Source organism: Theropithecus gelada, chromosome 12, assembly GCF_003255815.1.
Source record: "Theropithecus gelada isolate Dixy chromosome 12, Tgel_1.0, whole genome shotgun sequence".
Taxonomy (NCBI): Eukaryota; Metazoa; Chordata; class Mammalia; order Primates; family Cercopithecidae; genus Theropithecus; species Theropithecus gelada.
Window position 1 is genome coordinate 80426032 of NC_037680.1, and position 72089 is coordinate 80498120.

Sequence of the window (72089 nt, forward strand, 5' to 3'; positions counted from 1 at the left end):
CTACAGTCGTTGATTTTCAGATAACTCCTTTGGATGATGGACAAGACATAGCCTCTTTTGTTGCAAAGCTATTGCAGTGTGCCTCCCTCCAAAACTGTTCCATTTATCAGACTAGCTGCACCATTATGACACACTGGTATGCCTAAGCAAGGAAAGGCTGTGAGGGTAGAGCTACTTGTGTGGTAACCCCTGACCAGTTGAGTAAGCAGGGCTGTCCCTCCTCCTGCAAAACTCCCTTGATGATGCCTCTGCTGGGTCTAAGAGTGTTACCTTTTTCCTGTAGACCAAAGAATCTGCTTTGATGACCATAAGCCCCAGAGGTTATTCCATGGTGTGAGAATGGCCTTGTTTCACTCTGTCTTCTCTATGGCCCTAATAGGAGAGCAATCTAGTAGTGAGTCAGAGACTCAAAGCTCCCAGGCAGTTTCAGCTTTGGAAAGGAGAGAGGATTTCTCCAACCCTGAAACCCCAAAGGAGTAAAGTAAAAGAAAGGGGCTACATGGCAACTTGGAACTTTTGTGGGATTTCTGAGGTCACTTCAGGAAATAGGTTATGTGGAGAGGAAGCTTGGGGGTAATTGATCCAGTCCTCTTCTTGGGTCGTTTTGGAATGAGACTCACTGGCTGCTAAAGCTATAGAGAATTCCTGAGCAGGGACTTCCCAGAGATTTTCCTTCACTACAGAGGAAAGAACGAGGGGCTCCATGCTGAATGGATTAGAATCCCACCTGCTGTTTACCAAACTGCAGGATATGCTTAATATCCTGGCATGAATAGGCCATCACTTGGCGACGGCAGACAGCACCTGTTTATGGTGTCTAGTCTATTCAAATGAACTCAATGACGCTCTAATATCAAGTAATATAAAAATACCAAAGGTATGGATGTTCAATATCTCAAAGATAAGCTGAGAAATGAATCAGTATAGGGGGCCAAATTGAAACAATTTCTAGTGAGAGAGAATGAAACATAGAAGTTAGTTTGTTTTTGTGTTATTAGCAGAAATTGTGACATATTACTACCAAATTATGATTAAGTCATAGCAAAAAAAGTATTTGAGTTGAGAAATATTAATTCTCCTTTATGAAAAAACAAAATATCTTTTAAACATAGATCTACAAACTATAGAAAATTTAAGGAATCTCACAGTTGATTTTAGTGACTGTATATAGTACATGTGTGGTGGCTGATATATAATGTTCACACACACACACACACACACACACACACACACAAGTACAGGACAATAAAATCTTAACAATGATTTAAATTACAAAACTATTCCAAATTCCAATTTAGGTCTCTGGTCAGGGAACATTAGGACATCCTTTTCCTGTTTCTGCCTTGTCCAAAAGCTGGGACAAACTCTTGGAGGGGGTCCAGGATGTCAGGAACAAATTATTTTAAGTGTTGTTATGTTTGGGAGGGGCAGCAAGGCAACATGAATCGAGCTCTATATCTGCATCCACGTATAGTAAAACAAAGCATACCCCCAAAAGACTCTGCTTTGTTAATTTCTGGCAGTGGGCAAGGGAAATTGCACAAATGTCCTACACAAAACCTTAGTCACTCCTTCCTTCATTCCCTAGCGCAGTGTATGTCCCTCCATTAGAACTTACCTCATTCTTTACACTGTAATTATTTGCTCACAGGCCTGTCTCCAGCACTGGCCTGTGACATGGGAAAGAGTTAAGAATACTAGCCCTGGAGCCACATTGCCTGGATTTGAATCCTAGCTCTGCCATTAACTAATTTCTGTAACTTTAAGCAGGTCCCTTAACTTTTCCAAGCTTCAGTGCTCCAACTGCAAAAGTTAGTAATTATCTGTTTAATAGTGTGGCTAACTCCTGAAAGTCTGTAAGTTGAATGAATTAAAGAATGAGAAAATGTGGAGAAAAGGCATTCCCCTCCAACGCCCTTAATTCACTCTGCTCCAAAGCAGCAGAAAAGCCTGTTAAGTTTTGAAGAAATAACTAGGTATGAGTGGCCCAGCCCCACCTGGCTTCCTCTTGAACATAAGCTGCCTTCATGGGGCCCTTGCCAGACTCTACCCTTCTAGCTTTGCCCTGGAGAGTAATTGCCCACAAAAAGCAAACACTCTAGGCCGGCACAGTGGTTCACGTCTGTAATCCCAGCACTTTGGGAGGCCGAGGCAGGCAGATCACTTGAGGCCAGGAGTTTGAGACCAGCCTGGCCAACATGGCAAAACCCCATCTCTACTAAAAATACAAAAATTAGCTGGGCGCTGTGGCAGATGCCTGTAATCCCAGCTACTTGGGAGGCTGAGGCAGGAGAATCGCTTGAACTCGGGAGCTGCAGGTTTCAGTGAGCCAAGATTGCACCACTGCACTCTAGCCTCGGCAACAGAGCAAGACTCCATCTCAAGAAAAAAAAAAAAGTAAACACTCTCTACTTTCCTCCGGGAATAGACTCTCCCTGACATGGTTTCATGCCATCTGAGACTGGGTAGGAAAGACTGATGAATTCTGGGCTCAGCTAGTAGATTTACAGGTCCTCCCTCACACTAAGCCATTCCTCCAACCTAACCTGACCAATCACAAACATGGTATTTTGGCTTTCACCTGCCAGTCATTTGGATCATTCCCCAGTATGTTCTATTTATTGAGCCCTCTCCAAAACTCTAACAGTGGCTTAATAACAAGAAGTATTTCTTAAGATTTTTAATTTTTCAGAATTTTAATATAGGGCTGCTCCTGGGAGAAACTGAAAGTATCCAGATTTCTGGAGGACTTAACAGTCGAAAAAATAGGGTACTGGGTAACACGGTGAAACCCTGTCTCTACTAAAAACACAAAAAATTAGCCGGGCGTGGTGGCAGGAGAATGGTGTGAACCCAGGAGGCAGAGTTTGCAGTGAGCCGAGATCGTGCCACTGCACTCCAGCCTGGGCAACAAAGTGAGACTCTGTCTTAAAAAAAACACAAAAAAACAAAACAACAACAACAACAACAAACACCTCTATGCAAATAAACTAGAAAGTCTAGAAGAAATGGATAAATTCCTGGACACATACACCCTCCCAAGACTAAACCAGGAAGAAGTCGAATCCCTGAATAGACAAATAACAAGTTCTGAAATAGAGGCAGTTATTAATAGCCTACCAACCAAAAAAAGCCCAGGACCAGACAGAGTCACAGCTGAATTCTACCAGAGGTAAAAAGAGGAGCCGGTACCATTTCTTCTGAAACTATTCCAAACAATAGAAAAGGAGGGATTCCTCCCTAACTCATTTTATGAGGCCAGCATCATCCTGATACCAAAACCTGGCAGAGACACAACAAAAAAAGAAAATTTCAAGCAAATATCCTTGATGAACATTGATGCCAAAATCCTCAATAAAATACTGGCAAACCGAATCCAGCAGCACATCAAAAAGCTTATCCACCATGATCAAGTCGACTTCATCCTTGGGATGCAAGGCTGGTTCAACATACGTAAATCAGTAAATGTAATCCATCACATAAACAGAACCAATGACAGAAACCACATGATTATCTCAATAGATGCAGAAAAAGCCTTTGATAAAATTCAACACCCCTTCATGCTAAAAACTCTCAATAAACTAGGTCTTGATGGAACATATCTCAAAATAATAAGAGCTATTTATGACAAACCTATAGCCAATATCATACTGAATGGGCAAAAGCTGGAAGCATTCCCTTTGAAAATCAGAACAAGACAAGGATGCCCTCTTTCACCACTCCTATTCAACATAGTACTGGAACTTCTGGCCAGGGCAATCAGGCAAGAGAAAGAAACAAAGGGTATTCAAATAGCAAGAGAGGAAGTCAAATTGTCTCTGTTTGCAGATGACATGACCGTATATTTAGAAAACCTATCTGTATACTTAGAAAACTGTATATTTAGACTGTATATTTAGAAAACCATCTCATGCCAGTTAGAATGGTGATTATTAAAAAGTCAGGAAACAACAAATGCTGGCGAGGCTGTGGAGAAATAGGAAGTCTTTTACACTGTTGGTGGGAATGTAAATTAGTTCAACCATTGTAGAAGACTGTGTGCCAATTCCTCAAGGATCTAGAACCAGAAATACCATTTGATCCAGCAAACCCATTACCGGGTATATACCCAAAGGATTATAAATCATTCTACTATAAAGACATGCACACGTATGTTTATTACAGCACTGTTTACAACAGCAAAGACTTGGAACCAACCCAAATGCTCATCAATGATAGACTGGATAAAGAAACTATGGCACGTGTATGGGCTGGGTGTGGTGGCTCATGCCTGTAATCCCAGCACTTTGGGAGGCTGAGGCAGGCAGATCACCTGAGGTTGGGAGTTCGAGACAAGCCAGACCAACATGGAGAAAGTCCATCTCTACTAAAAATACAAAAATTAGCTGGGTGTGGTGGTGCTTGCCTGTAATCCCAGCTACCTGGGAGGCTGAGGCAGGAGAATTGCTTGAACCCGGGAGGCGGAAGTTGCAGTGAGCTGAGATCGCACGTATATACTATAGAATACTATGCAGCCATAAAAAAGAATGAGTTCATGTCCATTGTTTCAGCCCAAAAACTCCTTCTGATAAGCAACTTCAACCAAGTCTCAGGATACAAAATCAACAGGCAAAAATCACAAGCATTTCTATACACCACTAATAGACAAGTAGAGAGCCAAATAATGAGTGAACTCCCATTCACAAATGCTACAAAGAGAATAAGATACTTAGGAATACAGCATACAAGGGACGTGAAGGACCTCTTCAAGGAGAACTACAAACTGCTGATCAAGGAAATAAGAGAGGACACAAACAAATGGAAAAACATTCCATGCTCATGAATAGGAAGAATCAGTACCATGAAAATGGCCATATGGTCCAAAGTAATTTATAGATTCAATGCTATCACCATCAAGCTACCATTGACTTTCTTTGCAGAATTAGAAAAAACTACTTTAAATTTCATATGGAACCAAAAAAGAGCCTATATAGCCAAGAGGATCCTAAGCAAAAACAACAAAGCTGGAGGCATCCTGCTACCTGACTTCAAACTATTCCATAAGGCTATAGTAACCAAAATAGCATGGTACTGGTACCAAAACATATATATAGACCAATGGAACAAAACAGAGACCTCAGAAATAACACCACACATCTACAACTATCTGATCTTTGACAAACCTGACAAAAACAAGCAATGGGGAAAAGATTCCCTATTTAATAAATGGTGCTGGAAAAACTGGCTAGCCATATGCAGAAAACTGAAACTGGTCCCCTTCCTTACAGCTTATACAAATATTAGCTTAAGGTGGATTAAAGATTTAAATGTAAAATCTAAAACCATAAAAATCCTAGAAGAAAACCAAGGCAGTACCATTCAGGACATAGGCATGGGCAAAGACTTCATGACTAAAACACCAAAAGCAATGGCAACAAAAGCCAAAATTGACAAATGGAATCTAATTAAACTGAAGAGCTTCTGCACAGCAAAAGAAACTACCATGAGTGAACAAACAAACTACAGAATGGGAGAAATTTTTGCCGTCTATCCATCTGACAAAGGTCTAATATCCAGAATCTACAAGGAAATTAAACAAATTTACAAGAAAAGAACAAACAACCCCATAAAAAGTGGGCAAAGGATATGAACAGACACTTCTCAAAAGAAGACATTTATGCAGCCAACAAACCTGAAAAAAAGCTCATCATCACTGATCATTAGAGAAATGCAAATCAAAACCACAATGAGATACCATCTCATGCCGGTTAGAATGGAGATTATTAAAATGTCAGGAAACAACAGATGCTGGCGAGGCTGTGGAGAAATAGGAACTCTTCTACACTGTTGGTGGGAATGTAAATTAGTTCAACCATTGTGGAAGACAGTGTGTCGATTCCTCAAGGATCGAGAACCAGAAATACCATTTGACCCAGCAAACTCATTACTGGGTATATACCCAAAGGATTATAAATCATTCTACTATAAAGACATGCACACGTATATTTATTGCAGCACTATTTACAATAGCAAAGACATGGAACCAACCCAAATGTCCATCAATGATAGACTAGATAAAGAAAATATGGCAAATATATACTATGGAATACTATGCAGCCATTAAAAAGAATGAGTTCATGTCCTTTGCAGGGACATGGATGAAGCTGGAAGCCATCATTCTCAGCAAACTAACACAGGAGCAGAAAACCAAACACCGCATGTTCTCACTCATAAGTGGGAGTTGAACAATGAGAACACATGGACACAGGGAGGGGAACATCACACACTGGGACCTGTCAGGGGGTGGGGGGCAAGGGGAGGGAGAGCATTAGCACAAATACTTAATATGTATGGGGCTTAAAACCTAGATGATGGGTTGATAGGTGCAGCAAACCACCATGGCACATGTATACCTATGTAACAAACTTGCATGTTCTGCACATGTATCCCAGAACTTGAAGTAAATTTAAAAAAACAAAAAGAAAGGAAAATGTCTGTTCATGTCCTCTTCCTACTTTTTAATGGGGTTGTTTTTTCTTGTTGAATTGTTTCAGTTCCTTGTAGATTCTGGTTATCAGCCTTTTGTCAGAAAATATAGTTTGCAAATATTTTTCCCATTCTACAGGTTGTCTGCTTACTCTGTTGATTGTTTCTTGTGCTGTGCAGAAGCTTTTTAGTTTATTTAAGTCTCATGTGTCTATTTTGTTGCCTTTGCTTCTGAGGACTTGTTCATAAATTCTTTGCCTTGGCAGATGTAAAGAAGAGTTTTTTCTTGGTTTTCTTCTGGAGTTTTTATAGTTTCAGGTCTTACATTGAGGGCTTTAATGCATATTGAGTCAATTTTTGTATATGGTGAGAGATATGGGCCCCATTTCATTCTTCTGTATATAGTTAGCCAATTTTCCCAGCACCATTTATTGAATAGGGAGTCCCCTCCCTAGCATATGTTTTTGTTAACTTTGTTGAAGATCAGTTGGTTGTAGGTAAAGTGGCTTTATCTCTGGGTTCTCTATTCTGTGCCATTGTTCTATGTATTTGTTTTTATACTAGTACCACGCTGTTTTGGTTACTATAATCTTATCATATAATTTGAAGTTAGGTAATGTGACACCTCAAAGCTTTGTTCTTTTTGCTTGGGATTGCTTTGGCTATTCAGCTCTTTTTGGATTCCACACGAGTTTTAGGATTGCTTTTGCAAATTCTGTGAAAAATGACATTCTTTTGTTCTGATAATTCTTAACCCCCCTCAGATCAGTTTGCTCATCTGTAAAATGGGGATAATAATAATCTTCCTCACAGGTTGTGTATTAAATGAGATCTGGAATGTAAAGTTCTTGGTATGGAAATGCTATTATTTTTACCGAAAATGTTGTAGGGTCTCAGTGTCCTGTGTATTGCTGGATTTAAGGTCCTTATGTTATTTCTGTAATTTCTACCTCTTGGTATATGTGAATGCCATTGGATTTCAAAAGCAAATGTGAAAGGATTCTAATGAAATGGTTTGCTTCTTTAGTGTCATACATGTTAAAACAAAGGAAGGCAAATGTCAAAGTTTGTGTTTCTTTTTATTCTGTGGAATGAAAATCAAATATGGCTGGTCAAATAATAAGGCCAATAATATTTAATTATTGCTTTGTGAATTCATATAAGTCAGCTGACCTCTGTGGGCTGCAGCTTCCTTCTCTGCAAGATAAAGGAGTTAGACCAGATGAGTGAACTGTTTCTTTTTCAGGGAAGTTTGACCTGATTACTACTATTTACGTAGTATTAACTAGATGCTATGTAGTCATCTTTAACATGCTTGAAGACAGTTATTAACTCACTCCTTAGCCTTTTGTTGCTGATTATGGAAAACTACTGGGTACCTATGTTTCTACTGTATATATTCTTGGTATGTATAACAAGTCTCAGAGCCTCTTGTTCTAAGATCTGGGTAGTTTGGTGGCTCTAGAATAGGGATGACCTTTTAGGAAAGGTCACCTTGCCATCTGTAAATTTTCCCCAGATAGACTTCAGGCCCTGGGTAAGGCATGGGTTCCCCTAACTGGATAGAGGATCAGAGCCAGGAAGGCTGAGTCAAATTCCAGAAGTGAATCTTCTCCAGGACTCAGGGCATGGCTTTGTCACTTACCTACAGTTCAGAAGTGTGAATGAATCATTTCCAAGGACAAATTTCTCCAAAGGACCAAAAGATGTGCTAGTAAGGGGGGTTCACAAAGACTGTGTTTGTGGAAAAATTGAAGTGTGAACAAAGAAGGTCTACCAGGAGAGGAAACACTTTTGATCTGTCATTTATCAGATCAGGAGGGAGGGACATGAAGCCTGCCTCCTCTTACAGCTAGGTCATCAAAGAGGTTGACTCTAGCATTTTAAAATAGCAAAGAAAAAAAAGGTAACAACACTAGGGGTTTGTTAAACAATTTATGATATAATTATAGAATGGAATATTATGCATCAGTTACAAATAATGTTTATAAAGATACTTAAATGACGTGGGAAAATGTTCAAGATATAACAAATAATAGTATATATCTGATGAAAACTGTAACTAAAACATGATATTAAAGATGTAAAAATCTTAATAGACAAACAGATGCAAGGCAGTGGACCAGAATATTAGCAGTGTTTATATTAGGGTGGTAAGATTATGGATGAATCTTGTTTTAATGCTTATAATTTTTCTAAACATTCTCTATGAAATATGTCTTACTTTTATAGTTAGAATAAAAAGCGATACAAGTTATCTTTTAAAACAACCCACAAACACAAAATCCCCAACTAGAATAATTAGACAAAGCTTAAATTATCAAAAAGAAGAAAAAAATTACTGGAAAAGTTTTGAAGAAGTCATTGAGTACGAGATACTGACGTAGGTGCCGGAAGAAGAGAGCATTTGGCTGTGCTGGTGGAATAACCCTCTCTGCAAAGGGCCTGGGAAGAGGGGTGCAGAGGGGTGGTTATGAGTCTCAGAAATCCTGCTACAGAGCCTCCTTTTGTGCCCTATTACTTAACCTTAAGGGACATAGAGAGCATGAGACACAGGGGCTTTTGGTTGTCTTACCATCCCGCTAAGAACAAAGAATGTTGTTTTGACTTTCCCTTTGCTTAGGGAACCTCCCCCAGATATTCAGCTGGCTGGCTGCTTGCAAGTAGAATGGGTTTTGCAAAGTTCTTAGAAGTGAGTTGGAGGAGGCTTGACATAAATCAAGCACTGTGTGCTAAATGCTCCAGAGGGCTACCTTATGTTCCACACAAATGTTACATTTCTAATATTTGTAACTCCTTTAAACATTTATGTGGATGTTTCCCAATTCCTCAATAGAATTTTTACGATTGTCTTTTTGACACAACCTGTCCCCATCCTATGAAAATCTCTCCTCTGCGAGAGACTTTATTCTTTCTCTCTCTCTTTCTCTCTCTCCCTTTCCTTCTTTCTTTCCTTCCTTCCTTCCTTCCTTCCTTCCTTCCTTCCTTCCTTCCTTCCTTCCTTCCTTCCTTCTTTCCCTCCCTCCCTCCCTCTCTCTCTCGTTCTTTCCATCTTCCTTCCTTCCTTCCTCCCTCCATCCCTCCCTCTCTTCCTTCCTTTCTTCCTATCTCTTTTCTTTTCTTTTTTTTCTCTCTTTCTGTCTTTCTTTTCTTATTCTGTTGCCCTGGCTATAGTGCAGTGGCACGATCTTGGCTCATAGCAGCCTCCACCTCCTGGGTTCGAGCGATTCTCCTGCCTTAGCCTCCCTGGTAGCTGGGATTACAGGTGCCCGCCACCATGCCTGGCTAATTTTTCGTATTTTCAGTGGAGACAGGGTTTCACCATGTTGGCCAGGCTCGTCTTGACCTCCTGGCCTCAAGTGATCCACCTGCTTTGGCCTCCCAAATTGCTGGGATTACAGGTGTGAGCCACTGCACCCGGCCTGTTCTTTCTTAAGAACACTTTGTCTCCCCTTTAATCTCTGCTGGATTTCAAGCACCCCTTTTCCACAACTCTTGATATCCATCAGTGAAGAATAATTCCCATAAGCCCATCATGTAGTGACCGACTATTTTTCAGTGACAAAAAAGTCTTTAAAAATAGAAGTAAAAGTCTAAAGTCATCAAAACAATGTTATATCCTGTGTGAAATGCTGCAGTCAGGATGCCTTGTGGTTTGAGTGCCTTGATCATGTGCCTTAAGGGGATGGTGGCGGTGGTGGTGGCCGTGGATGACGGAGACTCTCAGGCCTTGGCAGGTGCGTCTTTCAGTTCCCCTCACACTTCGGGTTCCTCGGGGAGGAGGGGCTGGAACCCTAGCCCATCGTCAGGACAAAGATGCTCAGGCTGCTCTTGGCTCTCAACTTACTCCCCTCAATTCAAGTAACAGGTAAACAATTTTAATTTCTTACTTTCTCTAAATATTTTTTGAGGTCTTTCAACTGGCTTAGTTTATTTTAAATTTCTAACAATGTGTGAAATTTGAACATTTGAAGTGTAGTTTTGCTATAATAGGGCAATGTGTTATTTTGAAAATCAATGATTCTCAGACTACAATATAGTATCTTAACAAAAGTCCCTTGGAAACAAGTGATGTTTCTCTAGCTATTAGTTGATAGTGTCTCAAGAATTTATTATTATTATTACTATTATTATTATTATTTTTTAATTGAGACGGGGTTTCACTATGTTGCCCAGGCTGGTCTTGAACTCCTGAGCTCAAGCAATCCACCTGCCTCTGCCTCCCAAAGTGCTAGGATTACAGGCATGAGCCACCATGCCCGGCAAGAATTTTTAACTTATATATAGTTTCTTTCTTTCTTTTTTTTTTTTAAATTTAAGAAAGCTGCTGTAAGTAGATTGGTTCTGGAAGCTCTGAATTTAGGCCGCCTGTGTTCCTATCACAGGGCCAATTCTCACTAGCTAAGCTTAGGCTACAATTTAAACTCTCTAAATCTCAGTTTCCTTATCTGTAAAGTGGGAATAATAAGAAACCTCACCTCAAGGTCATTGTGAGGTAAAATGAAATAATCCATGTGAAGGGCTTAGCTCAGTCCGTGCTTGGCTTGCAAGATAAATGTGAATTGTAATTACTCTATCTACCTGAATTGAATGAGTTCCAACATGAATCCTGGAGTCACCACAGAAGCTGCTGCAATACCAATATTAATAAATTAGTTTCCTTTTACAATCGGCCAAAATGTATTTTCTTAGATTTAAAATTCTTTAAGTTCCCAGTGACGATGATGAGGAGGATAATACATCTAGCACTTTGAGCAGCGCACAGTTCTCCTAACTAGAAGGTAGGTATTAGAGTTAACTTCATTTCAGATGAAGAGACTGAGGGGTAGGCACATTAAGGGATTTGCCCAGGGATGTACAGGTGGCAGCTATTGGAGGCAGGGTCTGAACCACCTTAGTCTGACTTCAGAGCCAGTGTTGTTGATTATTATGCTGTTCCATCTAACATGGTGTGATTTGTAATTTCATGGACCCAGGTAAATCCAGGGTTAAATTAACTTCGGAAAATCACAAGCACAATTCCTAACAGAAAGAACTTGTTGCTTGGGTGGACTGGAGTAAGATGCTCATTCAACTTGTTCTCAGAGTTAGAAAAAGGCCCCCGCTTGGTTCAAAAACTTGACTGATAGGGGTCAACAGTCATGCTTAAATAAGGACAGTTATTTTCCCTGAAAGATACATTGAAAAGCCAGTGTCTTCAATTTTCTTTCTTATTTTGGCAGTACAGAGACTGCATTATTTGTTGTTATTCTTAAACATTAAGTGTATGTAGCCCAAAGAGTATAATTTTCCAATCTTCAGAGGTACAGTAGTTGCATATATACCCGTTTATATTATGGGCTGATGTACCAGTGAGCACAAATTGTGTATATTTATAAAACGTGTTGATATAATGAAAGACATGAGTTGGCAATGAGATCTGGTACCAAGCATTTACAGCTACCAAATATATTCTACAAGAATCCTTAAATTTTATTTTAAAAAGGTCTAAAACTTATTTAAAAGAATATTTAAAATTTCTTAATTTGTTAGTCAAAGGAAGCCTACCCTGACTGAAAACTATTTAAAATTGTTAATTGTACACTAAATACTTTTCTGATGTGCTTTGTGGACACCTATCTGTCATCAACTTATTCACTCTCTTTTGAAGAGTTTTTGGTAAGACTCAAAACTTTGCATGTTTTCTTTAGAACGTTTATTAAAAGGGGGCTAGCTGGATAAGTGGTTGGAGAGTTCACACACGTAGGGCCTTTGTTTTCTGCTTTGAGATATATTTACTTTTCAAATGCCAATTCACTTTTCTAATAACTTTTAGCATTTGATACTGAGTGACTATCTAATGAAGAAGGAAAGGGATGGGAGTGAAGGGGACACTTTTCCAGTCTTTTCCTATAAGAAAACTTAGGAGCAAGAAAAGAATGACAACATAAAAAATGTATGATTCGGCCGGGTGCGGTGGCTCACACCTGTAATCCCAGCAGTCTGGCAGGCTGAAGCGGGTGGGTCACTTGAAGTCAGGGGTTGGAGACCAGCCAGGCTAACATGGTGAAATCCCATCTCTACTAAAAATACAAAAAAATTAGCAGGGTGTGGTGGCATGCGCCTGTAATCCCAGCTACTTGTGAGGCTGAGGCAGGAGAATTGCTTAAACCTGGGACGCAGAGGTTGCTGTGAGCTGAGATCGCACCCCTGCACTCCAGCCTGGGCAACAGTCCCACACACACACACAAAAATTATGATGCATTCTAATCAAATAGTGCAAAGCTTCTTGTGTGCTTTCCCTTTCTCCGTATACACCTTCCATGAAGAAATTACAGATAAGGAAATTCTCTGGTCAAAGTGTAATTGTCCTAGCTAGGTCTGAGAAACCACTGTTATGCCTGTGTTGAGATGTGTATCTGTGTGCACGCATGTGTGTGTATGTATGTGTATGAAGAATAGTCGTTCTTTCCGTTAATAATGTATGTGTATGTATGTATATGAAGAATAGTTCTTTTTTCCATTAATTTAATAATGTAAATGTAACTTATTTGTTCATCGCATAGCTTAAAATATTTATTCTATAAAGGTTAAGTCCAACCTGATTCCCTATGAGTTGGATGACAGTGTAGAGAGATATTTATGACTAAGTTAAAGAAGTGTGATTTAGGAAGAGTGAGGAAACCATAACTTAGATAAACCCTTTGCATCTTTTCTACCAGACTTGGATAATTGCGCAACTGAGATCCACAGAGAGGATTTTGCTGGACTTTGGGATAGGAGTCCAGCCCAGAACTACAGAGCCTTAAAAGGGAAATGCTCTGGGATTGATGATAGAAGGATGGTATGCACAAAATACATGACATTGGTCACATGTTTCAGGCCATATTGGCTATTTTTCTTAGGAAGCCTAATCATGCAGTATGAAGAGAAAAATCACCATAATACCGCTTATTTTTCCATGAGGCCATTCCTTTTCACTTCTCCAAAACTTGGGCAAAAAACTGTCAAAATGGCCAGTTTGGACAGAGCTAATTTCTCCAGTGCCTTCCTCTCAGCACTTATTTTTCTGAGAGAGGCACGGAAGGCAGGAAAATAACTGACATTTAATAAAAAGTCATCAGCAAAGCAATTAAAAATTTTATTTTTACTCTAGTCTTCAGCCAACGACTCTCCTGAGCTAGTTTTTTTTTTTTTTTTTTTTTTCTTTCTTTCTTTTTTCTCCCACCCCCCTGAGCTAGTTGTATATGGAAAGAAGTAATTCGTTTCTCACAGTTAAGGGTTGCTCTGAGACTGGGCTTTGGAAAGTAAGGTGAAAAGATGGATGTCGAAAAATCAACAGGTTGCCACATTTACATGACTTCCAAAACGTGGTGGCCAGTTTTTCTGTTAAAAGAAATTGGATATTTTGTCATTTCAAGTAAATTTGATGGATATTTCAAAAGTATAGGCATTGCTTAAGGATTTGTTTTATTCTACTACCATGTCCTAGTTAACACATTGTGTTTTTTTTTTTTTTTTTGAGACGGAGTCTCGCTCTGTCGCCCAGGCTGGAGTGCAGTGGCCGGATCTCAGCTCACTGCAAGCTCCGCCTCCCGGGTTTACGCCATTCTCCTGCCTCAGCCTCCTGAGTAGCTGGGACTACAGGCGCCCGCCACCTTGCCCAGCTAGTTTTTTTTTTTGTATTTTTTAGTAGAGACGGGGTTTCACCGTGTTAGCCAGGATGGTCTCCATCTCCTGACCTCGTGATCCGCCTGTCTCGGCCTCCCAAAGTGCTGGGATTACAGGCTTGCGCCAACGGCCCACATTGTGTTTTTTAAGGCGACCATCCAGCAAGGACGTTTACAGCAAGGACTGTAAAATTAATATCAATATATCAATACCAGGAAATGGAATGAGTCATTGCCACAAATAGATTAGAAATAGAAATGAATCTGTGATTGTAACTTCAAAGCTCTCACATTCAAACTTTTACTATGGAAGGGGAGAGGATCTCGCTGCCTCCCCTTCTTTAAGACATAGACCCTCCTCCTTTTTAACGTCTTTATTCTTTTTTTCAAGGGTGGAGAAATGCCATATGATTACCATTTGGCTTTTATCTTGTGTGGATATCTTCCTCCAAGTATTTCCTGCATGCAGTGTGCTGACATTTACAAGATGAAAATTTTTATGCCACCAACATCCCAGAAGAAAATTTTGTTGTGGTTTATCATCTCTAACACAAAAGCCCTTTATTAACTAGTGTAGCATTGATAAGGATACACAATTCATTTCAGACTTTGTTGTCTAAAAATCAGAGGACAGACACTCCTTCAAAGCACAATTGTTTCCCAGCAGGTCATGGCAAGGGATAGAATCTTCTTCTCTTTTTCATATTGGTTAAATTTTTGTTTGCCTTTTTCTTCAAGAAATTTATTATTTATGGAACTTCACAGAGGCTGGAACTTTTCTCCTCAGTAGATAGTTGAGCTGAGCATCTGGAAAAATTACATCTGGGTGGTTTTGTGACTGACTGAACAGGTCTCTGGTTAAGCTGTGTTAAGATATCTGTGTCTCTTTTACGGTGATTTCTTTGGCCGGTTTTGGCCAATGACAGGGTGTTAGCACCAAAAACCCCAAACCAAAAAACCAAGACAATTCACTCAGAGCTTTGAGCCTGATAACTATAGCATGAGAATTGGTGCCTGAAGCTGGGGGGAAGGTAACTCAGGCCCCACAGAGAGGTGGCTGCATGCAAGTATCTAATTTTTTCCTTGTTAATCTCATTTTGATGACTCCAAACACTAGAAGAGAAGTGCACTGGATAGGATCAAGAACTACTCAGTCATTTGGTAAAGGCTTGGAAAAAAAGAGTTTAGACTTCTCACTATTTCAATGTTAATTTCAAAGGCATGTTTATTTAGTCTGGTGTCACCATGCAGGTTACACGTGCTTCTGTTTTCATTGCTGGAAGAGAACCTGCAAGGTGGTGGAGAATTTACTTAACTTTGAGCTGCTCCCTTATCTCTGCATCACCATTGTCGTCATCTTTTTCTTTGTCATCATCTTCATTATCTTGGGTACTCTGGCTGACAGTGTAACCAGGTTAATGGTTCCTGATGCTGTCATTCAGAACTACTCATTCATAGTTCATTTTGGCCTCTGATCTAATTGTGAGCCCCTTTCTGCAACATCTGAATCACCTTATTGGCTCACAGTCCACCATGTAATCTATTTGTCTTTCATGTTAGACTTCTGGTGAAAGATCCACCTCCTTGAAGAAGCTTCTGGGGACTTCAGCCTTTGTTGTGGTCTTGGAAGAGGAGTTCTGATGGAAGTGTAGCTCAACTTAACAAATATTTATTAAACTTCTCATATTTTAATCTCCATTGGAGTCTCAGAGAATATAAAAAGAAATATAGGCTGGGTGTGGTGCCTCACACCTGTAATCCCAGCACTTTGGGAGGCCAAGGCAGGCAGATCACCTGAGGTCAGGAGTTTGAGACCAGCCTGGCCAACATGGTGAAACCCCATCTCTACTAAAAATACAAAAATTAGCCAGGCGTGGTGGTGCACACCTGTAGTCCCAGCTACTGGGGAGGCTGAAGTAGGAGAATTGCTTGAACCTAGGAGGCAGAGGTTGCAGTGAGCAGAGATTGTGTCAATGCACTCCAGCCTGGGTGACAGAGCAAGACTTGTCTCAAAAAAAAAAAAAAAAAAAGTATATATATATATATATATGTAAAATCAGTACACAAGTATTGTGTAGTACAAGTAGTTAGGTAGTTAACTGAGTTCTCTCTGCTTTTACAGCCTCTATGTTTTAGTTGAGTAGATTATATATAACAGGAGGATATAACATCTGGAAACAGATAAATACCACTTGGCAGTCACTACCTCACCATGCTATTTGATGACTTAAGGACTTTGGTCTGCATACATTATTTTTATAATCTGACGTGTCCTCTATACCTCTCACCTGAAGAAGCCTTCTCTGAGACCCCAAACGGCAAAGAGGGAGAGGGACTTCTTTCCTTCTCAAGTTTCTCCAAATTATTACTGTGTATTGACACATCTATTTTCTTTTCCACTAGACTATGAACTCCTTGAAGGCAGAATCCTGTCTTATTCATCCTTCTGACATCTGTATTAGGCACAATGCTGTAAGCATGTAGTTACTCCATAAATATTTGTTGAGGAAGGAAATGAATGAATTAGTAACAAAATGAGGAAGCACAAAACAAATACTCTGGTAAGATTTATGTAGAAAGGTAAGCCTTTATGGAGAGTTGGGAATTAGACTGGACAGTAGACAAGATCTGAATGAATGTTATTAATAATAATTGCTAGCTAACATTTATTTTTACTTATAATGTGCCAGGTAGTATTCTGCCTGGCTTTCCCCGTATTAAGTCGTTTAACCTTCCCCCAAGTCCTATGAGGTAGTTACTATGATTGCTATGATTATACTATTTCATAGATGGGGAAACTGAAGCACAGAGTGGGTAGAGCATCTTGCTTATGGTCACAAAGCTACTAAGTGTGTAAATCCGGATTGCTTGCTCTGGGGTTCATGTTCTTACCCATGCTGTGTTGTCTCAGGAAGGAGAAGGTGGATTAATAAAGAAATTAAACCAGGAGTACTGTTTCATGTTCTCAGAACAGATGGCAAATCTGAATGTGTGAGGTCATGGAGAAGCAGGGGAGAATCCAGTTAGGCAAAGGATTGAATACTGATAACAGAAATTCAAACTTTATTTTCAAGTCATTTTGAAGTAATGGCCTGGGTAAGAAGAAAATATTTCAGAATCCTCATCTTTGGAATGAAGCTGAAGTTATGGGAATGGATGGCTAGTCGAAAGGAGAGGGCATAACTGTAGAAAAGCAGAAAGTGGAGCTGAATTTGGAAACTGGCTCTGATGGGAGTCAGCTGAAAAGGATGGTTAGCTAGTGAAGGAGACAGAGAAAGTGGTGAGAGAGGCAAAGGGACAGTGAGGCTAGTGGAATGCCACTAAAGCCAACGAGGGAAAGAGTTTCAAAAAGATAGTGGTTAATGGCGTTAAACATAGGAGGGAAAGGTGTGAATAATGGTTTGGGATTTGGCTGAAACACCAGCTGGGACTTTTGAGTTTAGGCAGAGACATGGAGAAGGAGGATAAGACTTCACAGGATTAAGAAAAAGTGGAGGGGGACAAAACAGAGACAGTGAAAAGGAGAGGAAATAGATAAGGTAAAGACAGTTAGGAACGTATATCATCTAAAATATCTACCATGGTATTTTGTGCATGTAACAATAAATGTTTGCAAATGGCTGAGTGACTTAAGTATATTTGACATGTGGAAGGAGCCAAGTGCTGGACCTGAGGGGAGGGGGGCAGAGAGAGTGTGTGTATGTGTAGCATTGCAGGGCTGGAAAGTAGAGAAGGCTATTATTAGGAAAGAAAGGAGGAGGAGAGAGAGGAAAAAAAGAGGGTGGGGGCAGTTTTCTCAAGGAGATGGGGAGGGTTGCATAGGAGATGGGTGTATTAGAGAGAGGAGGACAAACCTCTAAGAAGATGGGGAGCAAGAGAAGAGACTTACGGGGGTAGAGATAAGTTAGATGATGCTATGGTAGATGAGTGATTCTATACCGGTGAACCTGAGATTAAAAACAAACAAATCTCTCAGAGTAGGTCATAGTGTTAAACCTACATCAACAAGGGCTACTGGGTAATACACGCCTTCTCTCTGAAGACTTAGCCCATTTATACTTTAAATTCTTGCTTGAGCCCTCAACAATGCACACTATGGCTAGGCTTGACCTCAGCTCATGGCTGAGATCACAGGGTCACAGGGTTCAAACCAACCCTGCCCAACATTATGGGCGGGGCTCCAGTTTCCAGTCAGGGATGTTAATCTTAGCATTTCCCTGTGTGTTTTGGAACAAGGATATGGTTGTTTGACCTTGGCTTAGGGAGGCCAGTCCGCTATTCTTTTGCCCTCTCTTTTTTCAAACTCAAAAGCTAATCCCAAGGATTTCTCAAGGTGGGGGATGTGATTAGGAGTATTAGTCTGTCATGCTGTGACAGAACTTTTCTAGGCCTTGGTTTCTTCATCTGATACATGAAGAGTTTGGGCTGGAGGATATCTCAGGTCTACTTTCTGGCTTAAAAGTGCTTCTGAGGTGGAATTTTTTAAAAAGCTAGCTTTTGTCAGGTCTAACAAGGCAGCTCAACTACCCCACCCCTTGTGGATGCTCTTATGACCTGATAGAGCAAATAGAAGAAATTACAAACCAGCCATCTCTGAAATCTCTTGCAGGGATTGCTAACTGGGATCCTAGATGCTGCTAATGTGCTTAGAAATGACTGCTGGATTTGAGGGGGCAATGCTGCCTTTGCTGTCTCCTATTTTCCTATGCAATGTTGAGGTCCAACACAGTAATTATGTAAACTTCTGGGCCATGATATTTACCTGGGGGTTCTGTATATGACAAGGTGATCCTGAGCAGATTCTTCAGAGGTATGTGATTTAGGCAGAATGGAACAGACAGGAAAAATGTACTGTTGTCTTCATTACAGAGTTGTTTTGAATGAGGGATCAGGATAATTGTGGCTCAGGAGGAAAATATGGCTCTCAAATTTGGTTACTAGATTAAAACATATATTTAGAAAATAATAAATTAATAGAGGAGGTCTCTTTATACCTATGGGTTTTCTTTTGATCTGTTAACTGAATTACTATAATAATATATATGTACAGAAAGCTATAATTCCCTGGTTACCTTCTATTTGGACTACAGGCAACCTTTTACGATAGTAAGATTTGATTTTGGGGAGTTGTTTGGTGGCTTTTGGTACGGGTTCCACTTTCATGTAAGTTAAGGTACTCTTGCTACGTTGTCCCCTTAGATTGTCTTTCTAACATTAAGAGATCAGAGGAAAATAGCAGACTTGACCTATGAACGGTAGGGACTGGGTCACACTGCACCTGAGTTTATGTTGCTTTGGGTTTAGGAAGTTTTGGTCCCAGAGCACTCACATCCTGCATTGCTGGGTGGCATCTCTGAGTGATAGGGATGGATTACAGCACAGGTGATGGTTTTTAGCGGTTTTAATATTAACTGTCATCCTAATACATATGAACTTCCTAATGTACATTTCTGTCCCCAACTGGCTTCCTCGAACTCTAGTCCTGTGCTTCTAACAACTTCTGGATCTTTCCCCCAGGATGAACAAATTTCCTCTTAACTTACCTGATTTTGTCAATGGTACCTCCACTCACACCCTTACCGAGTGCATGAACTCTGGGTCAGTTTCTATTCCTGTTCACTATCAGTTTGTAAAACTGAGCACCAATGCCTTGTTCGACCCTTTCATACCAGCTGCCACTTCCGCAGCTCAGGCCTGATGAACTCACATCAGTGCTCTTGCATCAGCCTCCTGATTGGTCTCTGCCTCAGCTCTTCCCTTGCTCCAAGCCAAGGGCAGCCAAGATTGCTTACTGCACTCCTCAAGGTTATGCTAACCTTCCCAAAGCAGCATGTACCACAACATTCTCAACTCAGACATCTTCAGCATCTCCCGTGGTCTTTCTGGTAAGATCCATGTGCCTTTTCTTGGCATTTAAGGCTCCCCATGACTGGTACCGGCCATCTTCATCTGTTTCCATCCTACATAAATGGAATGCTCTGCCAGTTCCCAATAAACCTTCACACTAAGGTCATTTCCATGATCTTAGCCTGTCTAAATTTGCCCCAGACCTTATGGCTCAGCTAAATGTGAAGCCTCTGCAAAAGCCTCCAGAATCATCCTGTCTGGAAACAAGGCCTCTTTCACGTGACTATCAATGATGCTTCATAGGGTCCATGTACCACAGATGGCTTCAGAGAGTAGCTGATTGTGTACTTGCCTTAGGATTTCTCCTAGGATGAAACAGCTCTGTCTTTTACATCTTTCCATCTCCTAAGAATCAAGTACATTAGGTACTCGATGAATAAATGAATGAATGATGCTGTCACAGCAGAAGTCAGAATACCAAAGGACAATTCTCTGACACATCAAAATTTCTTCTCAGAAAGTACTCATTGATTGTTTTTGATAACTTTTCCCTCTCAAAAATGAATGTCTTAGGTCTTGGTGCTCAGATGGGACTTTTTGCTACTGAACTATCTGACCTTTGAGTTACTTTCTGACAGTTATATGTAGCACAATAACTTTTTTAAGAGGACAAGAACAAGTGTCCTCTATATTATAGTGTCTGCCTGTGTAGGAACACAAATAAAGGTTAAAGGTGGGGCTTGGATTAGTGCTGACCAAAAGCAACTTCTTTAGTAAATTATTTATTTATTTGAGATGGGTCTCACTTTGTTGCTCAGGCTGGAGTGCAGTGGTGCGATCACCACTCACTGCAGCCTTGACCTCCTAGGCTCAAGTGATCCTCCCACTTCAGCCTCCCAAGGAGCTGGGACTACAGGCACATGCCACCACAGCCAGGTACCACCACACCCAGCTAATTTTTGTAATTTTTGTAGAAATGGGATCTCACCATGTTGCCTTGGCTGGTTTCCATCTCCTGGGTTCAAGTGATTCACCTGCATCAGCCTCCCAAAATGCTAGGATTACAAGTGTGATAAATTAGTAAATTTATTAATCAGGATTCTATTTCTATTTCTATTGTTACCTATAATCATTTGTCCTTGTTCGAACTAAAACCTCTTTAGATTTTGTTTTAAAACTGTACTTTCTGTCAAGAACAGTTAATGTGCTTGGTGTAACTGATAGTTGTGACATACACAATCTTGGCCAAGGCTGGTTGCTTGGTCTGCTTCTCTTGATGGAAGTCATTGCTTCTGTCATGGTGGCCTCCTCTACACTACTCTCTTTCCTTCTGGTTCTGGTAACTTCGCTGTCCCCTGGTCTCTTTAGACCTAAGGGTGGTCATAATTCTGCTGCTGCAAGTCACAGGCTCTGGCACTACCCCTTGTGGTTCTGCTGTCGCCACACCTTTGCCAACAGTCCTTTCATAAATAATCCTTCTACTCTTGCCCACTTTTGTGTGTGCCATCTGTTTTCATTTAGGATCTGGAATGAGACAACATATAGTTGGCCCTCCATATCCATGGGTTATGCATCTGTGGATTCAATCAACCATGGATCAAAAACAGTATTTGTGGGATGCAGAAGCTATGGATACAGAAGACCAACAATTGCACGACTTGAGCTTCCATGGATTTTGGTATCTGCAGGAGTCCTGGAGCCAATCCCCCATGGATCCAGAGGACAACTATATCTGCATGGTTATCAAGCTTATTCAAAGTCCCCCCTCCTCCCACCTTGTTTTTTGTGAAGAGATTTTCCTTAAACCTTCATTTCTTGTGAAAATGGGAAGAGTTCCAAGATAACAGTCAACAGAAAACTAGATGAAATGACCACAGAATTATTTTAAACCATAACCTGCATTATTATTACCATTTTTTCATTTTAACATGAATTTCTGGGAGAAAAAGTGGGTCCATTCAAAGCATGGTGGGTCATGAATAGCTTTGTTTTTATCTTCATTGAAGTTCAGAGAGGATGGGGAAAGGTGCTACAGTCTGGTGAATGTTTTGTACTTCTCTTTCTCTTATCAGAAGGAAGCCAGGCCACCAGCTAAGGTTATCAGAGTCGTAGACTGTTGAGTCCCCCTTTCTTCTCAGGGAGCACAGTTTGTCTCACGGGTTCCTGAGCAACCACCAGGTTGTCTTGTGGGGGAGCCTACCCCTTACAGAGCCTGAAAAGGAGCCAGTGGACAGATGGTCACGTGTTGAAGGGCATCCTGGGCCTGAACAGGAAATGTACTCAGAGGAAAGTTACAGTAACTTAACCAGCTCTGTGGTCAGGAGGGAGGTGCTCTTCTATGCCAGGGAAATCAGCGTCACCTTCACAGTATGCTCACAAATATCACAGGGCAAGACAGCTGAAAGTAGAAGCTTTCATTGTTTTTGGTTTCTACCTAACACGTGAAATTCTGTTCAGTCCGAATTTTTAAAAGGAAACCAGATAATTAGAATCTTACAACCTGATTTTTCAACTGCAAAAGAAAGTCAGACTATGATGTGTATCAATAGAACCTGATAAAGTGCTTAGATTCTGGAGGAAAATCACATTGCTAATTAATCATGTATTCCAGCTCTCTAACTGCTTCTTTAGCTTCCCAGTACATGTTCCACTCTTGAGTGCTGCTGACTTTACTGTCTGGTTCACCAGTGTCTATGTGCCATTTTATTTCTCTATGGTGCTATGAGAAAGAAAAGGAAAAAAATGACAAACAAATGTAATTCACAAAAGCCCCGAAGTTAAGGATTTTCCTAGTGAAGTTCAGACTGAAATGTGACTTTATGTGTTGACTCATGTCTATGTTCAATCCCTTTTGTACACTTGGGTAAGCTAGAATGGAAGATCTCAATGGTATAATTATTACGTGTGCATCAGAAATAATTTATAAGATCATTTGATGTGATCATACTGTCTGTAGGCCTTATTTGGGATCCATCTATGACCTTTAGGAAGGCTTCAAAATTGTAAGCAAAATGTTTTGTATATGTGCATTAGAGGCAAAAAATTTGGAAACAAATTTTTTCTAGATAGGAGCATGAAATAAATTCAGTCTTGCTGAATGAACAAAGTTGTTTTTCTGTCCATTCATGATTTAAAACATTACTTCTAGATGTCTAAATAAATAAATTATATCTTAGCTCTCCCCTTATTTGTGTGACCTTGTTTGAAAAGTCATTTACTTCTTCTTTTTTTGCCCCAATGGCCTCTTTTTTAAAATAAGGGATTGACGTAGATCATCTCCAAGTTTCCTTCCAGATGAGTGGTTTTTTTTTTGCAGGATAAGACTCTAATAAAATGATGGGGAAAATGAAATTTATTTTGTTCTGATCCTCTTCCCATTCCATTCACTTCCCTACTTAATGGTAATCTCCTCCCTAACCCTCACTCCAGACATCTAGTACCATCCTCCCTATCAAGTCCAACTTTGAGAGGATCTAGAACTAATCACTGAAATTGTGTTGAAATTGTGATGCAACATGGCAGAGGGAAATGAACAGTAGATTAGAAGTCATGAGGTATGAGCTTAAATTTCAAGGATCACTTATGTTTCCTGTAACCTTGGACAACTCATCTACCTCTTTGACCTCAGTTTCCCCGTCTGTAAGATGGGCATAAAGATGACTGTCCTGCCTATTTACTTCACAGTTCAGATATATATATCTGAGTTCAGATGAGATAATGTAGAGTTCAGATGAGATAAAATAAGAAAGAGCATTTTATAGCCCTATGAATGTAAGCCATAGATACTAAATTAAGCCAATGTGTTTCCCATATTGCATTTTAGGCTTCATTTTCTTTGGAAATCTAAACATTAACTGAACTGGTGGGAGGGTCCTTTTAAGATCAGAGTTCTTTGATGCTGGGAGCCACACCTTACAGGTGGTTACCACCCCACCTGTGCAGAGGGTTGACCTCGTTACTAAATATGGTAATTGACCTGTTTATAATAGGTGTAAATGGCAAGTTTTTTTGTTTTTTGTTTTTTGTTTTTTTTTGTAACCAAGCTTCCCCACCACCCACTGCCATTCTCATGGAAGTTCAAGCAACTTCAATTTTCCTGAAGTCGACTATATCACAAGATTCACAGATTATCTGTGGGAAATCTTTTAGCTCTCAGTACCTTGCTCACAAGCAGCAGATAAGTACCTTCTCACCTCCAATCTCACTCTTCATGTTGCCTGTTGTTAAGCAGGAGCTGTGAGGGAAAGAGGTTTGAGGTTAGTGCTTCCTGTCTCCACACCTTTAGCTGGTTTAGCTGCTAGGAAAGGCTTTGAAAAGCAAAGCACTAAATTCATCATCAAAACAACTTGTCAATTCAGTTAGAGAAATGTCAGTCAGGCCAATCTTTTGATAACGTAAGCAAAGAAAATGGATGGGTTGACAATGTTCCTTTTAACCTAGTAGGTTTGACCTAGGTAGACCTTACCTGAACACCCACAAGAAGGAAAATCAAATATTCATAGGGAAAGGGCTGGGTCTGCTAATACCCAAGTAGCCTAAGAAGTATGTCTTCTACTCCTAGCATGAAGTGGAAAGCAAAAAGAAATCAAACAGAAGTTAGGACAAGGGAGCTAAATATTTGGGTTACTTCTGAGTCTAGATATGTCCTTACATTTGTAGTATGTTCTTACATTATTTGAAGTACTGTGGATTTTCAGAAACTCAGAGGACCAAAATACATGTCAAAGCCAAATGTCACCTGATATTCTGATTATCAGCTACTTTGATTTCTCCATGTTTTTACTTCACTATCATAGAGCAAGGGGTGTGCATTTTTACACATGCCCCATTTTAAAAGAAAATAAGAGAAATCAGAATTACTGTGTTTACTCAAAGTCACAATGATCACACATATTCAATATCACTTAGAGTCACTGGTTATCTTTTTCTAGCACCAAAAGTAAATTTCTTTCATTTTAGTGTCTTGCAAAGCAGATAGAGATTCTGAGGTCTTATGAGATAGTTTCCCATTTAGGCTTCCCTGAATTATTGACATGAACCAAAGTGGGACCAAATGTTATGAGGATATAAATATTGAGAAACAAGAGATTTTATCAGCCAACCTTGAACTCAGCTTGAACTCTAAACTAGGAGGTTGTTCGTCACATATTAACACATAGTAAGCAAACTATTTCAAGTATAGTATCTGTGCTTGAGAGCTAACTAATTTAAAAATGATCTATGTTGACAAAGAAGAGGGAGGAAAGTAAACATGAACAATAAATTGGATGGCTTTTCATCAAATGGCCTTATTCAAAACAAATAGTTTTCAAGCTCTTTTCCAGCAAAATCTTAGCACTTTTCTGCATAAAAGCCTTCAATAGATCTTCATCACCTTCAGAAGAGAGCCCAGGCTCTCTAATGGAGTGAACTATGCTCACTTTGACAATCTTCCCTTTCATAACTCATGGCCCAGCAAAAAGAAGGTAGCTGTAATTCCCCAAGTCTGCCACACTCTTTCTTACCCTCCTCATCTCCCTTGCCCAGACTGCTCTTTTTCTCTCTTTGTCTTATCCTCCCCACAGTCCCCTAACTCACCCCCAGGCCAAACACACTCTCCCACCTCACCCCAGTCCCCAACACAAAGACACATCTTAGCCAGGTTAACTTTTACTTAGTAAAAGTTGGTCAAATCCATGTATGCATAATCCTTCAGGACTCAGGTCAGCAGTCATCTCCGTAGATCCTTAGCTGGTTCCCCAGTTCCCCTCAGAAGTTTTGTGCAGATCACTGTGTCACTATGTTTAAAGTAGGGTCTATTTACATCTTTCTTCCCCATCAGATCATGAGCTGCCCAAGGACAGGAATTGAAAGCCATTCATTTTTGGGAAATCAATTCTTCTCTCCCATGTGCATCTTAGGAACACGTCACACCCTGAGTTAGACAGGACATATTCAGCAAACCACTGGACTCTAGATGCCATAGCTTTTGTTCTTTCCTCCCTCTCCCTTCCCTCTCTCCACCTCACTGTGGGTGCTGGGAAAGAGTCAAACTGGGGAGCCATCTGAGGTTTCTTTCCAGCCCACCCGCACTCCCTTTTTTATCCCCACGAAGAAGTCCTATTGTCATTCTCATCTTTTTCTTTAAATCAGCTAACAAAGGCAGATCAGCAAGAATTTGAATGTGCATTAAAACAAAATCCAAATAATTAGCAATAGAAACAAAATTCCCAGGGGGGTGAGCAAGCAGAATACAAATGCCTAAGCTGCATTCTCTGAAAAGGAGGGGAGATGCAGGCATTGCTTGCTGGAGTTGGTTGCTCTTCCAATCAGAACTGACCTAATGTCTCCTTCAAAGTGAAAAAAGGAAACAAACAAAATAAATCAAAAACAAAAAAAAAATTGGATGTTTGTATTAAGACAGGTTGAACCTTTTAATTCTTTGCATGTTTAGTTTTCAGTGCTTTTGCAAAATATTTGTGGAACAAATAATAAGTGAAGTTAAAGTTGTTGACACAGGTTTTGAACAAGGATTTAATGAGATGGTAGTCAAACCTAGCTGCTGATAACAACAGTACAGCAGGATCACCATCTTTCACTCAACAATTATTTAATGAGAGTCTATTAGTCATACTGTGTTATGTAAAGAAGCATAATACGTGGTCCTTTCTGTCAAGAGACTTGGAAACCAGGGGCCTAGGGGAATTGTACGTGAATCCAAAGCTAAGCAAATTGAAGCATGTGAAACAAGAGTTGTTCAAAAGGTAGAACTCGACCAAATGTCAAGTGAGTGATACAGATAGTAATCATTTTGATACCTGAGAAGGGAGTGGTGCTCCGTTCCAAGGAGTTAGTAGACAAAGCACGGAGGTAGGAATGCTCACAGTGTGTTCCTGGGATGTTGGCTTAAATGGTCTGTCTAATTAGGAGGGTTTCGATTTAAGGAAATGAGGTTGGAAAAGCCTGTGGAGGCCTATCTGAGGATAAGAAATTAGGTTTCCTCTGTTAGGCCACTGGTTCTCAAACTTGACTGCCATCTAGAATTACTAGAGAAACTTAAAAAATATGAATGGATGTCTGGGTCCTATACCTAGAGATTCTGATTTAATTGGCCTTGGAAAACCAAAGGCTTTTAGATTTCTCCAGGTGATTCTAAATATGTTGTCAGGTGAATTCCACTAGGCCATAGTGGCTTTCAACCCAATTGAATATTAGAATTAGGTGGGGAACTTTTAAGCCAATATGAAAGACAGTCCACAGAATGAGAGAAAACATTTGCAAATCACATATCTGATAGGAAACTTGTATCAAGGCTGAGGCAGGCAGATCACCTGGGGTCAGGAGTTTTAGACCAGCCTGGCCCACATGGAAAAACCCCATCTCTACTGAAAATATAAAAATTAGCTGGGAGTGGTGGTGGTCACCTCCAATGCCAGCTACTCGGGAGGCTGAGGCAGGAGAATTGCTTGATCCCAGGTGGCAGAGGTTGCAGTGAGCCAAGATTGTGCCACTGCACTCCAGCCTGGGTGACAGATTGAGACTGTCAAGAAGAAAAAAAAAAAGTGTAAAAAATGTATAAAGAACTCTAATAATTCAATAATAAAAAGAGAAATAACCTAACCAGTTAATAAATGGGCAAATGATCTGAATAGAGAGTTCTCTAAAAAGAATAGACCAATGACTAATAAGCACATGAAAACATGCTTAATTAACATCATTACTTATTAGAGAAATAGCAAATCAAACCATAATGAGATATCACTTCATGCTCACTAGGATGGCTACAATAGAAAAGATGGACAATACCACCTGTCAGCAAGGATGAGGATAAATTGGAGCCCTCATTCACTGCTGGTGAGAATGTACAATGGTGCAGTTGCTTTGGAAACAGTTTGACAATTCCTCAAAAAGTTAAACACAGAGTTACCATATGATTCAGCAATTTTACTGCTGGCAAATACCTAAGAGAGTTGAAAACATATGTCCACATAAAAATCTGGATGCAAATGCTCATAGCAGCATTATTCATATAACCAAAGGGTGATGAATAGAAAAACAAAATGTAGTATATCAATACAATGGAATATTATTTGGTCATAAAGAGTGATGAAGTTCTGATGCACATTACAACATGGATGAACCTTGAAAACATTATGCTAAGTGAAAGAAGTCAGACACAAAAAGCCACATATTGTATGATTCTACTTATAAAAACAGTCCCGAACAGGCAAATTCATAGGGCCAAAGTAGATTCATGGTTTCCAGGGATTTAAGGGAGGGAGGAAGCGGGGTGATGGTAAATGGGTATGGTCTTTCTTTATGGAGTAATGAAAATATTCTGGAATCAGATAGTGGTGATTCATTCATAACTTTGTGAATATACTAAAAAGTCTCCGAATTTTACACTTTAAAACAGCAAATGTTATAGTACCTGAATTATATCTCAATAAAGTTATTATCTAAAATAAAGAAAAAAACTTAGTATCAATCCTTTCCCCCATCCTAGACCAATTAAATCAGAATTTCTGGAAGCGGGAGGACCTGGGCACAGATATTTTTTCATTTTAAAGTTCTTGATATAAAGCCAGCAACGATTTTTTAAAAAGAATTTTGTAGAGATGGGTTCTTTCTATGTTGCCCAGGCTAGTCTGAACTCCTGGGTTCAAGCAGTCTTCCCGCTTTGGCCTCCCAAATTGCTAGGATCACAAAGGTGAGAGCCACCATGCGTGGCCAGCATTGTTGATTATATAGGAGACAAAAAGGTACTATTAATTTAGTTCTATGCCATTCCCTTCTTACCAAAACCAAAACAAAACACCTGTGTGTATGAATTCAAATTCAGTTAAATTGTAAATTTCATTTAAAAATGAATCTGATTTTGTTTGGTTCTTCAGTGTGGGTATACGGATGTTGCTTCAAATAAACTTAAAAGAAATGCAAGTAGGTAAATAATTATTAACACACCCCAAAACAAGAACAAAAAAAATGCTTTTGTTTGCATTGAAATTTGAATCAAAGACACAAAGTGGTTTGTTGTTTTAGAAAAATTCTTGAGGGCTGCGCGCAGCGGCTCACACCTGTAATCCCAGCACTTGGGGAGGCTGAGGCGGGTGGATCACCTGAGGTTGGGAGTTCGAGACCAACCTGACCAACATGGAGAAACCCCATCTCTACTAAAAATAGAAAATTAGCTGGGCATGGTGGTGCATGACTGTAATTCCAGCTATTCGGGAGGCTGAGGCAGGAGAATCACCTGAACCCAGGAGGTGGAGGTTGCAGTCAGTTGAGATCGCGCCATTGTACTCCAGCCTGGGCAACAAGAGCGAAACTCCATCTCCAGAAAAAAAAAAAAAAAAAAGAAAAATTTTGTAAGGTCTCTTGGTTGCAAAGTTGATTCTCAGTTTCTCAGTGCTTCAGTGGTCTATTTCTCAGGTGGTCGTAGATAACTTGGGTTTTAGTTCTGGCTTTGTTTACCACTTGTTTGGTGACTTCAGACAAACCAGCTAATGTTTCTAGGCTTTATACAGTCATTAGAAAAGAAGAAAAAAGTAATATTGTCATGTGCCAACGATGAGGATACCATGGGAAATGAGATCTATGTGTTCTCTTCTCTTATGGAGTTGATAACCTAATTTCAGTTTCTTTGCTTTTAAAGATTGAACTAAATGGTCTCCAGATTCTTTGATCTTTTATTGGGATAGCAGTAAAGGTAGATGACGGACCAGAGAGGTAACTCCTTTATGATTTAAGGGAATAAATCTATGAATTTCTTGAGGAGGCTATTCTCTGAATTTGGTGTGGAAAACAAATTAAAGCAAACTCTTGGGTATATTTTTTCTTGTTTCTTCATCCCACTCCAGGAATGGCCAATAAACAAAGTAAAAATGTTTCAAAATATTTTAATTCCTTTACAAAAGCCTGTATCACAACTTAAAAACAAATCTATTTATAGGTTGGGCTTGGTGGCTTATGCTTGTAATCCTCGCACTTTGGGAGGCCAAGGCAGGCAGATCACTTGAGGCCAGGAGTTCGAGACCAGCCTAGCCAACATGGTGAAACCCCATCTATACTAAAAAAAACCCCAAAAATTAGCTGGGTGTGGTGGTGCATGCCTGTAATCCCAGCTACTTAGGAGGCTGAGGCAGGAGAATTGTTTGAACTCAGTGGGTGAAGGTTGCAGTGAGCTGAGATTGCACCACTGCACTTCAGCCTGGGCGACAGAGCAAGACTCTGTCTCAAAAACAAACAAACAAAGAAACAAATCTATTTGTGTGTCTGTCAGGCAGTAAAGCCACCTCCAAATATATCACTCAATCAGGAAATTGGCCCAACGTATGATTAATATTAATGTCTTAGGAATATAGATTTAAAAATTTTGAGTGTATAGCTGTGGTGCTCAATGCCAACAGAAAGCCATGTACTGCCTTCTAGGTGTAAACATGCTCCATTGCTCCATTCAAAAGAGGATGCAAATAATATCAAAATGTTAACTTTTGAACTCTCAGTATAATTATCCCTCGAAGAGGTCCTACATCTTCTGCCAAGAGAAAACCTTTGCTGGAGATCTGTTCATTTAGTTAATTAATACATTTTTCTTTCAGGAAGAAAAATTATCCTTATATTCTTGTTCTAAGCAAATGATTTTTTTTTTCCCCCAGGAAACAAGATTTTGGTGAAGCAGTCGCCCATGCTTGTAGCGTACGACAATGCAGTCAACCTTAGCTGCAAGTATTCCTACAATCTCTTCTCAAGGGAGTTCCGGGCATCCCTTCATAAAGGACTGGATAGTGCTGTGGAAGTCTGTGTTGTGTATGGGAATTACTCCCAGCAGCTTCAGGTTTACTCAAAGACGGGATTCAACTGTGATGGGAAATTGGGCAATGAATCAGTGACATTCTATCTCCAGAATTTGTATGTTAACCAAACAGATATTTACTTCTGCAAAATTGAAGTCATGTATCCTCCTCCTTACCTAGACAATGAGAAGAGCAATGGAACCATTATCCATGTGAAAGGTAATATACAACTTTACCAGTGTACCACCCTAAAATAATGGTTTTCAAATGCAGTCCTGAAAACTAAGTCATGGTCAGTGGTGGGGTTGAGTAAGGCCTAAGTGATTTGATACTAACAAAGACAAACAACGTTTTCAGAAAACTTTTTCCTTTTACTGTAGAGGAGATTCAAGGTTATATTTTGAATATCTTTATTTTCCTTTGCTGACATTGAGTGAGAGAGTAAGTGATGAAGTTACCGCATGTGGGAATAGATCATTTTTCTCCATTCGAGTGGATCATGACAGAAAAGAGGTTACCATTAAAATGTAAGCCCAGGTGCCCTCAAGTAACAACTGGGTCTAATGGGTTAAGACTCAGGAAGACTCAGTTCTATTTCTAATTAATTCTTTTCTTTGTGCTCCGTAATCTTCCTTTGTAAAAGTACCTTTCCATTTTCTTTTTCTTTCTTTCTTTTCTTTTTCTTTTTCTTTCTTTCTTTCTTTTTTTTTTTTTTTTGTTTTTTTGAGATGGACTCTCACTCTGTCACTCAGGCTGGAGTGCAGTGGCGCGATCTTGGTTCACTGTAAGCTCTGCCTCCCGGGTTTACGCCATTCTCCTGCCTCAGCCTCCCAGGTAGCTGGGACTACGGGAGCCCGCCACCATGCCCGGCTAATTTTTTGTATTTTTAGTAGAGACGGGGTTTCACCGTGTTAGCAAGGATGGTCTCCATCTCCTGACCTCGTGAGCCACCCGCCTCGGCCTCCCAAAGTGCTGGGATAAGAGGCGTGAGCCACCGCGCCCAGCCTGTACCTTTCCGTTTTCTAAAATATACAAAGAATGCTGAACTAGAAACTAGGGGACATAAAATTTGCTATTAATCAACTCTGCGATCTTGGATAAGTCACCTAACTTTTTCATAGTCAAAAATTCAGTACAACTATTAAGCGGTATTTGTGAATTAGTGAAAATAAGTCTGCTGAGTTTTTGTTGGTGTTATGTTCTGCCTAAATGTTAGGGGAAAAAAAATCATGATTCCTCAACTCAGAAGAATACAGTTTATTAGTAGCAACAAGTAAAATTTGATTTTTTGGTATACTTTGTGGATATATCATAGGTTTTCCTTTTTGTGGAATGATAAGAAATGTGTATGTTCGGTTTTGTATTGAATCCTAGCATGATGCCAATAAATAGTTTTTCTTCTATGCTGGAACAGAACCATGCTGATGAAAAATAGGATACTAAATAAGGAAAGAACCGTTAACTTAATGTGGCAGATTAGATTTTGTGTTCTGGCAAAATAGAGACAATTAATGTGTGAATATTTTGTTTGCTGAGTCCCATTTAGATTTCTAGTATCTATAATGTCCAAACAGAATATTTCACTTGTATCAAGTCAAAGGTTTAAAAATTATGCTATCTTGCTTGTAGTTAAGAGTGAAATATTTTTTCCTATATGAATGATATACTACTTTAGGATAGTATTTTATATATATGTATACACACATATACACATATCATTTATAGTAGAACTGAGGACACCAATGCTCCTGTACTTAGTAATTTTCAGTCCTGTCTATATATTATAAATCTGAGTAGGTTTTAAAAGAAATACCAATGCCTAGTTCCAGCCCTGAGATTCTGATGTAATTGATATGGGTTGAGGAAGGGGTGCTGAACATCATTATATTTTCAAATTTCCTCAGATAATGTGCAGCTAGGATTGAAAATCAATGGACTAGAGGATTTTTGGTATGCTTTCTAGTTCTAATTTTCTCTAATTTTGAATAGAATTCTATAGGTTCCTTCTCATCCCCTTTTGATTCCTAAAGATATAAAGCGACTTGTTCATCATCATATAATCGATTAGGCAGGGTTGGAGCTAGAAATTTATTCTCTGATTAGCAGTCCAGTGTTCTGACTGCCATATTAGGCTGATGATTTTCTTAAGGCTTGAAAACATGTATATTATTTAACTTATTCCAAGGATCCAGTTTAGGGTCTAGATTAACTACCTTCTGATGGGAGAGAGGGGTAAAGTAGGTTAAGGCCATTGGAAGTCACCATTTTGAATCACACAGTAGAATCCACAAAGTCAAGTGAATACAAGTCTACCAGTGTACCATCCTAACGTAATGGCTTTCAACTGTAGTCATGAAAACTGACCAGGTCATGGTCAGTGGTGGGGTTGGGTAAGTCTCAAACAGGAAATCTATTCACTCTAAGCTGGTAATATGTTTAATATTTTTATTTCTTTCACATTTTTCTCTGATGTTCACAAAGAAGGAAATGTACTCAATTGCTATTCCTGTATCATTTAATCCACTCTATTTTGTTTTTCAGGGAAACACCTTTGTCCAAGCCCCCTATTTCCTGGACCTTCTAAGCCCTTTTGGGCACTGGTGGTGGTTGGTGGAGTCCTGGCTTGCTATAGCTTGCTAGTAACAGTGGCCTTTAGTATTTTCTGGGTAAGAGAAGCAGCACTGCTTTTATGTAACTTTTCCACTGCACATGCAATCTGAACACATTCAAGAATTTTGTCTATGTGGTTTATTTTCTGTTTAATATATGATGATGATTTTCTTTTCCCCATGCTTGAGTAGGTTCTCTTTTAGCCTGTTCAACTCTATCTGAGATAAAAATCTGATATGAGTTAGATTTCCCAGAAGGCATTGAGTAGGTGGTGAGGCAAAATAAGAAGCTAAATGGGCAAATTAGGGTAGAGGGATTAGGAGCAGTTGCCTTTTTTCTCTCCATTTTGCAATATAATTATGACACATAAAACAGTTTTAATGCGTATATATGTATAAACACCTAGGCAACTTGGGAAGCTAGGCAACTGAAGCCAATGGACAATGTTGGCTTGATCAAAAATCATGAGAAACTTGGCTACTGAAATTGTGTATTCAAACCTAGCAAAGAAACTAGATCTGTTTATCTGAGTCATATTTTTTTCTCCTCTGAAGCAGTTGAATTGTGTGAGTCCAAGTATGGTGCTGTCATTATGAAACTATAATGGAAGTTAGAGTTTTCTGAGCTCTCACCACTGAATTGAAGTACCAACTTTTGCAAATGTTTACATAATAAATGTGGTGTATTTTTCTTTACCTTCCTCAACATTGAATTTTTGGCCTGGGTTTGAACACATTTTGATGAACGCATTTACAGTTAAGAACGTACCCCTGAGTGACACTTATTCTTACTCAGAAACTTCTTAGGTACACAGTTATGGTACAGAATGTATTGACTCCATGTTGTCTTTGAATTTTTTTCTAGAAGTTACATGCATGGATGAGTCATTTCTTCAATGAGAAATGTATTCTCTTCAAAGATAAAAGACTATTTCTTTTTTTTTTTTTTTTTTTTTGAGACGGAGTCTTGCTCTGTCGCCCAGGCTGGAGTGCAGTGGCCGGATCTCAACTCACTGCAAGCTCCGCCTCCCGGGTTTACGCCATTCTCCTGTCTCAGCCTCCCGAGTAGCTGGGACTACAGGCGCCCGCCACCACGCCTGGCTAGTTTTCTGTATTTTTTAGTAGAGACGGGGTTTCACCGTGTTAGCCAGGATGGTCTCGATCTCCTGACCTCGTGATCCGCCCGTCTCAGCCTCCCAAAGTGCTGGGATTACAGGCTTGAGCCACCGCGCCCGGCTGATAAAAGACTTATTTCTCTTGATAGTCTCCAAAAGACTATTTATCTTGATATTCTCCATTTGATATTAAGTACATTTGGTGCTTAATGAACGCTTATTGAATTGATGAATTGATAACCTCCAGAGAGGTCAAATTAAGGATTTAAATGAGTCTGCCTGAAGTATGATACTCATCTTTAAGGCATAATCCATATATTTACCTAATTCGTTGATGGGTCAGTGATTTCTGAAAGCCTTATCATGTGAAGTCATTCTGTTTACTATCAGCTTGATGACTGCAGGTACAGACCTGGATCCACAGTCATGCCTTCCTATTATCCAGTCTTAGATTCTTTTAGACTCTTCTTGGCCTATTGCCGAAGCTTACCTTTCAATTGTTCCCCACATGCTCCTTGCAATTCAGAAGACCCTAGGGCTCAGATGGACATTTGTCAGGCTGCCTGTTGCTTACTCTGTACTGCTGCAGGGTAGGAAAGAAAGTGGTCGCTTGTTCCTGGAAATTCTTTATACTAGGATCATCTTAAGAATTTGCCTGGCTTGCCTTCTGCAAGTTGCCCAACCCTGAAGGTGGGGCTTTGGTATTGTAAAATATTGCCTGAATTCTGCCTCTGATGTTAGTTGACTACTTTCATCTTTCCAGATCTTGGGTCTTCATCCAACTTAACTTCTAGCTTTGATCCTCCGTGGTGTTTGCTGATAATTTTAGAGTTTTTAGAATTCTTAGTTCTTGTTTCTTCTTAATCTCTGGACATTGGCTTTTATGCCTACCATATGGCTTTTCAATCCTCTCATTGGGAATCTCAACTTTCTAACTTAAAGGCCAGGTGCAGTGGCCCTTTGGGTACCCCTCCAGGAAAGGCATTCCCCTGTGATATGCTGACCTAGGTCAAAGTAATTTACTAGCTCTGTGGAAAGTAGTTTTGGGAACTACTTTAACCTTCAGTGGCAGAGGACACTGCTCATTATTGAAAACTTATTATAAATATGCATTAGAATGTCAGTTACTATAATGAGACATCAATTTGCTGAGTGACTTGAGTCACCCAAAGGGACAAAAACAGCTTCTCACTTTCAATGAATTTAAACTGTTCGCTTTCGACTCAGACACATCACAAACACGCTGGGTTTTTCCTTGGCAGCACTACTAATTCCTAGTGAGATTCATCTTGCTTTGTTTTAAAAAAATTTATTTTTGTTTTACTTTGTCTTACAGACTCCCTGTGAATTGGGCAGGCCTGTCATTTGTGGCCTCTTATAGTCAATTTGGTTACCCAATAAAAACTACCACTTATCTGCATCTCAAACCTGTGTCTTTGTACTCTCTTACCAAAAGAGTATAAATACAAGTTTGTCTATATTTCGTAGAATAACATAGTATTTTTACTCTGGGCTTATCTTTTCCTGCTGTTGCTGTTTAAGCAACAAGTACCTTGCTGAGCTGGGCATCTAGGCCATTATGGATCCCTGGAGTTTAGCTATTTCCTGGGTAATTTTCTGAGATCCTATTTTTGGCCAGTCTGCAGTGTGCCTTGATGTAAGCTGCTGTTTTCCGGAACTTCCTGAGGGCCTATGATATGCTACTGTAGGCAGTTCTGGGTTGAGTGGGTTTCTAGGCTGAGCGGGTTTCTGGGAGCAGCTGCAGATTCTATCTCAGTTCTTGACCTGATGTTGACATTTGAGTAAATAAAGAGCTCCCTTCGGTCAAGCTGTCACAGGCCAGCACCTGTCACTGTCTTTCAATTCTCCATTCACACAGCTGTGCTGGTAAAGCTGCCCGTTTTCCTAGTCTAAAGAAATCTTTTAAGAAAACATTATGTTCCCCACTGCAGATCACAATGTGAGGAATGTAGATAGTGTGTATACAGGTAGTGTCTGCTTTGTATAATAATCCAGTAGATTCTTAAAGACCATGTACTTAAGTAGATTACCTTGCGTATGCCCTGTGTGTTGCTGCTGTTCCCAGGAAACAAGGGGGTAAGGCTGGCATGGGGAGAAGGGCAAAGGAGGAATGGTCCAGAAATCACATACCATTAGCTGACATTCACTGTTGAAGGGGTAGAGATGACATAGACACATAGGGTAGGTACTTCCTGCACACATATCACACATACTTGATACACATGGGTACCGTAGGTTCTTCATGGTATTTGTTCCCAGCCATGCATTTGTCATTTTCATTGCTGTGTTTAGAGTTAGGGTGATAGTAAGTAAGTCCACCATCGACAATCGCTTGAGGATAAGCATGGGAGTTGACTGCAACAGACCTTTCATTATCTTTATGTGCAATGTGAAGAACCTGAGAATCAAGACATCTTTATTACTATGGCCTCTCTACCAGCTGTGATTTGGTTTGGATGTCCAGAGGCAGAGGCTGACACTTGGAGGTTTGGCAAAGGGAGTCCGCAGGGTTGGAGTAAGTAATAAAAATGCTTCCCAGGTTATCAGCTGTTTTCTACACTCATCTGGGGACAGACATTTCCTTGGTCTTACCCCTGCCTTGCTGTGATCCTGTGCTCAAGACAGCTCTAGTCTTTCATTTACAGAAAAGATGTAGAACCAAAACAATTCTTCGTTGCAGAGGGCTACCCTGTGCATTGTAGGATGTTTAGCAGCATCTCTGACCTCTACCTAGTAGATGCTAGTAGCATCCCTCCCCGTTGTGATGATCCAAAATGTTTTTAGACTTCACTAAATGTCCCCTGGGACAGGGATTAAGGGAGCTTGAGGTGTCAAGGATGAGGTTAGGAGGGCAGTCTTGGGCAACTGTATATATGGTAGTGTCATTCACTCAAATGAGAAACACTAGTAAAAAAACCCAGCATTTTGGGGAAATCTTGAATTTATTTTAGACATGTTGAGTTTACAGTGGCTTTGAGGTTTAGTCCAGAGATATAAATTTGGGTGAGTAGGTGGTAATTGAAGCTGTGAATGTGGATGAGATTGCCTAGGGAAAGAGGATACAGTAGAGAAGAAGGCCTAGGACCAAGCAGTGAAAAATTCTAACAGCTGGTTAGAGAAGGATGAGCTTGCAAAGGAGGCAGGGAAGGAGTGACAAGACAGGTAGGATAAAAACTGGGATGTCATAGATGCAAAGAGAAATAGTATCACAAAAAGAAGAGAGTTATCAATAGTATAGAATGCTGCTGAGAGTTGAAGAAGGTGAGGACTTAAAACATGTTAGCTATGTTTAGTAACCTGGAGGTCAGTGTTTTTTCAAACCTTTCTTTAGCACTTACTCATGCCCCTTTGACGAGGAAGGTGTGAAGTGCTCAGGCAGGAGTGTATGGAAACAAAACCAGGGCTGAAATCATTCACTTATTTATTCATTTAGGTATCATGTCATTTATGTACAGCATATCTACTTAGGTATCGGCCTGTATGCCAGGAACTAGGCACCTTTGTCATAATAGAGAATTCTGAATCCAGAAATCTGATGGCTTTCTGTTTTTAGATGTTTTCTGGGTCATTTGTAAGAAATGTAAAATTTTACTATCACGTTGATCCAGAAATGATGCTCCTAACCCTTAGTCAAAAATTTTGCTAAGATTCATGGTGGGCAAAATGATTGCCCTTATTTCCCTCACTTCTGGTGGAAATTCATCCTGAGGGAGCCAAGCCTATGAAAGAGAGATGAGTGACAGTATTGTCTTTATAGAAATACATACCCATAAAGAAATAGGAATGTGCTAGTTGTCTAGAACTGTAAATTGCCATTAGTTTGGACTCCATCTTTACAAATTTGTGATTATTACAGACTCTGCAGGAGCTGAAGGTCCTCTTTGGTTAATTATGGAAAAACAGCTTGTTAAGCAAATGCTAATGTAAGAAGATCCAATGTGGGCAGGCTTAACCTAGTCAAAGGAGAAAGGGCCTTCAAGTGTATTTACATATCAATAGTGGATATGTTGATTAGTATGCATTTTGAATTCAGGTCAAATGACAGCATTGAGAGTAACAGGGACGCATTTCTCTAAAATACTTTCTTTGAGATTTTTTCAAAGAAAAGTTCAATGTGAAGAGTCAGTAGTTGGGTGTGATTAGTCATTACTGAAGTCCAGGGTGCTCAAAAAAGGTTAGTGTTTTAGTGTCTCTGTCATTTGACAGTTAATAATATCAACAGTTGTGTCCAAAGTCTTAGAACTCCTTCCATGACATTGTCCCTCCATACTGACACTTCTCTTTTCTGCAGATGAGGAGTAAGAGGAGCAGGCTCCTGCACAGCGACTACATGAACATGACTCCTCGCCGCCCCGGGCCCACCCGCAAGCATTACCAGCCCTATGCCCCACCACGCGACTTCGCAGCCTATCGCTCCTGACACGGACGCCTATCCAGAAGCCAGCCGGCTGGCAGCCCCCATCTGCTCAATATCACTGCTCTGGATAGGAAATGACCGCCTCATCTCCAGCCGGCCACCTCAGGCCCCCGCTGGGCCACCAATGCCAATTTTTCTCGAGCGACTAGACCAAATATCAAGATCATTTTGAGACTCTGAAATGAAGTAAAAGACATTTCTTGTGGCAGGCCAAGTCTTACAGTGCCATGACCCACATTCCAACTTACCACGTATTTATTGACTTGACTGAGAAGTTAGGGTAGAAAACAAAAAGGGAGTGGATTCTGGGAGCCTCTTTCCTTTCTCACTCATCAGAACATCTCAGTCAAGCAAAGTGTGGTATCCGCAGACATTTTAGTTGCAGAAGAAAAGCTAGGAAATCATTCCTTTTGGTTAAATGGGTGTTTAATCTTTTGGTTAGTGAATTAAATGGGGTAAGTTAGAGTAGGGGGAGGGATAGGAAGACATATTTAAAAACCATTAAAACACTGTCTCCCACTCATGAAATGAGCCACTTAGTTCCTATTTAATGCTGTTTTCCTTTTAGTTTAGAAATATATAGACATTGTCTGTTATGAATTCTGATCATATTTAGTCATTTTGACCAAATGAGGGATTTGGTCAAATGAGAGATTCCCTCAAAGCAGTATCAGGTAAACCAACTTGCTTTCCTCATTCCCTGTCATGAGACTTCAGTGTTAATGTTCACAATATACTTTCAAAAGAATAAAATAGTTCTCCTACACCAAGAAAGAATATGTCAGGAAATAAGGTCACTTTATATCGAAATTATTTGAGTACTATGGGACCTGGCGCAGTGGCTCATGTTTGTAATCCCAGCATTTTGGGAGGCCGAGGTGGGCAGATCACTTGAGGTCAGGACCAGCGTGGTCAAGATGGTGAAACCCCATCTGTACTAAAAGTACAAAATTCAGCTGGGCCTGGTGGCAGGCACCTATAATCCCAGCTACCCAGGAGGCTGAGGCATGAGAATCACTTGAACTTGGGAGGTGAAGGTTGCAGTGAGCCAAGATTGTGCCACAGCTCTCCAGCCTGGGTGACAGAGTGAGACTCTGTCTCAAACAACAACAACAACAAAACCACAATTTTTTTTTGAGTATTATGAAGGATTATTTGTTTAACAGTTCATTCCAATCAGACCAGGTAGGAGCTTTCCTGTTTCATATGTTTCAGGGTTGCACAGTTGGTCTCTTTATTGTCGTTGTGGAGATCCAAAGTAGGATGTGGAAAGAGTGTCCATAGGAGAAGTGAGAATACTGTGAAAAAGGGATGTTAGCATTCATTAAAGTATGAGGATGAGTCCCAAAAAGCTTCTTCGGAAGGAAGAGGAATGATGAAATTCTTGCCATGTGCTGAGGAGGTGGCCAGCATTAGGTGACAATCTTCCAGAGGGTGTCAGGCAGAAGGAGCCGTGGTGAGAGCTCCTTTACAGGGACTTTATGTGGTTTAGGGCTCAGAATTCCAAAACTCTGGGCTCAGCTGCTCCTGTAACATGGGAAAGTATTTTGGAATGTATCTTTTAAGAGAACATCAAAGTTCTTAAGGGACTGGGTAAGGCCTGACTCTGAAATGACTATGGATATTTTTCTGCCTACAGTTTGAGTCAACTAAAATATGCCTGGGGACCTTGAAGAATGGCCCTTCAGCAGCCCTCACCATTTGTTCATGCTTCAGTTAATTCAGGTGTTGAAGGAGCTTAGGTTTTAGAGGCACATAGACTTGGTTCAAGTCTTGTTAGTAGTTGAATAGCCTCAGGCAAGTCACTGTCCACCTAAGATGATGGTTCTTCAACTATAAAATGGAGATAATGGTCACTATATTCCTATAGTATAATCTCCATGAGGGCATGTCCCAAGTCTGTCTTTGTCTCTGCCTATCCCTGACATTTAGTAGTATGCCTGACATATTTAGCTATTGGTATTATTGCCATTTAGATAAATTATGTATAAAAATTAAACTGGGCAATAGCCTAAGAAGGGGGGAATATTGTAACACAAATTTAAACCCACTACGCAGGGATGAGGTGCTATAATATGAGGACCTTTTAACTTCCATCATTTTACTGTTTTTTGAAATAGTTTATCTTGTAATGGAATATAGGGCACCTCCCACTTTTATGTATAGAAAGAGGTATTTTAATTTTTTTTTAATGTGAGGAGGGGAGGAGTAGGAATCTTGAGATTCCAGATAGAAAATACTGTACTTTGGTTGATTTTAAAATGGGCTTCCATTCCATGAATTTAATCAGTCCCAAGAAGATCAAACTCAGCAGTACTTGGGTGCTGAAGAACTGTTGGATTTGCCCTGCACCTATGCCACTTGCCAGCTTCTTGGGCACACAGTTATCCCACTTATCAGATTGTATTTGAAAATGACAGAGCTGGAGAGTTTTTTGAAATGGCAGTGGCAAATAAATAAATACTTTTTTTTAAATGGAAAGACTTGATCTATGGTAATAAATGATTTTGTTTTCTGACTGGAAAAGTAGGCCTACTAAAGATGAATCACACTTGAGATGTTTCTTACTCACTCTGCACAGAAACAAAGAAGAAATGTTATATAGGGAAGTCCGTTTTCACTATTAGTATGAACCAAGAAATGGTTCAAAAACAGTGGTTGGAGCAATGCTTTTATAGTTTCAGATATGGTAGTTATGAAGAAAACAATGTCATTTGCTGCTATTATTGTAAGAGTCTTATAATTAATGGTACTCCTGTAATTTTTGATTGTGAACTCACCTATTTGGGTTAAGCATGCCAATTTAAAGAGACCAAGTGTACATTATGTTCTATATATTCAGTGATAAAATTACTAAACTACTATATGTCTGCTTTAAATTTGTACTTTAATATTGTCTTTTAGTATTAAGAAAAATATGCTTTCAGAATAGATATGCTTTGCTTTGGCAATGAATCTGGAGAGAACTTGCTATTTAAAAGAGGTGTGGGGTAAATCCTTGTGTCAATCTCCAGTTTAGCCTTTTTTGAAAAAGCTAGAGTTTCAAATACTAATTTCACTTCAAGCGGGTTACATTTCTGGTTTGTTTGCTTGACTTCAGTCACAATTTCTTATTGACCAATGGCTGACCTCTTTGAGCTGTCAGGTTAGGCTTACCTATGTGTTCTGTGTCATATGAGTGCTCAGAAATTTGAGAAAGATCCAACTTCATCCTTGACCCCATCAGTCCCTCAGGTTAACAAACTGAGCCACCAGTCCTCAGGGCTATTTTAATGAGGATATTGGTGGTTAAATGGATGTCTCATCCCTTATCCCAGCCATTTGCACTGCCAGATGGGAACTATACCCGACCTGGATACTGATCCCAAAGTGCTAAAGTAAACTACATCCTGGAGATTAGAGATGGTGCCAATAATGGACCCAGAACCAGGATCTTGATTGCATAGACTTATTACTAATCCAGGTCAAAGACAGTGACATAGATTCTCTCAGACCCGGGGTGAGGGAGTCTGTGTTATCTGCAAGGCCATTTGAGGCTCAGGAAGTCTCTCTTTCCTATAGATAGATGCATACTTTCTGACATATACGAATGTGTCAGGAATACTCAACCAGCACAGGCATGTTCCTACCTCAGGGCCTTTACATGTCCTATTTACTCTGTCTGGAATGTCCTTCTGTAGATGACCTGGCTTGCCTCGTCACTCTTCAGGTCGTTGCTCAAGTGTCATCTTCTCCCCTAGTTAAACTCCCCCATACGCTGTCTGCTTTCCTTGCTTATTTTTCTCCATAGCATTTTACCATATCTTACATTAGACATTTTTCTTATTTATTTATGGTTTATAAGCTTCATGAGGCAAATAACTTTGCTTTGTTTCTTGCTGTATCTCCAGTGCCCAGAGCAGTGCCTGGTATATAATAAATATTTATTGACTGAGTGAATAAGTTTTACACGGCCTTATGTAATGGTCAGTCTAAATGTTATAATCATACTTTGAGAGGGAGAAAGCCAGTTCTATTTTCTAGTTTCCTGTTAAGAAGTCCAAAAATTCATTTTATTAAAAAAAACAGGAGGTAAACTATATACACAGCCAAATCTGGTGAAAGAAAATCTGATGCGTATAAGTTCATTTATGTTTTAGAAATTTTTGTGCAGTGAGGAAAACCAATACTGTTAGAAAATTCATGCCAACTAAGCCACTGTCAGGAGTAAATTGATTTTCCATTGAAGCCCCCAAATTCCCTCTTAATGGAGTATTGGTTATGTCTTAAACATATCTTTAGCTTAAGACTTCTGAAAATGTTGTCTTTGTAGTTAAAATCCCATCCCACTAGTGACCTGCTGCTCTTTTTTTCTGGGGTGATTTTACCCCCAACAAATTCTGTAAATGCCTTCTCTGACTCTGATTCAAAAAGTGCTCACAAATGGAAATGCTGGGGACAGAAAATTTCAACTTCTTCACCTGTCATACTCATATCATAGCTGAACACTCTAATAGCGTGCGCACACACACACACACACACACCCCTATCATCTTGTGGGTAGGGGAAGGGAAAGGTGGTTGAACAACAGACACAAGAGCTGGTCTAATAATTCATGCAGCACCTTCTGTTTCCTTCGTTGAAATTTTGCTCTGAAAGTGACTCAGAGTCAATTAAATCTGTGTGCAATGAGTTCATCTCTAAACTGATTCTTTTCTTTGGTGAAATGAAGCTTATTAAACTTAATAAAGGTAATTAAACTTGAAAAAGATGAGCTTATATGTCTCTTACTACTCCAAGAAAGACTGAACTCAGCTGGTTACTCATGGATAGTTCAATAAGACAAATCAAATCAATTGGAAAGGATCAAGGTGGGTAAAAAAAAAAAGTCAGCTATTAAATGAATCTGCTCAATAAGCACTCCTTTACTGTGCTAGTAAAAACAGTGTAACCCACTTCTGTAAAAAGGTTCTAGTACCTTGAAACTCAAGTTCAAAACAAAATCAAATGCAAACTTTGCTTCATCTAACACCTCCCACCACATTCTAGCTACTCAACTGGGTGAATATTGTAATTGTCCACAACCCTGAATTCACTTTTTCCCTCCAGTATGATGAAACAGATTGATTCCTTTTTTAAAGCAATACCCTTTCTTCTCTCCCATCTTGTTGGGATCAGAGATAATGGATAGGTGAGAAAAAATTAAAGAAACTTCTGGATCCATTGTAATGGGGACCTAACCATCACACTGTGCAGCAGCAAATGGGATGGTCTGGAAAGCAGACCAGAACCTTGTTTGGTAACTTTGCTTCTAATGTCTGTTTGTGTTTCCTAAACTGAAGCTTAACTCTTGCCTTTTTGACAGTAATGCTCATAAGAAAGTTTGGGGCTGGGCATGGTCACTCATGCCTGTAATGTCAGCAATTTGGGAGGCTAATGCAGGAGGATCACTTGAGTCTAGGAGTTCAAGACCAGCTTGAGCAACATAGGGAGATCCTGTCTCTATTAAAAAAAAAAAAGGAAAAAAAATTAGCCCGACATGATGGTGCAGGCCTGTAGTCCCAGCTACTTAGGAGGCTGAGGCTGCAGTGAACTGGGATCACACCCCTTCAAGAACACATGTGAATGGTGGGGCCTCTCGGCTTTCCCTGATTTGGCATCCCAGAAGAAATATGTGCTTTCTCTTTGAAGATTCACAGGATCCTAGCACTTAGAAACCAAGGCCACTGTCCAGAGCAGAAAGTCACACACTTTCTCAGAGTGACTTTCGTTCATTTCAGGGTGTTGACACTGGGCCCAACACTTGAAAATTGCTTGAGATGATCAATTGCTTGAGGTGATCAAAGAATATATCAGCTCTTCCAAGCTGACCTCATTCTTGGTGCAACTCTCAGGGCCAGAATGTGTGCTTCCTGAAGCTCATTTTCCTATCTGGTTTGCCTGTTGAAACTCTATGAAAGACCCTTGAATGCTAGGAATTTGAAGGGACAAAAAGTTGAAGAAAGGTGAATGGATTTCAGGGTGGGAGTGGACTGGATTTTACTCTCACTTCATCAGGCAGAGCTATCTCAATGATAGATTGAAACTCTCCTCTGGCTCCAAAGAACAAATCATGAGCTGGGTGGAAATGTCAGTTGAGAAGAAGAGCAGCAAACAGCTTTGTTTTCCTATAGTTGTGGTTTTACATGGTGATGATGACACACGAAGATGAAAATGTGCAGCATGAACTCCAGTTGTTATCTGAGTGAGCATCTCTGCCAACACTGAAGGATATGTGTGGGTGTCACCTGAAAACAAAGAGAGAGAGAGAGAGAAAAAAAAAGAAGAAAAGGAGGCCCTGTTTCGGAAAGAAGAGCCAGTTAATCAAAGATCAACAGTGACAAGTGGTGCTGTTTATTTCATGAGCTTTATATTTTATTTCCTTCCTTGCTAATCTCCATGTCTGAATTTAGTCTCTGTACTGAATATATTTGCATCTGGTGACTGAGGAAGGGGTGGAAAAGGTGACCTTGAATGGGCATCAGAGTAGTTACCATAATTATTTAGTCATTTCTTCAGTCTCTTGGGCACATACTTAGCTTCCCAAGTGGGGGTTCCTGCTAACTTTTGAGAACCTGTGACATATTACATAGGGCAGACAAACTTTAGGTTTTTTTTGGGGACCCTCTTTTATCCCCAACCATATGCAATGCTTCTTTCATTTGCTTTATGTTTCTCCTTCCTCTCTTCTACTTCATTCATTCTAGAACTAGTTAATGGGCACCTGCCCAGCACTAAGATGTGGGCTAGGTACAGGGATGTGGCATTGAGAAGCACAGATACTACCTCCACACTTCCGAAGTGTAGAATGTCTGCTTTGTATATTACTTCAGTTTTTTTTTTTTCTTCTTTTCCTGTCCCATATATCCTGCCTCTAGGGGTAACCACTTAGTCTTGATTTTGGGACTTAGGTCTTAATGTGGCTACTTGATAGCCTTTGTTGGTTTGCCTGAAATTGATTTCTTTGACATGTTCCTATTTAACATCTCTAACTCTTTCAATGTCATAGACCAGGAATTGGCAAATTTTTTTCTGTTAAGGGCCAGATAGTAAATATTTTAGGCTTTGTGACTATACTGTCTCCTATAAACAATCAGTTTTGCCATTGTAGTGTGAAAGCAGCCATAAACAATATATAAACAAATAAGCATGGCTGCATTCCAATAAACCTTTATTTATGGATATTGATATGTGAAGTTCGTGTGATTTTCATGTCATGCAATATTACTTTTCTTTTGGTTTTTTCCCCTAACCATTTATACTTGGAAAATCAATTTTTAGCTCATGGGCTGTACAAAGGCAGGTGGTGGGCTGGACATAGCTTATGGGCTACGGTTTGCTGATCCTTGACTTAGATCTAAGCCGCAACCTTAGCTATAAGCTTATTTTTGAGTTCTACATTTTTAGGGCCAGAAGGAATCAGTTTGAATGTGTGTAAAGGCTTCTTGGGAGTGATGAGAGTCAAGTATCTCTTTTGAAAGAAGGACATGGATCAATAAAGAAGAAGGAAGAGCTTTCATCTAAGGAAAGCTATTGGAGGTAGAAGAAATGGGAAGTTATAAGCAAAGGGAATGAGAAGCCGTTTCAGGATGACAGAGTCTTCTTTTTATTATTATTATTATTATTATTATTATTATTATTAATTTTGACAGCGTCTTGGCTCACTGCATCCTCTGCCTCTCGGGTTCAAGCAATTCTCATGCCTCAGTCTCCCGAGTAGCTGGGACGACAGGCACATGCCACCACTCCCGGCTAATTCTTTTATTTTTTATTTTTATTTTTATTTTTTAGTAGAGATGAGGTTTCACCATGTTGGCCAGGTTGGTCCCAAACTCCTGGCCTCAAGTGATCCGCCCACCTCGGCCCCCCAAAATGCTGGGATTACAGGCGTGAGCCACTGTGCCCAGCCTATATTATTGATGAAAGCCTAAACGCCTTGGGAAATGTTGTTACTCTTTTCTCAAGTCCTTTCTACTCTTTTCCTTCTTTTCTAGGCATCACATCCTTATAATCTCCAAGGAAACAATTTTTTTTTCTTTTTCTTTTTCTTTTCTTCTTTTTTTTTTTTTAGACAAGAGTCTTGCTCTGTTGCCCAGGCTGAAGTGCAGTGGTGCAATCTCGGCTCACTGCAAGCTCTGCCTCTCAGGTTCACGCCATTCTCCTGCCTCAGCCTCCCAAGTAGCTGGGACTACAGGCATCCACCACCACGCCTGGCGAATTTTCTGTATTTTTAATAGAGACGGGGTTTCACCGTGTTAGCCAGGATGGTCTCGATCTCCTGACCTCGTGATCCGCCTGCCTCGGCCTCCCAAAGTGCTGGGATTACAGGCATGAGCCACTGTGCCCAGCCAGGAAACAAATTTCTATGCACAGAAGGGAAGGGGCAGGAAATGGTCTGTGTCGGATGTGATGAACCGGCTTGACTTCCCTGCTAATTCTTCCCTACATAGTATACCCAAATCCAACTCGGGGTGGGTAGAGAAGAGATCAGAAGCAGCTCTCTCTAAATTGGCCTCCTACTTTCTACCTATCTCATTTTCTCAATCTGTACTTGGCCACCATTTGTGGGTGGCCAAAAGTAACCCCTCATGAATCTACATTAAGGCTCAGCGTTTCACAAGCAGCTGATGAAATCAGTATTACTCAGATCAGAAAGGCACCGACCTAACCCTTACCATCCCTTGCCCCCATTCCTCACTCTGGTCTTGTTATACCCAAGGTACAAATCATTCCTGGAAGCAGCCCAGCATATGGGGGCACTCTAAGTCATACACCTATTCACACCATCTGGGCAATTTAAAAATAGGGCCAAAGGGAGCATTTAGCCTGGTCTGTCCAGCCGAGATCAGGAAATTGCCTCTAAAAGGTCGGATAATTAAGATTATTGTGCCAACAGTCTAGGATGTCAGTAATGAAAAAAACTTCTGGCAGAATGAATTCTCCTGACTTTACACGTGGTGTTCCAGTTCCGAGTTGGGGTGAACAGCTTTGGGAAATCCCAAGATTTTTCTACTCCAGAAAATAGTACTACTACGTACATTTATGCATTGTGTGCCTTGCACAAAGGCCCCTAGTGAAGGGAATGGAGGGGGCTGAAATCTAGTCAAGCTCCCCTTATCAAGCTCTGCACCTGCTTAATGAAGAGAGGGCGCCTTCTCTAATGCCCTCATGTATAGGCTATTGAGGCCCTGATAGAATGCTAGCCTTTCTGCCATTTGGTTACTGAGCTTTGTAGAAGCTATATCCCCATTCTCAAAGCAGGAATTTTCTAGGATGAGTAATAGTTAAAACAAAATAAAACTACCCCTTTCCCCACAAAATGGAATGGTTCTAAATATCACAAAAATTTATCTCCTCAGTCCCTTCTTTAGTCTTTCCTTCATCTTAGCTCTGCATGCTTTAATTTAGTTGGTTGGTTTTTCTTGACTTACATTGGGTGGGTTTGTCTTTGGGGAGTAATGAGGAGAAGAAACTTCCTAGTTCATGTCCTAGTTAGGCTCTTAGAAGAAAAACAAAAAATGTTTTTGTGACCTGAAGAATACTAGGTGATATAGCTTGGATATTTGTCCTCTCCAAATCTCATTTTGAAATTTGATCCCCAGTGTTGGAGATGGGGTCTAGCAGGAGGTGTTTGGGTCATGGGGGCGGATCCCTCATGAATGACTTGGTGCCATTCTTATGGGATTCAGTGAGTTCTTGCTGTTAGTTTCCGGGAGATCTGGTTGTCAAAAAGAGTCTGGCATCTTATTCAGTGCCTCCCTTCTCCCCTGACTATTTCTCTCCCTTTCTCACTCTCTCTTTCTCTGTCTCACTTCCTGCCATGTGATCTTTACACACCAGCTCCCCCTCCCCCTTCTGCCATGACTGGAAGCTTCCTGAAGTCCGTGACAGAAGCAGAATAGAGCGCTATACTTCTTGTACAGCCTGCAGAACTATGTTCCAAATAAACCTCTTTTTGTTATAAATTACCCAGTCTCAGGTATTCCTTTATAGCAATGCAAATGGACTAAGACACTGGGCTTGGGGTTAGTTTTGGGGATGTACCTAGAACCCTTCAGTTAATGTAGTCTACTCTTATTTCCTAGTTATCACTACATGAGGGGGCCAGACTAAAGAACCTCAGAGCTCGTTCCTATAATTGTTTTTATACTCCATATTATAACTCTCCTAGAATTATCTTCCCATCATGAATATCATTGTTTTGGGTTTCTCCACTATCACATTTCTAAGTCTTACACATATAAACATTTTATGTTTGAGATTTGTCAATCAGAATTATTTGAATAAATCTATAATTCTCTACAACCGTTAAGTTTACTAATTTAAAAATTGTTTCCATCACTTTTTCTTGAGGAAATAATGAATTCTAAAGTTTAAAGTTAAAATAATGAATTTTAAAGTTTAATGAAGTTTATGTAATGTAAATTATTACATCATTTTTTAAAGCTTGACATTTTTCAAATAAATTTTTTATACATTATTGAAGTCTTCATAGTAAACTACATCTTGGATGTGATGGGTGCTCAGAATATCTTAATGAGTGAATCAATGGATGGATGGATAAATGAATGACTATCTTTCTTTGATAAATATCTGCAAGCTATTTTGGTTTTTGCAAATTAGATGAAACAGGTATTATGAAAAGACTTGGGAAAATTGAGGACAAATTAGTTTAGATACTATGAAAAGACTTGGGAAATTCGTATTTTTTAAAATTGTTGGAATGTATTCATTAATATGCATTTTAAGGCACTGTTTAGACATTCAGAAGCAAAAACTATTTATCCTTCCTTGGCAACAAACAGAACTCTAATTGTATTCAGTTATCTACCCTCCATGTGCTTCTGGGGAGTTCCAGGGAGAGGATAAGGATTAGTTTAAGCCAGAATGGTAGTCCTAGCCTTCTCATCAGTGATTGGTTTAGGCATGGACACATGATTAAATTCTGACCAGTAGCCTAATGGGCCTTTGACAAAGTTTCTTTTTGCTTTTTTTTTTGAGACAGTCTCACTCTGTTACCCAGGCTGGAGTGCAGTGGTGCCATCTTGGTTCACTGCAACCTCCAGCTTCCTGGTTTCAAGCAATCCTTCTGCCTCAGCCTCTTGAGTAGCTGGGACTACAGGCATGCACCACCATGCCTGGCTAATTTTTGTATTTTTAGTAGAGACAGGGTTTCACCATGTTGGTCAGGCTGGTCTCTAACTCCTGATCTCAAGTGATCCACCTGCCTCGGCCTCCCAAAGTGCTGGGATTACAGGTGTGAGCCACCGTGCTCACCCTCTCCTTGCTCTTTAAAAAGAGATGTTTGGAAATAAACAGTTTCCTTTCTGCTATAGAATGTTGTGTCTGCAAGCAGCATCTGATATAGCCTCTTTGGGACCAGGAGAGGAACTGACCTGAGAATATGCTGAGGCAGGTAGAGCAGAAAGAGGGGAGGAACCTGGATCTTGGTGACATTACTGAGCTGCAGATTGATCCGACTTGAAACTATCCTTCCTTCCAGTTCTTGTCATGCGAGACAATAAATAACTTTATTGTTTAAGCCCTTTTGGGTTGGATTTTCTATTGTGTGAAGTTTAAAGCATTCTGATAACTTCATGTTTATTGATGTGTATAAATACTAATAGATTCTATTATTTGGGAATACAAGGAACTTGACTCAATAGTATCTTGTTCTATTGACACGTTCAATTTTTAATCACTGATAACCCTGAATAACTAAATGTTATTACCACATTTAGGACAATATCCACGTCCACTGACATATGAAATTTGGGCAAATTGCTTCCTTGGGAAGCATTATAAGTCACAGAACAGCAGAGGACACAAAGACCCCCACAAGAGATCATTAAGATTTTCTCCTTCCCTTCTTTTTGTCATCTGCATTGCTGAGACGGAGCACCTCCAGGAAGGAACTAAATTATTTGTATTTTTTGTTTGTTTGTTTTTAGTTTTGAGACCCGGTCTCACTCTGTCACCCAGGCTGGAGTGCAGTGGTACAGCAGCTCACTGCAACCTCTGCCTCCCAGGTTCAAGCAATTCTCCTGCGTTAGCCTCCTGAGTAGCTGGGATTGCAGGTGCCCGCCACCATGCCCAGCTAATTTTTTTATGTTTTCAGTAGAGACGGGGTTTCACCATGTGGCCAGGCTGGTCTTGAACTCCTGACCTCAAGTGATCTGCCCACCTCAGCCTTCCAAAGTGTTGAGTTTACAGGCATGAGGCACCAAGCCTGGTCAATATTTGTATTTTGAATTAAAGTATGTATGTGAAAAATGAAAACACTGGCTTACTTCCTGATAATATAAAATACAACATATTAGTAAAATCTTCCATGATTCTCCTAGTTCAGTGATCTCTTTCTACCCCTGCGTTACCTAATGCTGGCCTAAACTCCAGAGGCCTGTAGAGGAGACTGGTTTTTGTAGATGTAAAATAATATTTTAGGCCTGGTGTGTGGCTCATGCCTGTAATCCCAGCACTTTGGGAGGCCGAGGTGGGCGGATCACGAGGTCAGGAGATGGAGGCCAACACGGTGAAACCCCTTCTCTACTAAAAATACAAAAATTAGCTAGGTGTGGTGGTACATGCCTGTAAACCCAGCTACTTGGGAGGCTGAGGCAGGCAGGCAGAGGCGGAGATTGCAGTGAGCCGAGATCGCACCACTGCACTCCAATCTGGAGACAAAGCGAGGCCCTGTTTCAAAAAAAATTTTTTTTTTTTTTAAATATGTCATGTTTAGGCCGGGTGTGGTGGCTCACGCTTGTAATCCCAGCACTTTGGGAGGCCAAGGCGGGCAGATCACGACGTCAGGAGATCGAGACCATCCTGGATAACACGGTGAAACCCTGTCTCTACTAAAAATACAAAAAAATTAGCCGGGCGTGGTGGCGGGAGCTTGTAGTCCCAGCTACTTGGGAGGCTGAGGCAGGAGAATGGCGTGAACCCGGGAGGCGGAGCTTGCAGTGAGCCGAGATCGCGCCACCGCACTCCAGCCTGGGCGACAGAGGGAGACTCCGTCTCAAAAAAAAAAAAAAGAAAAAAAAAATTCAAAGTATATTTATATTTAAAATTTTCTTCTAATGAAATGTTATCGTAAGACCAAAGTAGATGTACTGGACCTGGATCTTCATCCTTTCAGTCTCTCCTTGATTTTGGCAGTGGCACCTCAGGCAACAATTGATCTTCTCTGGGGGTCCTGGGTTAACACATTAGCTTCTAGAATGACTTGGGGATTTCCTGCTTGTGTCCTATAAAAAGGACACAAACTGGCCACACATGTGTTCAGTCTAGTGATGGGCACTGAGAAGGACAGAAGGAGATTTGACATAGTTTTGACCTTAGCAATTTACTACGTGGTTGGGGAAATAACTGATCGTAAAGGTAGTATATACGAAGATCTAATCAAGTGATACACAATTCCAGTTCAGAGGTGAAAGACTATTGTGGACTGGAATTCCAATCTGGCCCTGAAAAGCAATACACAGCTTTTCAAACTTGTGGGAAATAGAATAGCTTTGAGAACAAGTACTTGCATTTTTAATTTTTAGAAATACTGCCAATTTGCTTTGCACAGAGGTTACAATGATACACACTCCCACCAGTCACGTATGAGACAGCCTTTTACCCTATTTATTCTCATTAACACAGTGTAATCAACGTGTTTGATCTTTGCCAATTTGATAGTTTGAAATGATATTTTATCATTGAGTTGATTTGCATTTCATTTTTATGAAACAAATTCATCATATTTTCATTTCTCATAAGAGTCATTTTTATTTTTTTCTGTGAACTGTCTACTCATATCCTCTGTCTATTTTTTTCCAGTTGTATTGTCAGCTTTTTAATGTAGAATCACTTCAAAGAAACTATTCCTTTGCTTGTAACTCCTTCATTTTAGAGATGAATAGATGTAAGATGTAAGCTTATTGTTTCTTTGTTTATTCATCAGCATTTATTAAGTATCCATTCCATGCCAGGCACTGCACTTGTCACAGGAGTTAGATATAGATCCTGTCCTCAAGAAGCTAAGCTCCCAGGCTATGGGAGACAAAGCTTTTCACATGGTTTTCAGGTCTATGATAGAGCTCTACATAGTGAATTATTGTGGCTCAAAGGTGGGGCATCATCTAACTGTGCAAGGAGTTAAGGAGGCTCAGGAAAGTATTTGTAGATGAGAGCAGCTGAATCTTAAAGAACAAGGGAGGCTTAGGCAAGTGATGAAGAAGGGAATTACATTTCAGGTAGAGAGACTAACTTGTGCAAAAGCACAAGCATGATGCCTTTGAGGAGTTCAATGTGTGAATTCCGGATGGCTGGAGAGTAGGTTAAGTACAAGAGAATATAAGAGATGAGGCCACCTGTATTAAGACAAACTCTTTATTCCAAGGAAGTTGGGGCTTATCCCAAGGGCAAGGGGAAGCTAATACAATATATAATTTTAAAAATTTGCTTTAAAATTATTATTTGTAATATATAACCAATAATCTTACATTGCAGAAAGCTACAAAATGAAAACTAAGTGTCTTCCTCCTCCTTGTCCCCTGTCCCATATTTCTATTTTTCAGAGGTTACCATTTTTAACAGTTTCCATTTACCTCCATAACTCTCAATATGTTTATATCCCTGTTTCTTGATTTGTCAAACCGAACAGTATTTACAGACTCTCCACTATGAAGATGAAGAATTAAGCTCACTTTTACTAACTTCTACCCTTCCAATTTTTTGGAAGGTTTTAAGCACAAGAGGGACCTGATTAAATTTGCATTTTGGAAAGATTATTTTGCTAGCAATGTGAGGAGTGGTTCAACAGCTGTTGCAGTAAATCAAAGAAGAACATGAGTTGGAGGGATGCATTAGTGGAAGGTACTTAGAGGACAGAAAGGTGAGGACCACTGGCAGACTAGAAGATAGGGGGAAGGAGAAGGTCACTCCTTGGTTTTATTTATTTATTTATTTTTTGGAGATGGAGTCTTGCTCTGTCACCCAGGCTGGAGTGCAGTGGCACAATCTCAGCTCACTGCAACCTCCACCTCCTGGGTTAAAGCAATTCTCCTGCCTCAGCCTCCTAAGTAACTGGGATTACAGGTGGATGCCACCATGTCCAGCTAATTTTTGTATTTTTAGTAAAGATGGGTTTCACCATGTTGGCCGGGCTGGTCTTGAACTCCTGACCTCAGGTGATCCACCCGCCTCAGCCTCCCAAAGTGCTGGGATAACATGCGTGCGCCACTGTAGCCAGCCACTCCCTGGTTTTAGACTGGTGCAGGTGGTACTTACACTCTCTAAGCTAGAGATGCAGGAGGAGAAATTAATTTTAGTAGGGGGCATGATGGTGAATTTCACTTTGGACACGTTGAATTTGACATGTTTGTGAGAATCCAGGTGGAGATGCCTTGTGATGCAGCTGTACAACTAATAGAGTTGTGGCACTCAGGAGTGAGCAGAGGCTAGAGAGATAGATCTATGAGCCAGTCCTCAATGTATAGTTTATTCATTTTCTCATTCATTTAATAAATATTTATTGAATACCATCTATGAGCTATATGCTGGGTATAAAATGATGAGAGAAGAAATAAATTTCCTCACCTCATGGAGCTTTTAAGCTGGCAGAGGAGACAGACATTAACACAGAAACTCACAAATACATATGCAATTATGGACTGTGGTAGGTGCTACAAAAAAGAATATAGGCTTATGTGATAGAATAACAGCATGCACCAAATTTAGACTGGGGCCTGGGAGGGAAATAGATGGGCAGGCAAAGCTTCTTTATACCTAGATCTGCCAGGTGCAGAAGAGTTAAAGAAGCCATGTGCAGAGGACATTTTGAAGTGGAGGTCATGGTCAGGACCAGCCATAATCTTTGTGGAGCTTAGGATAAAGTCCAATCAACGGAGACCCACTAAATATCTAGACATCATCAATCAAGAGAGCTAAGTGTGATTACATATGTTCTATCCCCCTATTTTGACAAATATGTCTTTTTTTTTTTTTTTTTTTTGAGACAGAGTCTTGCTCTGTCACCCAGGCTGGGGTGCAGTGGCCGGATCTCAGCTCACTGCAAGCTCCGCCTCCCGGGTTTAGGCCATTCTCCTGCCTCAGCCTCCCAAGTAGCTGGGACTACAGGCGCCGGCCACCTCGCCCGGCTAGTTTTTTGTATTTTTTTAGTAGAGATGGGGTTTCACCGTGTTAGCCAGGATGGTCTCGATCTCCTGACCTCGTGATCCGCCCGTCTTGGCCTCCCAAAGTGCTGGGATTACAGGCTTGAGCCACCGCGCCCGGCCGACAAATATGTCTTTTTGATGACAAATAGAAAACTACACGTAAAGTAAAACTGAAAGTTGGCAAAATATCAATGACAATTGAATTTAGTTATTATCACACACGTCCGGGTCTTCTGTTAATAGGTTGAGATGATTGTATGAGCAATAAAATTAAGACAGATACAATATTCAGTTTCTTGAACTGGGTTCTGATTACTATTCACTCTGCAAATTTTCTGAGCTGTATATGTATGACTGGTGTACTTTTCTGTATTTACTATTCCATAGCAGAAGATTTAAAGGATTTATCAAATATTTATGTCATAACATTTACTTACTTATTTATCTATTTTTTTGAGACAGAATTTCTTTCTTTCTTTTTTTTTTTTTTTTTTTGAGACGGAGTCTCGCTCTGTTGCCCAGCCTGGAGTGCAGTGGCGTGATCTCGGTTCACTGCAAGCTCCGCCTCCCGGGTTCATGCCATTCTCCTGCCTCAGCCTCCCGAGTAGCTGGGACTACAGGCGCCCGCCACCATGCATGGCTAATTTTTTTTGTATTTTCAGTAGAAATAAGGTTTCACCGTGTTAGCCAGGATGATCTCGATCTCCTGACCTCGTGATCCACCCGCCTCGGCCTCCCAAAGTGCTGGGATTACAAGCGTGAGCCACCACACCCAGCCTTGAGACAGAATTTCACTCTTGTTGACCAGGCTGGAGTGCAGTGGCATGATCTTGGGTCCCTTCAGTCTCTGCCTCTCAGGTTCTAGCAATTATCCTGCCTCAGCCTCCGGAATAGCTAGGATTACAGGCACTTGCCACCATGCCCATCTAGTTTTGTATTTTTTTAGTAAAGACAGGGTTTTGCTGTGTTGACCAGGCTGGTCTTGAACTCCTGACCTCAGGTGATCCACCTGCCCGCCTCGGCCTCCCAAAGTGCTGAGATTACAGGCATGAGCCACTGTGCCTGGCCCATAAAATTTTTCTTGCCTTTATTTCAGTATAAATAACACAGTCTAATCAGGATTTTTCCATATAATTTGTGCATTATTGACTTAATACTATTATAAATTAAACAAGTTTTCTTTGTTCATTGTAGTTGTTAGTCTCAATTGAGATTGTGCCTTTATCTCAAACAACCAGAAAATAGTCTCTAGAGAAATTAGTTTCAGGATTATTTATAGGTGAATCTTTTCCTTCATATCCTTGCAAATGGTTTTGTGTTTTGTTCTAATTTCTTTATGTTTTGTTGAAATGCTACTTTAGCTTCAGTTTTTAACATGTATTTTTTATGCAGAAAACTCATTCGCTCTAAAATAAAAATTAAATTTCTTTTTAAAATAAAATATTCACATTTAGATTTGTTTCTTTTTGTAATAGTAAATGGTAACAATTCATATCAAATAACTAGAGCTAGAACTAATACAGAAGTCATTTCATTTTCTGACAAAGACTGCAATTTGTTCTTTGAGGATCTTCTGTTGTTTTACTTATCTTTGCTAATGCATTCTATAGCTTATTTAAGTTAAATCTAATTGCTTTAATAGTGTTTGTTGGCATTCCCATCTATCTTAGTCAGTCTGGACTGCCGTAACAAATTACCATAAGCTAGTTGCTTAAACAACAGAGATTTATTTCTCACAGTTCTGGAGGCTGGGAAGTCCAAGATCCAGTGTCTAGTGAGGGCCTGCTTCCTGGTTTGCAGATGGTCATCTTGTGGTACCTTTATAGGGTATGAAATAGAGAGAGGAAGCAAGCTCTTTTGAGTCTCTTCTTAGAAGAGCACTAATTTCATCATGAGAGCCTCACCCAAATGACCTACCTACCTCCTAAAGTCCTCACCTCCTAATAGCACTCCATTGGGGGTTAGGGTTTCAACATATGAATTCTGTGGGACACAAACATGTGGTCTGTGACAGTCATGTTTTCAAAAGCAATTGTAAGGTTAAATTTGAATCTTTCATCAAGATTTCTATCTGTTGGCAGATTCATAAAATATTGTGTGTAATCTTTGAATTTTTCTAAAGAACATTGTCATTATCAGCATATTTGAAGTCATGTCTCCTAGTGCCAAATACAAATGATGAGTCATATGTGCCTTCTGTATTTTTCGGCCAAAATTCTGACATATATACATTGTTATGTATATTCTTTCCAACCATGGTATTGCCATTCTCATAGGCTTTCCTTTGATAATTAAAAAACAAAACAAAACAACATTAAAAGGCCAGGCATGGTGGCTCATGCCTGTAATCCCAGCACTTTGGGAGACCAACGCGGGTGGATCACCTGAGGTCAGGAGTTCAAGACCAGCCTGGCCAACATGGTGAAACTCCATCTCTACTAAAAATACAAAAATTAGCTGGGCGTGGTGGCACGCGCCTGTATTCCTAGCTACTTGGGAGAGTGATCGAATAGAAAAAAGAGTATCATTTCTCTCAGCTTCAGCCTGAAAAGTCTCGGGGAACTATTTTGACTTGTTCACCTTACATCAAATGCCAATGGGGAGGAGTCTTTTATGGAAGAAGGGGAGAAGCCTACAGACATGATTTCTGGAAAAATAATTGTCTGCTGAGCTGCTGCCCCATTTTTATCTAAGACAGGTCTAAGAAATGTCTAGTTCTTCATAAGAAAATAAGAAAATGGAGGTTTTGGAGTGTCACACTGTTTCATTCACTGGCAAATTTTCATGAATCCGGCTCCACGTTTTTTTTCCTTGTGCGTATATTCTGGGCTTGTTCCTATTATATATCTGAGTCACCACTAAATTCAATTGTTCATAACCTTTTAATGGAAAATGGACCCTTTCGGGAATATTTTAAAAGTTATGGAACTTCTTCCAGGGAAAAAAACATATAAACATAATTTTTTTCTATTGTTTCATGGTATTTATTTATTATTATTATTTTTTTGAGATGAGTTTTGGTCTTGTTGCCCAGGCTGAAGTGCAATGGTGCGACCTCGGCTCATTGAAACCTCTGCCTCCCTGGTTCAAGCAACTCTCCTGCCTCAGCCTCCTGAGTAGCTGGGATTACCAGCCACTATGCCTGGCTAATTTTCGTATTTTCAGTAGAGACAGGGTTTCGCCATGTTAGCCAGGCTGGTCTTGAACTCCTGACCTCAGGTGATCCACCTGCCTTGGCTTCCCAAAGTGCTGGGATTACAGGCATGAGCCACTGCACCTGGCCTGTTTCATGGTATTTATAAAAATTCTTAAACTCATGGAGTATTCCTGAACAAGCTCATGCATAGGTCACCTTTTTTTTTTTTTTTTTTTTCTGAGATGGCGTCTCACTCACTCTGTCACCCAGGCTGGAGTGCAGTGGTGCGATCTCAGCTCACTGCAACCTCCAACTCTGGGTTCAAGCTATTCTCCTGCCTCAGCCTCCTGAGTGGCTGGGATTACAGGCATGAGCCACCATGCCCAGGGATGGTCATATTTTAAGAAGGAAAATTGTGTGTCATTATGATGTTGTGAATTTGGACATCTTAACAGATATCAAGAGATTTACCTTTGGTTGCTCTAGGAATGTGTATTTTTAAAAATAATTTTATTTATTTATTTTTATGGGTACATAGGTGTATACATTTATGGGGTACATGAGGTATTTTAATATAGACATGCAATGTGTAATAATCACATCAGGGTAAATTGGGTATCTATCACCTTAAGCATTTATCCTTTCTCTGCATTATAAACATTTCAATTATACTCTTTCAGTTATTATAAAATGTACAATAAGTTATTGTCGACTGTAGTCATCTTGTGCTATTGAACACTTGCTCTTATTCATTCTATCTAATTATATTTTTATTTCCATTAACCATCTCCAATTCATCCCTCTACCCCATACCCTTCCCAGCATCATTCTATTCTCTACCTCCATGAGTTCAACTGTTTTAATTTTTACCTCCTACAAATGAGTGAGAAGGTGTGAGGTTTGTCTTTCTGTGCATGGCTTATTTCACTTAACATGATGTCATCCGGTTCCATCCATGTTGTTGCAAATGACTGGATCTTACTCTTTTGTATGGTTGAATAGTACTCCATTGTGTATATGTACCACATTTTCTTTATATATTTATCTGCTGATGGACACTTAGGTTGCTTCCAAATCTTGGCTATTGGGCTACAACAAACATGGGAGTGCAGATATCTCTTTGATATATTGATTTCCTTTCTTTTAGGTATATATCTAACAGTGGGATTGCTGAATCATATGGTAATTCAATTTTTAGTTTTTTTGAGGAACCTCCAGATTGTTCTACATAGTGGTTGTACTAATTTATATTCCCACCAACAGCATATGAGAGTTCCCTTTTCTCCATATTTTCACCAGCATTTGTTATTGCCTGTCTTTTGGATAAAAGCATTTTAACTAGGGTGAGATGATATCTTATTGTATTTTGATTTGCTTTTCTCTGATGATGTTATGTTGACCACCTTTTCCTATACCTGTTTGCCATTTGTAGGTCTTCTTTTTTTTTTTTTTTGAGATGGAGTCTCACTCTGTCACCCAGGCTGGAGTGCAGTGGTACAATCTTGGCTCACTGCAACCTCTGCCTCCCAAGTTCAAGTGACTCTCCTGCCTCAGCCTCCTGAGTAGCTGGGATTACAGGTGAGCACCACCACACCAGGTTAATTTTTGTATTTTTGTTAGAGACAGGGTTTCGCTATGTTGGTCAGGCTAGTCTTGAACTCCTGACCTCGTGATCCACCCATCTTGGCCTCCCAAAGTGTAGGTCTTCTTTTGAGAAATGTCTATTCAGATCTTTGCCCTTTTTAAAATTGGATTATTGTATTTTTTCCTATTGAGTTTTTTGAGCTCCTTATATAGTCTTGTTATTAATCTCTTGTCCGATAGATAGTTTGCACATATTTTCTCTCATTCTGTGGGGTGTCTCTTTGCTTTGTTGATTGTTCCCTTTGCTGTGAAGAGCTTTTTAACTTGATGTGATCCCATTTGTTCATTTTTGCCTTGGTTGCCTGTACTTTTGGGGTATCACTGAATAAATCTTTGCCCAGACCAATGTCCTGGAGATTTTCCCCAATGTTTTCTTTTAGTAGTATCATAGTTTGAGTTTTAGATTTAAATCTTTAATCCATTTTAATTTGATTTTTGTATATGGTGAGAGACAGGAGTCTAATTTCATTCTTCTGCATATGGTATCCAGTTTTCCCAGCACCATTTATTGAGATGGCTATCTTTTCCCCCATGTATATTCTTGGCATCTTTGTTGAAAATGAGTTCACTATAGATGTATGGATCTATTTCTGGGTTCCCTATTCTGTTCCATTGGTCTACGTGTCTGTTTTTATGCTAGTACCATGCTACTTGGGTGCTATGACTCTGTAGTATAATTTGAAGTCAAGTAATGTTATTCCTCCAGGTTTGTTCTTTTTGCTCAGGATGGCTTTGGCTATTCTGGGTCTTCTGTGGTCCCAAATAGATTTTATAATTTATTTTTCTATTTCTGTGAAGAATGCAATTGATATTTCAATAGGGATTGCATTTGGTCTGTAGATTGCTTGGGTAGTATGGACATTTTAACAAGATTGGTTCTTCCAACTCATGAACATGGAATATCTGTTCATTTTTTCCTGTTCTCTTCAATTTCTTGCATCAATGTTTTATTGTTTTTATTGTAGAGATTTTTCACTATAAGTTTACTCATAGGTATCTTATTTTATTAATATTTGTAGCTATTATAAATGGAATTTTTAAAAATTTCTTTTACAGATTGCTTTCTCTTGGTATATAGAAATGCTGAGTTTTGTGTGCTGATTTTGTATCCTGCAACTTTACTGAATTTTGTTTATCAATTCAAATAGTTTTTTTGGTAGAGTCTTTAGGTTTTTCCAAATATAAAATCATATCATCTGCAAACAAGAATAATTGGACTTTTTCCTCTTTAATTTGGATCCCCTTTCTTTCTTTTGTTCGTCTGTTTGCTCTAGCTAGAAGTTCCAGTATTGTGGTGAATAACAGTGGTGAAAGTGGGCATCCTTGTTGTGTTCCAGGTCTTAGAGGAAAGGCTTTCAGTTTTTCCCCATTCAGTATGATACTAGTTGTATGCCACACATGGCTTTTATTGTGTGAAGATATATTCCTACTATCCTCAGTTTTTTGAGTTTTTATCATAAAGGGATATTGAATTTAATCAAAATTTTTTTCAGCATCAGGTGAAATTATCATCTGGTTTTCATTCTTCATTCTGTTGATACAATGTATCACATTGATTGATTTGCATATGCTGAACCATCCTTGCATTCCTGGAAGAAATCCCACTTGGTCATGATGAATGATTTCTTTAATGTGTTGTTGAATTTGGTTTGCTAGTATTTTGTTGAGGATTTTTACATTAACGTTTATCAGGGATATTGGTCTGTAGTTTTCTTTTTTTGATGTGTCTTTGTCTGGTTTTGGTATCACAGTAATACTGGCCTGGTAGAATGAGTTTGGAAGTGTTTCCTTGTCTTCTATTTTTTGGAATAGTTTAAGTAGGATTGGTATTAGTTCTTGTTTAAATGTTTGATAAAATTTAGCAATGAAGCCATTAGGTCCTGGGCTTTTCTTTGCTGAGAGACTTTTTATTATGATTTCAATCTCATTACTTCTTATGGTCTATTCAGGTTTTGGATTTCTTCATGGTTCAATCTTGGTAGGTTGTACAGGTCTAGGAATGTATTCATTTATTCTAGCTTTCCCAATTTATTGGCATATAGTTGCTCATAGTAGTCTGTAATGATCCTCTGAATTTCTGCAGTATCAGTTGTAATGTATCATTTTCATCTCTTATTATATTTATTTGGGTCTTCTCTCTTTTCTTCTTAGTTAGTATCACTAAAGATTTGTCAATTTTATCTTTTCAAAAAACCAACTATTCATTTCAGTTATCTTTTATATTTTATTTTTGTTTTAACTACATTTGTGTCTGCTCTGATCTTTATTATTTCTTTTTTTGAACTAATTTTGGGTTTGGTGTGCTCTTACTTTTCTAGTTCTTTAACATGTATTATTAGGTTCTTTATTTGAAGTTTGTCTACTTTTTTGATATAGATGCTTATTGTTATAAACTTTCTTCTTAGTACTGCTTTGGCTGTGTCTCATAGATTTTGGTATGTTGTGTTTCCATTTTTATTTGTTTCAATAAATTTTTAAATTTTCTTCTTAATTTCTTCATTGATTCACTGGTCATTCAGGAGCATGTTGTTTAATTTCCATGTGTTTATATAGTTCTCAAAGTTCCTCTTGTTATTGATTTTTAGTTTGATTCAGCTGTGGTCAGAGAAGATATTTGATATGATTTCAATGTTTCAGATTTTTAAAGATTTGTTTTGTGGCCTAACATATGGTCTATCCTTGAGAATGAGCCATGTACTGGGGAGAAAAATGTGTATTCTGCAGCCATTGTATGAAATGTTCTGTAACTATCTATTAGGACCATTTGGTCTACAGAGCAGATTAAGCCTGATGTTTCTTTGTTGATTTTCTGTTTGGAGGATCTGTCCAATGCTGAAAGTGGAGTGTTGAAGTCTCCATCTCTTATTATATTGGGGTCTATCTCTCTCTTTAGTTTTAATAATATTTACTTTATATATCTGAATGCTCCAGTATTGGGTGCATGTATACTTATAATTGTTATATCTTCTTGCTGAATTGACTCTTTTATCATTTTATAATGACCTTCTTTGTTTCTTTTTATAGTTTTTGTCTTGAAATTTATTTTGTCCAATATAAATATAGCTACTCTTGTTCTTTTTTGGTTTCCATTGGCATGGAATATCTTTTTCCATCCCTTTATTTTCAGCCTCTGTGTGTCTTTATAGGAGAAGTGTGTTTCCTTTACCTAGCAGATCACTGGGTCTTATTTTTCAATCCATTCAGCCACTCTGCCTTTTTATTGGAGAAGTTAGTCCATTTACGTTTAATGTTATTATTATTACTATTGATGTTATTGAATGTTATTATTATTATTGATAACTAAGAACTTACTCCTGCCATTTCATTATTTGTTTTCTGGTTGTTTTGTGGTCTTCTCTTCCTTCTTTCTTTCCTCCTTGTCTTCCTGTTACTGAAGGTGATTTTCCCTGGTGGTATGTTTTAATTTCTTGCTTTCTATTTTTATGTATCTGTTGTATATGTTTTGATTTGAGGTTACCATGAGGCTTGCAAATAATAAAACCCCTTATTTTAAACTGACAAGTTAAAACTGATTGCAGAAACAAACTAACGAACAAGCAAAGCAAAATCTAATAAAAGCTCTACACTTTAACTTCATTCCCCCTGCTTTTCAACTTTTTGTTGTTTCTATTTATTTCTTATCATATTGTCTATGTCTTCAGAAGTTTTTGTGGTTAATATGTGTATATAAAAATAATATAATACATTATATAATATATGATAAATAATATATATAAACACACACACGTGTGTATTTTTTTTTTTTTTTTTTTGAAACAGGGTCTTGCTGTGTTACCCAGGCCAGACTGCAGAGGCTTGACCAAGGCTCACTGAAGCCTCAACCTCCTGGCTCAAGTGATCCTCCCATCTCAGCCTCCTGAGTAGCTGGGACTATAGACATGTACCACCATATCCATCAAACTTTTTTATTTTGTAATTGTTTGTAGAGAGGGGGTTTCACCATGTTGCCTAGGCTGGTCTTGAACTCTTGGAGCTCAAGTGGTCTGCCTGCCTTGGCCTCCTGAAGTGCTGGGATTACAGGCATGAGCTACCACACCTAGCCTATAGTTATTATATTTAGTAGGTTTATCTCTTAGTCTTTCTACTCAAAATATGAGTAGTTTATACATCACAATTACAATGTTGTAATAATCTGTGTACTTACTATTACCAGTGAGTTTTGTACCTTCAGATGATTTTTTATTGCACATTAATATTCTTTTCTTTCAGATTAAAAACTCCCTTTAGCATTTCTTGTAGGACAATTCTGGTGTTGATGAAGTCCCTCAGTTTTTGTTTCTCTGGGAAAGTCTTTATTTCTCCACCATGTTTGAAGGATATTTCCACCAGATATACTATTCTAGGATAAAAGTTTTTTCCTTCATCATTTTAAATATGTCATGCCACTCTATCCCAGCCTGTATGTTTTACACTGAAGAGTCTGCTCCCAGACATATTGAAGCTCCATTATATGCTATTTATTTCTTTTGCTGCTTTTAGGATCCTTTCTTTATCCTTGACCTTTGAGAATTTGATTATTAAATGCTTTAAAATAGTCTTATTTGGGTTAAATCTGCTTGGTGTTCTATACTCCTCTTGTACTTGAATATATTTCTCTAGGTTTGGAAAATTCCCTTTTTTTATCCCTTTGAATAAACTTTTCACTCCAATCTCTCTCTCTATCTCTTTGCCAATAACTCTTAGATTTGCCCTTCCAAAGCTATTTTCTGGATCTTGTAGGCGTGCTTCATTCTTTTTTCTCCTCTCACTGTGTATTTTCAAATAGCCTATCTTCAAGATTATGAATTCTTTCTTCTGCTTGATCAATTCTGCTGTTGAGAGACTGATGCATTCCTTAATATGTCAACTGTATTTTTCAGCTCCAGAATTTCTGCTGGGTTTTTAAAAATTATTTCAATCTCCTTGTTAAATTTATCTGATGGGATTTTGAATTCCTTCTTTATGTTATCATGAATTTCACTGAGCTTTCCCAAAACACATATTTTGAATTATCTATCTGAAAGATCACATATTTCGTCACTCCGGGATTGGTCACTGGTGCCTGATTTAGTTGATTTGGAGTGGTCATGTTTTCTTGGATGATCTTGATGCTTGTGGAAATTTATCGTTGTTTGGGCATTGAAGAGTTTGGTATTTATTGCAGTTTTCACTGTCTGGGCTTGTTTGTACCTGTCCTTTTTGGGAAGGCTTTCCAAGTATTCAAAGAAAATTGAGTGTTGTGATTTAAATCCTTGATCGCTATAACCAGACCTGCATTAGCAGGCACCTTAAGCCCAGCAATGCTGTGTCTCTTGCAGACTCATAGAGGTGCCATCTTGGTGGTCCTGGATAAGATCCAGGAGAATCCCTAGATTACCAGGCAGAGACCCTTGTTCTCTTCCCTTACTTTCCCCTAAACAAATGAAGTCATGAAGTCCCATTCTCCATGCTGAGCTGCCTGGAATTGGGGGAGGGTGGCACAAGCACCGTTGTGGCCATCAGCACTGGGACTACACTGAGTCAGACTTAAAGCTCGCACAGCACACTGAGTCTTACACAAGGCCTACAGTGACTACTGCCTGGCTACTGCAAATATCCACTCAAGGCCAAGGGCTCTTCAGTCAGCAGGTGGTGAATCCATCCAGGCTTGTGTCTTTTTCTTCAGAGTGGTGAGCTCCCCCTGGCCCAGGGAAGGTCCAGAAATGCCACTGGCAGTCAGGGCCTGGAGTCAGGAACCTGACGAATCTACTTGGTGCTCTACCCTACTGCAGCTGAGCTGACACAATATAAAGTCTTTTCCACTCTTCTTTTTCCTTTCCTTATGCAAAAGGAGTTTCTTTCCCTGTCCACCACTGCCCCAGGCCCACGACAAATACTGTCAGGCTATGGCTGACGTTCACTTTCAGTCAGCTTTTGGTGAGTGCTGCCATGCTTGGGTCTCTCCTTTCAGGGCATTGGGCTCCCCTCTAGCCTAGAGCAGGTCTAGAAATGCCTTCCAGGAACGAAGGCCTGGAATCTGGGACCCCAAGAGCCTGCTCAGTGCTCTACCCTACTGTAGCTGAGCTGGTCCCCAAGCTGCAAGACAAAGTTCCCTTTAATTTTCCCTCTGCTTTCCTCAAGCAGAAGGAGTCTCTCCCTGAGGCCACCACAGCTTGGAATGCACTGAGTCACAGCAGAAGCCAGCATGGCTCTGAGTCTCACCCAAGGCCTGTGGTAAGTACTGCCTGGCTACCACTGATGTTTACTCAAGGCCAAAGGGTTCTTTAGTCAGCAGGTGATTAATCCTGCCAGGACTGGGTCCTTTCCTTCAAGGCAGCAGTCTCCGTTCTGGACCTAAATGTATCTAGAAATGTTTTTCAGGAGCTAGAGCCTGGAATGGGGGCCTCAGGACTCTGCCTCGTGCCCTAGCCTGCTGTGGGTGAGTTGGTATCCAAGTTGCAAGAAAAGGTCCTCTTTACTCTCCCCATGCCTCTCCTCAAACAGAAGGAAGGAGCCTCTCCTAGAGCTGCGAGCTGTGCTGCCTTGGGCTGGGAAGGGGTGATGCAAACACTCTCTTGGCTGCTTTGTCTCACTAGGTGTCTCACTAGATTGCATGCCCCACAAGTCCACTGGCTTCAAGCCACATGGCATCAGTACTTGCTTAGGAATTGCAGTCCTTGTGGCCTAGACTACCTTTCAAGTTTATTTAGGACCCCAGAGTACTTTAGCCTGAAGTGGTGGGGCTTGCTGGAACTCAGGTTCTGACCACTGGGATGGGCAATTCTCCTCTGACTAGGGTTGGTCTAAATGCTCCCTCTGTGGGTTCTGGTTGAATTCTGCCCTGTGTTGCTTTCTGCTGTGGCAGGACAGCACTGAGTTCCAACGTGAAGTCCCACAATCACTGCACTCTTTCTCCTGCAAGCACACACATTTTCTCTCTGCTGCTGCCAGGCTATGGGGAAGGGGTGGTGTCAGTGATTCAAGACTGTCTTTATTACCTTCTTCAGTGTCCCTTTCCTTGATACGATGTTAAAACCAGGCACTGTGAAGGAATGTGTATTTTTGAATCCATTCTCATGTTGAATCCACCCACAGAAAGATATACAAATCTAACGTCATTTCTGTTCAAACAAAAAAATTCAGTTAGTTGTTGTGCATTTGTGATGTCAAACATCACAAATTAGTATGTCAAACATGTGATGTCAAACACCATGTGTTTGACATACTATCAACGAGACACTTGGATATAATGTTTGTTAATTTGTTTTCAGTCTTGAAAGCTTTCTGGGTAGAAGAGAGATAAATGAGTTTCATTTTATGAGGCCCAGAGGTATAGAATAAGGACCAATTACTTGAATTCTCAGAAGAACCAATTTAAGACAGTTGAAGCCCCTCTCTCTTTCATTCCAAAATGGCAAGAGATGTGTGTTGAAAGCAAGAATAAAGGGCTTTGGTTGGGCTCAAGAGGCATCATCTGTTTAAAATATGGCAATGGGGTGTATTGTCCTCAAATTCCTCACCCCAGGTCAAAGTGTTAGGGAGAGAGGCCTGGTCTACTAATGGGTACATGGTATTCCCCTATCTAACATCAGGGCATTGGTTAACAACTCATTGCTTATAAAAGGGACAGAAGCTTCTTCTTAACTCCACTTCCAAACTTCCTAAGAGAGCAGTGTTGGGAAATGATGATTCCTTGCTTTAATTTATACTGCCTATTTCCCTTCCACCTACACAGGAAAGGCAGGAGAGTCAACTTCCAGTAGAAGTGGCACTTTCTTCTTACATAGTAGGATGAAGTAATTATCTTTGTCATGTTATAAGACTCTAATTGACATCAGAGTTGACTATATGCCTTGGACATCTCTTATGTATCACTGCAAATCTCAACCTTGCCTGTCTTTTTTCTCCTTCTGTTGAGGCAAGCAGTTTGCAGTTTTAACCTGACAGTACCTCATTTCAGATGCCCTCTGAATGCTGCTCACCTGCTCTGGGGCTTCTGAGCTGATACCTTTGTGTATATTCCTCAGAAACACAGTTGGTGCCCATATATGCTTGGCAGATTAGATTATGACTTTCAATCTTCACTCCCTCCCTGTAATAGAATTATACATTGAAACTTATTGTCAAGTGTTTTTATTTTTAGTACCTCCCAGTAGAAGAAATAGAGATTTTATCTCTGCCTCCTCGACTTTGGGTTTGGCTATATGACTTACTTTGGCTTATGGAATGTGAGTGCATGGGATGCAATCAGAAGATGTAAATGTCTGTGTTGTTTGACTTGGTCTCATGTTTCTGCCACTCACCATGAGAAAGCATGGACCAGGAAGTTTCTGGTCCAAGGAGAAGATACATATGGAGTAGAATTGAACCCAACCCACTCACAGACTGGAGTGGAGCATGGTCAGCTGACCTACAGACCCAGGAGTGAAAAACTGACATTTGTTTTGTAAGCTTTTAAAATTTGGGGTTGTTTGTTATGTAGTACTGTTGCAGTAATAGTTGGTGATACAGTTTGGATCTGTGTTCCTGACCAAATCTCATGTCAAATTGTAATCCCCGGTGTTGGAGGAGGGGCCTGGTGGAAGGTGATTGGATCGTGGGGCCGATTTCCCCCTTGCTGTTCCTGTGATAGTGAGTTCTCACAAGATCTGCCTGTGTAAAAATGTGTAGCCCCTCCCCTTCATTCTCGTCCTTCTACTCTGGCCATCTAAGATGTACCTGCTTCATCTTCACCTTTTGCCATTACTGAAAGTTTCCTGAGGCCTCCCCAGCCATGTTACCTGCATATCTTGCAGAATCATGAGTCAATGAAACCTCTTTTCTTTATAAATTACCCAGTCTCAGGTATTTACCCTTGACTTGGCTTTCCATTCTTCCAGGTTTTGTGTCACCTTGCTACGACTACTGCCTCCTGGATTCACTCCCCAGTAAAGTATTCATATAGACATCTTTGTTTCCCACTTTGCTTTTTGAGGAACCCAAGCTAAGACACTCTATGTTTACTTCTAATTTTCATTAATTACAGGTTTATATACATTGTTCAGATATTGGAGGCTCCAAAGTGTTCACCACCCCAACCTCCCACACTTTTGCCAGCAATTAGATTGCCAGTCACATTCTTTAGGTCTTCTTTGAACAAGCTTCTAGGGGGCTTCAGGGCATGTGTCATAGGGCTAATGAGAAGATGTTGACCTGATTTGAGACTAAATTTTATTTTATCTTCCGGCCTATCTGAATCCAAAGCCTCCTCTGTCAGTTATCAACAGAGCCCTTGCTATCGCCTACCCCAAGCCTCTTTCTTCTTAGACAGCTAGCAATCCCAGCAATAAGAATGTACTCTGTAACTCTTGGAGAATTTTCCAAAGATGGAATGGACTAACTAGGGAGTTCCTCATCACTGAAGAGGTGTTAAGGAAGCTGGGTGATCATTTGTGAACTATGTAGGAATTAAGTAAGTAAATAAAAATCATAGCTATCATTTATTTAGTGCTAGGCACATTGTTAATATCTTAAATATACTAGCTCAAGTCTTCACAATAACCCTTCACACTACTTTCTTCATTTTTTTATCTGAGGGAATTGAGACTCTGGGAGGTTAAGTAACTTGTTTAAGGTCTGTGACCAGCAAATGACAAGGCCAACCCAGTTTGTCCTGCTTCCAAGCCTATTCTCTTCTCGCAAGTACAGATGACATTTTAATTATGGGCTAGGGGCTTAAATCAACTTGATCTTAAGATCTCTTCTATTTCAGACTCTACAAGTCTACTAACTTCTGCATCAAAGCACAGTAGCAAAAGGAGATGATATAATACTGTATGAGGTTTCCTTCCCACCTGTTTTCCTTCCTTTAAAATTGAAAAGATTGACACATCATAACTTTTTTAACAAACAAGTGAGTATAGTGGTTTTCACACTCAAATCACACCCAAGGTTGTTTTCTGATTCCAGACAGGTTTTTGCAGAATGTAGTCATTTATAAATTAGGTGAGGCTTCTGCTTGACTGTTCTGGCTGGAGTGGAGAAAATGAGCCATGAAGGTCTGTGGGAGTGTGGGGGTCATGCTGGGGGAGGTATAGGTGATGTTTACAAGGACAACTACCACAGTCAGAGATATCCTACACCTGGGTGGCCTCTGGGTGTTTGGGAAGGATTATAAGTACTAAATATAATACAAAAGGAAAAAAGAGGGGCAACGGAGTTGGGTTTGGCCTAAAAGCTTATGATCTGACTCATAGACACCTGAAAACATTCGAGAGAAGGGGAGGAAGGTCTGTGCTTTGGGAGGATATGAGTGCACGCACGTAGGACAGTACATCTGTCACTTTGAGAGTGTACTCGAACATTTTCATGCCCTAAGTAACGACGTGAGTGTTACTTGGGCTCTTCTAAGGACTAAAATGTGCTAAGTGCAAACACCGACTATGTGCTTTTTTTTTTCTTGACCTCTGAACTTTTTATTGCCCTCCTGTTCCCCAAAGGGCACCCTGCTTCTGGGGCTTAGTGTCTCAGAACCTCGGTGTCATTGGTCTCAGCCATCACTTTGCCATCCACTATCGGGCAAGTAGGGGTCTTTTGGATGGTTTGCATGGAGCTGCTGCTGTCCAGGGCATCACCAAAATTGAAGTCCTCGCCATCTTCCAGCAGGCAGCAGTAGGTGGCGACCTCAGCCTCCAGCTTGACCTTAATATTCAGCAGGGCCTGGTACTTCTGGGCCTGGCCCTGTCCCTCTGCCCAGGTCTGTGCCAGCTCTGACTCCAGGTGCAGCAGGATCCCATTGAACTGTTCCATCTGCAGAGTGTAGCAGGCCTCCACCTGCTTCAGGCTGTTCTCCAAGCTGGCCTTCAAATTTTTCATACAGTCCAGATTGATACCCAAGGACTGGACTGTATGTGTCAGCTCCGTGAGCATCATCGGAGCAGCTCCAACCTCAGCAGACTGCGTGGTGACCACTGTGGTGCTCTCCTCAATCTTCTGAGACCAGTACTTGTCTAGCTCCTCTCAGTTCTTCTGAGTCAGCTCATTGTATTGGGCCCAGATGTCCACCATGACCTTGGCGAGGGCCTGAGATTTGGGGGTATCTACTGTCACAGTCAACAGAGCTGGCAATCTGGGCTTGTAGGCCTTTTCCTTCCTCTTCATCGTTCTTCTTCAGGAAGAGCAGCTCCTCCTTGAGAGCCTTGATCTCTGTCTCCAGCTGCAGCTGAGTGACACTGATGTCATCAATGACCTTGTGGAGCCGATGGATGTCATTCTTCACAGACTGGCACATGGCCAGCTCTGTCTCATACTTGACTCTAAAGTCATCAGCAGCAAGACACGCATTGTCGATCTGCAGAATGATGTGGGCATTGTCAACAGTATTTGTGAAGATCTGAGTCCTCAGGTCCTCGATGGTCTTGAAGTAGTGGTCCCAGTCTCTGATCTACGGCAGCTTCTTCTCCAGATGCTCCCAGATTTTGCTTTCCAGCTTCCCGTTTTCTGTCTCCAGGTTCCTCACTCTGTCCAGGTAGAAAAAATGCCACGTGGTCATTTAGGCTTTGCATGGTCTCCTTCTCATTCTGGATGCCTCCCATTCCTGCCAGACCCCCTGACCTTTCCTGCAGCCACATCCCTGTGTGTCTGGAATTGGTGGGTTCTTGGTCTCGTTGACTTCAAGAATGAAGCCAGCCACAGACCCTCATAGCGACTGTTACAGTTCTTAAAGATGGTACGTCTGGAGTTTGTTCCTTCAGACGTTCAGATGTGCCTGGAACTTCTTCCTTCTGGTGGGTTTATGGTCTCCCTGACGAGTTATGCTGCAAACCTTCGCAGTAGGTGTTACAGCTCATAAAGCAAGGTGGACCCAAAGAGTGAGCAATACGAACATTTATTGCAAAGAGAGAAAGAACAAAACTTCCACAGCTTGGAACAGAAGGCAAGGGGGTTGTCACTGGTTGGTTCGGGCAGCCTGCTTTTATTCCCTTATCGGGCCCTACCCACATCCTGCTGATTGGTCCATTTTATAGAGAGCTGATTGGTCCATTTTACAGTGAGCTGATTGGTCCGTTTTGACAGAGTGCTGATTGGTGCATTTACAATCCTCTAGCTAGACATAAAAGTTCTCCAAGTCCACACTAGGTTAGCTAGATACAGAGTACTCATTGGTGTATTTACAAACCTTGAGTTAGACACAGAGTGCTGATTGATGTATTTGCAAACCCTGAGCTAGACACAGAGTGCTGATTGGTGTATTTACAATCCCTTAGCTAGAC

The 72089-nt window shown here is 40.1% G+C and overlaps 1 protein-coding gene and 1 pseudogene across 4 annotated transcripts; one reads left to right on the forward strand and one right to left on the reverse strand.

Moving 5' to 3' along the window:
* The first annotated feature begins 10059 nt into the window (after positions 1-10059).
* On the forward strand, positions 10060-42837 carry CD28 (CD28 molecule). Of its 4 annotated transcripts, none has more exons than XM_025404781.1 (4): positions 10060-10333; positions 30599-30955; positions 33278-33402; positions 38773-42837. In XM_025404781.1, exons 1-4 carry the CDS (start codon positions 10282-10284, stop codon positions 38899-38901), a joined length of 663 nt encoding a protein of 220 aa, XP_025260566.1. In that variant the 5' UTR covers positions 10060-10281; the 3' UTR covers positions 38902-42837. The 4 variants fall into 4 exon arrangements, with proteins under 4 accessions (XP_025260566.1, XP_025260567.1, XP_025260568.1 ...); XM_025404782.1 differs by having other exon boundaries at positions 30599-30664; XM_025404780.1 differs by having other exon boundaries at positions 10109-10202; positions 38773-38901.
* Positions 42838-70335: 27498 nt separating this feature from the next.
* LOC112635872 overlaps positions 70336-72089 on the reverse strand; it is a 9513-nt pseudogene continuing 7759 nt past the window's right edge.

Coding starts and splice junctions, on each gene's coding strand:
- CD28 (XM_025404780.1), top strand. CDS start 10,109: ATGCCTTGTGGTTTGAGTGCCTTGATCATGTGCCTTAAGGGGATGGTG. Junction 30,956..33,277: donor AACCATTATCCATGTGAAAG/GTAATATACAAC, acceptor TTTGTTTTTCAG/GGAAACACCTTTGTCCAAGC. Junction 33,403..38,772: donor TGGCCTTTAGTATTTTCTGG/GTAAGAGAAGCA, acceptor TCTTTTCTGCAG/ATGAGGAGTAAGAGGAGCAG.